General features: G+C 43.3%; 1 protein-coding gene across 1 annotated transcript; it reads right to left on the bottom strand.

Annotated features, from left to right (window-relative positions):
• Positions 1–3,495: 3,495 nt before the first annotated feature.
• Positions 3,496–39,935, bottom strand: UPP2 (uridine phosphorylase 2). Its single transcript, XM_056861532.1, has 7 exons — positions 39,793–39,935; positions 32,179–32,296; positions 27,844–28,002; positions 20,522–20,636; positions 18,731–18,940; positions 7,924–8,070; positions 3,496–3,655 (listed from the first exon to the last, which is right to left on the bottom strand). Exons 1-7 carry the CDS (start codon positions 39,852–39,854, stop codon positions 3,498–3,500), a joined length of 969 nt encoding a protein of 322 aa, XP_056717510.1. The 5' UTR covers positions 39,855–39,935; the 3' UTR covers positions 3,496–3,497.
• Between the last annotated feature and the right edge of the window lie 23,947 nt (positions 39,936–63,882).

The raw sequence follows: 63,882 nt of genomic DNA, 5'->3' as shown, positions 1-63,882 counted from the left end.
ACAACACCTCAAGCTTATTTTTTGCAACAGTCTTCCCCCATTCTCTTTGGAGCACAATTTTAAAGTGTATTTCCCAGTTCTACAAAAATGTTCCACAGGTGTAATATGATAGTGTACTGGATAAATAACTTAAAATAATTAGAAGACAGCACAGTTCTCCAGTTTAATTACATACATGATTTGGGGAGAGTGGTAACTGCATTATAGCAAAATCAGACCCTAGGCACTACGGTATATACATTTTTTCATTTAAGATTCTGATGTTGGAATTCTGATTAGCAAACAAATATTCAGACAGCACTTGTCAGCAGCGATTTTGGCCATATTTCTGAATCAATAATACTTCTTTTCTTTATATCTTTTGGGTCTTCTGTCATTGTTGGGCTCATCATCTGCTATTTGCTGAAACACTTAGATATGAAACCAACATTAAGGTGTTCTATATTCAACAAAGATCATAGCATAATCAGCTTGGAACATTTTCTGTTCTGCTAAGGAGTTGCCATACATTGACATCTTCTGTCTAAATATTTTGAAGCCATTTGATCAATTTCTGACAGATGTCTAAAATGAAAAGTTACCCCACTGTGTTCTAAAAATAGTATTCTAGCCTTTCTTCTCCAGGTGTACCGAACAACAATAACACAGGGGAGTCGCAGCAGATTTACTTTTGATCCAACTTCATTTTAATAGGGAAGGATCTCTCAGGTACAAGAGCTAACTTGGCTTTCTAAAACAGTAATGACACCTACAGATCCTGGCTTGAATTCTTCCATTCTGCTCAGCAAAGTCTGAAGCCTTCCTCTGATGGAGGAACTTCCTCTGATGGAGATAGAAATTATTCTTCCACCAGAAAAAATACTAAGTGCCTGGAGCAAGGCTTCAGGCTTTGCTTAGTGGAATGGAAGGATACCTGCTAGTACGGCATAACACATGGCTGACCTAGTGCCATGGGATGAAGGCAGCTTTGACTCTTGAAAGCTTAAATCCTGAAAATCTTGTTGGTCGGCTAAGGTGCTACTGGTCTGGACTCAAATCTTGCTCTTCTGCTGCACACCAGCACAACTACCCACCTGAAACTGGTGCCAGCTATACTTCTTAAATATATGGCACATTAGAGATTAGAGTTCTGATACTGACTGAACAAGAAGGAACTTTGGTGGCCTTTGAATCAAAGTCTTCCCATAAGTATGCACCAGACAATCCCCTTGCTGCCTGCACTCTGACTGATTTCACCCATATGGAAGTATGAAAAAGGGCTTCTGTGAAATTACACTTCCATGCATAGTGAAACCTTCTCTTCAAATAAATTACTGAAATATGGGATATCTGGAGCCTACCACTCCCAGGTTCTAGATATGGTGATTGATTGTAAACCTAAGGGTGGTTCTTGGCCGTGGTTGGAATTTGTAGATGGTCTCTTCATAAGGCTTATAATTTTAGATCAAGGGGAATCAATCGCACCATCAGGACTGTGCCATGTGGTGGAGGTCCAGGGCAGTGGCCTTCAGAGCAGACTGTAGACTGTCAAAGCAGACTTTCATATCATACTTGTGGTATTAATTGCCATTTGAAGAGGAAGCGTCCATAAAACCAATCAGTTCAGAGTCTAAAATTACCTACGTATATCACTGAGAGTAAAGCTAGTACAAGATTGGTCTTGAACCTAAAGCTTAGCTCCTTGTTGCACGTCCAGCTATAGCAATGCCTTCTTGCATGCAACTAGTGGTCCTGCATACGGATGCACATCTTCATCCACACCAAACACGTCCACTAGAATAAATGGTGAATTGGCTTGTTCTTATGAAGTATGGTTGCATCTAGCTATGTTTTCTCTTCAACTGGGTGTCTGGATTTGACCTCTGGATGGGGCACTGTACAGTCACAGGAAAAATGTCTTGGCGTACTTGGGTCTTTCGTGTATACATTCACAGATATAAATTCTTCCCATGTTGTTATTCTAGGCAGGAACAGCCAAACCACTATGTGGGGAAGAGATCTGAATGGTGATCCAGCTTGATGTAGATAGATACTTCAAATCAAGACAAAGAGCATTCTGAGGCATGAGATTCATCAGGCCGATGTGGTCTACAGGTAAACAGGAGGGGAGAATTGGCCAAGAAACTAGGGTTGCCAGGTCCCTCTTCACCATCGGTAGGAGGTTTTTGAGGTGGAGCCTGAGAAGGGCAGGGCAGGAACTTCAATGCCAGACAGTCCAATTGCCAAAGTGGCCATTTTCTCCAGGTGAACTGATCTCTACTGGCTGGAGATCAGTTGTAATAGCAGGAGATCTCCAGCTAGTACCTGGAGGTGACAAACCTACAGGAAGCTCTGGTTAATTTCTTTAGTCCTCCTACCAAGCAGGCTGTCCAGGGGTAGCCCCAGCACCTCCATACTTACCAGAGGTGAAGGAGAGAGGGCCAGCTGGAGCAGATTGCCTAGCAATGGCCTGGATACAGCAGAATTCAGGCCTGCCTCTGCTAGCTGACACAGCAGGGCAGTCTAACCTCCACGTGGCTGGCAGCACTCGCAACACACCTGGGCCAGGCAAGGGAAGAACAGCTGCTGTGTGGGCAGCCCTGAGCCTTAATGTGCCAGCATCAACCAGCTTGGGGGAGGCAGGGCAGCCGTTTAAGGGAGATGGAGGGTGAGTCAGGAAGGCAGACTGGCCCATTCACACCTGATTGGCAATAGCATCTACCAATCAACCCAGGAGGGTGGGGCAACACTCAGGGCAGCAGGGAGAGGAAGGGGCGGGTATACCCCAGGGAGAGAGAGAGTGATGGAAGACCTAGGGTGCTGTTAACTCCTTCCTGTCTCTAGCCTGTTAAGGCCCCATGTGGATGCTCTGGAGGGGATATTGACCCCGCCTGACGCTGATGGCACAGCAGATGCTCATACGGGCATTAGTTTTACATAAGTTATATGGGAGAAAGCCTGTGCTAACTGAAGTTAGCCACACATTTTAACCTAAAATGAATTTTAGCAGACCCTTGAAAGATATAACGTGGGACAATTAGGCATTAATTTTATGTGACTCACATAAAAAAATATTGTGGCAAGTGGCCACATCCATAGTCAGAGATATTATAGCTAGGGTTGGCAGTTCTGGGTTGGGAAATACCTGGAGATTTTGGGAATGGAGCCTGAGGAGGGCGGACATTGGGAGAGGGGAGGGACCTCAGCAGGGTCTAATGCCATAGAGCCAATTCTCCAAAGGTGAACTGATCTCTGTTGCCTTGAGATCAGTTGTAATTCTAAGATTTCTCCAGCCACCACCTGGAGGTTGGCAACCCTAGTTATAACTGAATTATTTCTACTGTTGAATTGTAAATTTAGTTTTCTTGTTCTACTGTTTTGGATATCCTCCTTCCCACTTAATATGTATAATTAAGTTACTAAAACATGGCATCATATTGAAGTCTATACATGTATATCTACAGACAGGCACATATACTACAGAGAATTGTTGCGATAATGACAACTATTGCAGACTTTCAGACTGAACCTTCTGGAGTCCAAAGCCCAAGGCGCTTTTTAATAAACATTGAAATCAGCCTTTGAGGTCGTTGCTGATAGTCAAGTAAAACTTCATGGGATGCCTGGATCTGGTCACCGAGAAGTCGGTTAAGGAGAGTCACACAGACAACTGCAGCTAGAAGGAAAAGAATCAGGTTTTTAAAAAAAGAGCCAGGCTTATTTTTATATGAAATATATACAAACGAAATAAGGTGGTGAATTGCCAAAGCGGTCATTTTCTCCGGGGGAACTGATCTCTATGGGCTGGAGATCAGCTGTAATAGCAGGAGATCTCCAGCTATTACCTGGAGGTTGGCAACCCTACTTCCGAGGTAAACCTGGAAGTGATGGGATGCTGTAGCACATATGGTTTCCATAGAGTTTTTGGAGGAATGTGCTAGAGCTTCCCAGTCACTTTTGGGTTTACCTCGGAAGTGATGATAATCTGTCCCCCACCTTCAGCTGGCCTGCTTCTGCCTACCGGCCAGCTGAGACACAACAGGCAGCCCCCTTAATTGGCGGGAAATTGCCAGCCATTACCTGGTATCTGGCAACCCTTCTCTACCCACATTCTGCCTTCCCAGGCATTTTCCCCAAATCTCTAGGAATTTCCCAAGACACAGCTGGCAATGCTAATTACATAACCCAGTAGCTGTGTATAGTGGTTTGCAACATATATTTTGAAAAAAGCAAGGGCGAGAAGGCCTGGGGTTGCCAACTCATTGTTGGGAATAATCTGGAGATTTGGGGGTAGAGCCTGGGAAGAGCAAAATTTGGAGAGGGGGAGGACCTCAGAGGAGAATAATGCCATAGAGTCCACCCTCCAAAGCAACCATTTTCTCCGGGGAAACTGACCTCTGTCATGTGGAGATCAGCTGTAATTCCAGGAGATCTCCAGACCCCACCTCTAGTTTGGCAACCCTATATCAACCCCCTCTGAAACATGAAGGGGTGTATCCCAGACACAAGTTAACTAGGCAACTCTAAATCCCTTTTTCTAGGTTGCTCCAGAAAAATTCTGTGGTTAAGCATCCCAAGAGGATGTAAGTTTCTTAAGTGAGTTATATGATATGGGCACATCCATGCTTGATAAGGTTGGCAGGTCTCTCTTCGCCACCAGTGGGAGGTTTTTGGGGCGGAGCCTGAGGAGAGCAGGGTTTGGGGAGGGACTTCATTGCCATAGAGTCCAATTGCCAAAGCGGCCATTTTCTCCAGTTGAACTGATCTCTATTGGCTGGAGATCAGTTATAATTGCAGGAGATCTCCAGCTAGTACCTGGAGGTTGGCAACCTTAATGCTTGAGGCTCAATTAAATATTCTTGCAGTTATTAGAGGGATGAAATTAAGTCACAGTACATATTATTATTAATTTTACATAATACATACTATGTATAATAAGGCATTAATCTACTTACCCCATGAATATTGTCACAATACATATTATCATTAATTTTACATAACCTTTACTTTGCTTTAAAATAGACTGGATTAGAACAGTTAATGTATTTTCAAGAATGTCAGCAGGAGCCTGGTGACCTTTGCAGCCACTGAAAAAAATGCATCAACATGCACACACACACACACACACACACACACACACACACACACACACACACACACACGGAACCCAAAGCTGAAAAACATGGGCATAATGTTTTAAAAAAACTTTTTACAAGGTGGCTTCAAAGGCTTTGGTTTTGCCAACACCATTAACTTTTTCAATCTATTGTACATGCTGATCAATCTCAGATAACCAATTTACAAAACCACTTAATTTTCAGAGAGAAAGTCTGTTCCTGGATAAGAGTTGCTTTAAATTTCTTTTTCGGCCTTTGTGCTGTAGCAATCCCAGGGAATCTAATTCTAAGAAGGGAATAGGACTTGGAGCCGTTCTGTTTTTGTGCTGCAACTGTTCATTATTTGAGATCCCTCTGTGCAACATAAAAACAGCGCTCTGCCCTCCAGGCCAAAATACGTGAGATACTAGAGATCTATAAACAGTGTTTTTAGAAATGTTAATAGTAACGGCTGTTGGCTCCGAACTGGATAAAGGTCACAGTGCAGCGAAAAGGGCCTGATTCCTCTCCCCATACCATTTTGCTAATTTCAGTTGTGCCTAGGGTTGCCCACCTAGCTGGAGATCTCCTGCTATTGCAACTGATCTCCAGCCGATAGTGATCAGTGTAATGCCTGAAATCATTATATGCTATGGGAAATGTATTGGAAATGTATTCTTTGATTTGAAATATATTCTTTGTATTCAATAAAGTATATCTGCACTCATGAACATGCCACACTCAGCATATTAGAGGTGGCTTGTATAGTTACACCAAGCACTTGCATATGTTACAGGCCTCAAGTATAAGAGGCTCACTGTTGCTCCTTAGTTAGAAGCTAATTAAAGAATCCATAGATGGCTTTAGTATGCTTGCATAAGCTGGTTTTCCAGAGATAAGAACAAGCTAGGAACCCTCTTAGTTAGCCTTGGCAGCTGCCAGGGTTCAAGATAAGAAGAACTGCAGTAATTTAGGATCAAACAGAGAAGTACCTGGGAATATGGGTCTTCACTGCTCATTAGTGAGAATGAGATCACCATTTCTATGTAACGCCTCCGAATCTCTAATAGGGTATTCAAATCCTTAAATATCTATTATTGGTTCTATGTATTGACGCCATGTATTTTGTCTTTTGTACCTCCCATTACCAAAGATTATATCCGTGCTTGCACTCCTTTGATGTTTGTGTGAATTGTCCTGCGCATTTGGGCAGTTTTCACCCGGTGTGTATATTGGGCCTAATAAACAAACTGCTTTGAACTATCAACCTCCTACTGTGTCATTGTCATTGGGAATTGATACAATAATAGAGGCATATTATCAGTTCATAGGGTTGCCAGCTCCAGGTTCACCAGGAGAAAATGGCTGCTTTAGCAATTGGACTCTATGGCATTGAAGTCCCTCCCCTCCCCAAACCCCACCCTCAGGCTCCACCCCAAAAACCTCCTGCAAAGAGGGACCTGGCAACCCTAGTTGTGGCCCTGCAGCTTCTATTTGCCCTGTAGAGGTAAACATCTGCATGGTATCTATTTCAATCCCCATTCCCCTGGAATAAAAAAACCTTCATGTACAGAGTGATTTGTATTGGTAAAATGGTATGAGGAAAAGGTTAAATCCTCTGTAAGGTGCACTCTTTGTCTTGATTACTAGGGTTGCCAACCTTCAGGTGGTGGCTGGAGATCTCCTGCTATTAAAACTGATCTCCAGCCAATAGAGATCAGTTCACCTGGAGAAAATGGCCGCTTGGGCAACTGGACTCTAGGGCATTGAAGTCCCTCCCCTCTTCAAACCCTGTCCTCCTCAGGCTCTGCCCCCAAAATCTCCAGGTATTTCCCAAGCCAGAGCTGGCAACCCTATTGATTACACCCCTCCTCTTCCACACACTGCTTTTAACATTTTTTAAAGTATACATCTAATTATTTCCACATTGAGGCAGTAAAATCTGTTTCTGATAGGGTTGCCAGCCTCCAGGTGGTAGCTGGATTTCTCCTGGGATTACAATTGATCTGCGGGTGACAGAGATCAGTTCATCTGGGAAAAAATGGCTGCTTTGGAAGGTGGACTCTATGGCATTATACCCCGTTGAAGTCCTTTCCCTCCCCAAACCCCACCTTCCTCAGGCTGCACCCCCAGAACCTCCAGGTATTTCCCAACCCTTGCCTCTGGGGTATATCACTTCATACCGCAGATGGGAGCGTACATGGCCATATGTGTCTCCTCCAGCTACATTAGGGTTGCCAGCCTCCAGGTACTAGCTGGAGATCTCCTGCTATTACAACTGATTTCCAGCCGATAGAGATCAGTTCACCTGGAGAAAATCGCCACTTTGGCAATTGGACTCTATGGATTTGAAGTCCCTCCCCTCCCCAAACCCCACCCTCCTCAGGCTCCACCCAAAAAAACCGCCGGTGGTGAGGAGGGACCTGGCAACCCTAAGCTACATGGAAAATTAGATGTTTGACAGAAAGCTTCTGCCTTATTCTCCTGTATGACCCCTTACTTTCAGTAAGCAGAGGAATATTCGATCGTATAGCCCCACCTTCAGCAGGAAGTGGCAGACACAAATTTACCTTCTTAGTTAGTAATAGTTAACATGCTTTAAGCCTACTTCACTTTTTAACTGGGTGCTAGTCATGTTGCAGTTAAGTGCTTTTGAGAGAGCAGCGTGGATCCAGCAATGTTCAAAGAGGAACATAAACGAATTTAGCATGAACAAGATCTTAACGCTGGCGGTTCCGCTTGCTCAAGAGCTGCAGTGCAAGTCTTGTGCTGGATCCATCCCAGCGAGTTGCCAAGAGCAAGAGATGCAGAGCAACCATGCGAGCAAGCATGCCGTCTTGTCACTTACCTTTAAGGCCGCAAAGCCTGCACATAGCAGCAAACACAGTAGACTCCATTTCTATATTTCTGATGCCAGCGTTGTAAGCTCTTTTGAGGTACTCTAACTTATTTTCGTTGGAGAAGGAACACAGCGCCCCATCTAATCGCCCCTGACCTTAGAAAGAAGGAAGAGAAAAGCACAACTTATTTTATACTTCCATAGGCTGCAAGCTTGAAGGTGTCAGTTGTCATCAGAGACTTTTCTTTCCAGAAAGTCCACACTTAAGTTGCTGAGTAGGGTTGCCAGGTCCCTCTTTGCCACCGGTGTAAGGTTTTTGGGGCGAAGCCTGAGGAGGGCGGGGTTTGGGGAGGGACTTTAATGCCATAGAGTCCAAGTGCCAAAGCGGCCATTTTCTCCAGGTTAACTAATCTCTATTGGCTGGAGATCAGTTGTAATAGCAGGAGATCTCCAGCTAGTACCTGGAGGTTGGCAACCCTAGGGAGAGGAGGCTTATTTCCCTAATTTTTCTGCTTTACATGCTCAGATACTCAGTGAAATGACTCCCCCCCCCACAAGTTTGGCTTTTTAACTGTGGGGGGCGGGGAGGGGAGCCCTTCTACCATCCCTGGCACTGTTCCAAACCCGTTTGGGCTTTCCTTTGCTTTTTGAAGCAGTTCTTCACTGTTGCTATGTGGCTGCAGGGAACATGTGAAAGCACTTCTAAACAAGTGAAAAAACATAAGGTATAGTTTGGTTCTCAGTCAAGGTTGTCCAGTTGCTCAGCTAACAATTCAACGTTAAAAAAAAAAAAAAAAAGCAAACTGTCTACTTTTTGAATGACAGAAGGTTCCCAGAAGCTTCGTTGGGTACTGCTGGGACAGAAGGAATGAAAAGAAGGGAAGGAAGTGGTGGCTGAGGTCAGTGACTTCAACAAGTTCCTCCCTCTCCTGGCTAAATGAAGAAGAAGGGCCACAGCTGGGGTCGCCAGGTCTTTCTTCACCACCAGCGGGAGGTTTTTGGGGTAGAGCCTGAAGAGGGCAGGTTTTGGGGAGGGGAGGGACTTCAATGCCATAGAGTCCAGCTGCCAAAGTGGCCATTTTCTCCAGGTGAACTGATATCTCTCGGCTGGAGATCAGGTGTAATAGCAGAAGATCTCCAGCTAGTAGCTGGAGGCTGGCAACCCTAGACACAGCAGTGCTCCCCAGCTAAACTGTTATGCTACTGTGCTTGATGCTAAACAAATCATGGCAAATGAAATCCGTGGGGGAAGAAAAGGGGTCAGAATGAGGAAAGCGAAAGGATGCAATTAACATCATCCAGACTGAGAGCAATAAAACGGCATTAAAATATCAGGGCAAGTTCTTGTACAGATTGCCCCTTGATATGTACTGGCTAGCAGGTGGTTTAAATTGGATATATTTGTCATTGAGGCTTTACTGTTTTCCTTAATGGAACAGCACATATGTTCAAACTCAGAATGCCAGGAGGTGTTCGGGGATCTTGCATTAATGTATTCCACAAGGCCATCTGCCTTGACATCATCCCTGCAGTGAGGAAAATTTGTCACCAATTGTTGGAATGTGATTTGTCTGGATAAAAATACAAAGTTTAATTTCAAGACTCAAGCAGTGTAAAATGTGTATATAGGTGTCAATGCTACTTCAGCTGTTGAGGGGGAGTAGGTTTGTGGCTCAGTGGTTACCATTGCCAACCTCCAGGTGCTAGCTGGAGACCTCCTGCTCTTACAACTGATCTCCAGCCGATAGAGATCACTTCACCTGGAGAAAAATGGCCACTTTGGCAATTGGACTCGAAGGGATTGAAGTCCCTCCCCTCTCCAAACCCCACCCTCCTCAGGCTCCGCCCCCAAAATCTCCAGGTATTTCCCAACCCAGAGCTGGCAACTCTATAAGTGGTAGAGTACTTGTTTTGCATGCTGGAGGTCCCAGACTCAATCCCTGGCATCTCCAGTAAAAAATATCTGAGTGATATTGATTTACACATCACAGAGTATACAGGAGACAGAGTGAGGTCCCCAGGCCCAATCTGTGTAACAGTCAGACGTGAGTTGTGGATTCGCCTCTGTTCCTATGCATGTGGTACCTAACTCAGACTGTGACTGTGAAGCACATGGGGAAGGGGCTTCAGCCTCCCCACCACCACACTGTTTTCCTGACCTGAAATGGTCCCAGCGGGTCACTATTTGAGGCAACTCACACGTTGAGGAAACCCACATGTGGCAGGCCTTGACAACATGTACACTCATGGATTTTCCCAACATGTCAGATGGTGCTCCCCTCCCCAGGCCAGTTTTGTTGGGTATTAGAGAGCGAGCTTTGTTACATGTCAGACAGTTAAAGGGTTAATATTGTAACTGACCATTTGGTCAGTGTAGTGGCCATTGCAGTCGTGCCCCGAGGGTCACGTATACAACTACTTTGCATGTTCAACTGCTTTCGATTTCTTTGTTAGAAGAGAAAGTAGTTGATCACTTTCTCCTTGCTTGACTGCTGAACAGGCAGGATGGAGAGAGGCTCTCCTTTTGCTAAGGGTGTCTACTCGTAAGTAAGCTTAGTGCCTTGCCAAAGGCTTTTGGCAAGTATAGGAAACATAGAATGTAGACAGATATTATTTGTTTTGTATCCCAGTGACTTTTTCCCTACCCTGAGTTAGAGTAAAGATTGTTTTACTTCAAGACAAATGCGTCTTGCCTCTTTTGTGCGTGTGTGTGATCTCAATTCTCATAGTTCAAGAGGAACGATCCATTCCCTCTGATTTGGTAGCAGATAAATTAAAGATCGGGGTTCCCTTTACAGGAACTGGGGCCCCGATCCCCCAATAAGTGGTAGCAGAGTACGCTTGGTTTTTATTTTGGCTATTGAGATAGGATCACACCGCACCTTTTTTTTTGCTTTTGGGATCTTCACTGGAGACGAAAGGATTTACAAACGCCCAGAGGGAATTTTTCCTGTGACGGAGCCAGCAGCCTGGTCTGCAAAGGACGGCAGGAAACTTAACCCCGCGCGCCGCGCTTGGATCCTGTAAGGAAGAAAGCAGCCCTGAGCCGCTGGAATGAGCAACGATAAGGGAAGTATGAATTCAAAACCCCAATCCGTTTCTGTTCCCCATATCACCCAAGCCTCCTTTCCAGTATGGAAGAGAATGGTGGAAAATGCTTTAACAGCAATTGGGGTGAATCACGTTTTGAATGAAGACCCGCCAGCTGACACAGATAGAGAAGCCCTTAAGAAATTTAAGATTGCAGATGCCCAGGCAATGAATTTGATTTCCAATGCGATTAATCCCGAAGAAACTGCAATAATTTTGAATAATGATAGCGCCAGGAAAATGCTAAATGCACTCAATGAGAAATTTGGAACTGTGTCAAAAACCCAGAAAATGATTTTAAAAACTAGACTGTATGCAAACAAAATGTCTGGAGATATGACCCTCTTGCAACACCTTAAGAAAATGCAAGATATGGAATCAGAGTTAAAGGCTGTAGGAGGGGAAATCGGTGAAGAAGAGTTTCTTGTACTATTTCTGGGAAGTTTGCATTTTAAATATAACGCTGAAAAAAGGAATCTTTTGGGTAGAGAGGACTTAACCCTTACTAAGCTGGTGACTGCACTTAAACAGTTTGAAGCAGACAGGAGCCAAGAGAGGGAATTATCTCGTGGAGTGTCTGTACTGCGTGTAAATGACAAATCCACAATCAGATGCTTCTTGTGTGGAAGGCATGGTCACCGGTCGTTTCAATGTGAGAGACGTGAAACAAAGGGAGAAATTCCCCCCCCCTCTCGCCGGGAAGAAAAGCCCGCCAAATCCTCACAAAGGGAGAGGGATGGAAATGGGAGGCAACAGCCCCAATCGTCCACAAGAGGGAGCCCAAGTACAAGCCAAGGGAAGCCCAGATGGCACAGTCACCCAAAGGCTTATCTAGTCTCGAATACAGCTTCAACCAAAGATTATTTAAGGCGTGTAAATACATTTGTTCTGGACAGTGGTGCAGATGTACATGTGTCTGGCTTGAGATCAGCTTTTGACTTTCTAGAGCCTTGTGATGAAACATTAGTTATGGCTTGTGGAGAAAGATTTCTATGCACTCAGAAAGGAGAAGTTTCTATTGCAATTCAAAGCTATTGTGGAAATGTAATGCATTTAACCTTACAAGACGTATTCCTAATGCCTAATTCAGATGAAAATTTACTGTCCGTGAATAAATTAGTGGATGCAGACTTTGAAGTGTCTATAACAAAAGACAAATGTCGCTTATTTGATTCTAAAGGAAGAGAATACCCAGTGCTATCAGTAGGCTCGCACTATTGCCTGGAGAATGTTGCAAGTCAATTGGAGGAATATGCTTGTAGTGATTTTGAGAGCAATGTTGATTCTGATGAAAGTGATTTTGATGGAAATGAAGATAATGTTGAGGAAGAATCAAAATGCCTAGTTGCTTTTAATAAAGGATTGGCAGAGCAGAAGGCTGCAGATTGTAACCACAAGGACTGTTTGTACCAATGGCACGTGAAACTAGCTCATAAAAACTTTAAGTCAGTGAAGCAACTGCTGATTGATTGTGGAATGCCAGTTAAGGAATGCTTTAAGGACAAAGAACGTTGTGAAGTGTGTCTCAGAGGAAAGGGAACAGCGCCTAAGCACGTGCAGAGGCCAAGCAGTGTTAAGGCAGAAATTTTGGAAGAAGTGCACTCAGACTTGATTGGCCCACTCAAGGCTTCAGCAGGAGGGGCAAAATATGTTCTGCATTTCATAGACAGCGCTTCAAGATTTGCATATGTGTATTTGTTGAAATCAAAGACTGAAGTAGCTGAAAAGTTTAAAGCTTATGTTGCCCTGATGAAGAATAAACATGACAGAGGTATACAGTTATTGTTCACTGACAATGGAAGTGAGTACCTTAATAAAGAAATGAAAGAAATTCTTGAATCTGAAGGAATAGAGCATGCAACCTCAGTTGCATATACCCCTAGGAACAATGGGTTGTCAGAAAGGTTTAACAGAACTCTGATGGAAAGTGCAAGATGTTTAATGCTACAGGCAGGCTTGCCTTACCCCTGCTGGGGAGAATGTGTAAATACAGCAGCTTACCTTTACAACAGGACAATTTCAAGTGCTATCAACATGACTCCATATGAAAGATGGAATGGCAGGAAGCCTAGTCTGAAACACTTGAAAGCATTTGGATCTCGTGTGTTTGCATACATCCCAAAGGAGAAAAGGGGAAAAATGGATCCTACTACAGAACTTGGAATTCTTGTGGGATACCATCCTTTCTCAAAAGGATACAGGATAATGGACATTAAGACTTACAATTTACAAATATTGAATGCAGTATATATAGATGAAAGAAATGTTATTAATAATCAACAAATTAATAACTTTGATGATCCAGAGGTTTGTGAAGAGGAAACCATAGAGATTCCATTTACAGCATGGGATTGCAATCCACCTGCTCCTGCGGAACAGCAAGAGACTGCAGATTCAAAAGGGGTTGATCCCGGTGCTGATGGAACAGCGGAACCCTCTCAGACCTTAAGGAGATCTACAAGGACTACAAAAGGAATACCAGCAGAGAAACTGAGTCTTTTCACTAGAATTGACAGCCACGTGGAACCCTCAAGTTGGGACGAACTGCAAAAGTTGCCCGATGGGGAGCGGTCGAGATGGCTAAAGGCAATTCAAGAAGAATTAGACTCACTGCAGAAGAATAATACCTGGAAACTAACCAAACTCCCACCAAACAAAAGGACTGTGGGATGTAGATGGGTGTTCAAGGTCAAGAAAAATTCGGATGGAACTGTTGACAAATACAAAGCAAGACTAGTTGCAAAAGGATTTACCCAGAAGTATGGAACTGACTACACAGAAACCTACGCACCTGTGATTAGTGACACGGCTATAAGGACTTTGCTGAGTATAGCCGCCTCCAGGAATAAAGTGGTACTGCAACTCGACGTCAAAACAGCTTTCCTGAATGGAGACTTATCAGAAGAAATATACATGGAACTTCCACCAGGATTAAAGGACTGTGATACTAAAAATCAAGTTTGTAAACTTGAAAAGACTTTATATGGGCTCAAACAGTCAGCAAGAGCATGGAACCACAAACTAACCTCATTATTGAAAGCTCAAGGCTTTGAACAAGGAAATATAGAGAAATGCTTATTCAGAAGGAAGAAGGATGATGGATGGGACTTTGTTTTGGCCTTTGCAGACGATCTTCTGATTTGTTCTGACACTGAAGAAGCTGCAAAAGAAATTGCAAACAAACTGAATGAATCAGTAGAAGTGAAACTACTTGGAGAAGTAAAGAACTATCTTGGAATGGAGATTGAAAGAAACCAAGACAATGGATTTTCAATCAATCAAAGGAACAAGATACTGGAATTTCTACAATTCATGAATATGAAGGAGTGCAAGACCAAGAACACTCCACTTGACCCTTCATATATGGATCTAGACGGAGGTGAACTATTGCCTAACAATCACAAGTACAGAGAAGCTATTGGAAAACTTCTATACTTGAGCAACGTTAGTAGACCGGATATAAGTGCAGCAGTTGGAATCCTAAGTAGAAGGACCAGCACACCTGCAGAACATGATTGGAATGCAATCAAACACCTCACACAATACTTAAAGAAAACTATTGATTTGAAGTTGAAGATAACTCCAAATACTGAGCTGAAACTGATAGGATACATGGACGCTAGTCTGGGTGGTACTAGAACAGACAGCAAATCTACAAGTGGATATCTGTTCTACTTTGGAGAAAACCTAATCTCCTGGACCAGCCAGAAACAGCAAGTTGTGTCAACATCTTCAACTGAAGCAGAATGCATAGCAGCCAAGTGCGCATGTACAGAGCTGGAAGAGATAATTGAACTGCTACGCGACTTTGGATTAGATGAACTGACACCTGCTACAATGTTTGAGGACAATCAATCGTGTATAGCACTACTGAATGGCGAGAACTCTAAGAAAGGGAAGAGACTTCTTCGACTCAAAATGGACTCAGTAAAGGACAAACAAGAAAGAGGTCTCGTAGTAGTGAAGTACTGTGAAAGTAAAGAGATGGTGGCCGACATCCTGACGAAGCCACTGCCTAGACGACAGTTTGAATACTTACGTGATGCATTGTGTTTATATGTCTGAATGTAACTAAACCTCGAAAAGGGGATTGTTGGGTATTAGAGAGCGAGCTTTGTTACATGTCAGACAGTTAAAGGGTTAATATTGTAACTGACCATTTGGTCAGTGTAGTGGCCATTGCAGTCGTGCCCCGAGGGTCACGTATACAACTACTTTGCATGTTCAACTGCTTTCGATTTCTTTGTTAGAAGAGAAAGTAGTTGATCACTTTCTCCTTGCTTGACTGCTGAACAGGCAGGATGGAGAGAGGCTCTCCTTTTGCTAAGGGTGTCTACTCGTAAGTAAGCTTAGTGCCTTGCCAAAGGCTTTTGGCAAGTATAGGAAACATAGAATGTAGACAGATATTATTTGTTTTGTATCCCAGTGACTTTTTCCCTACCCTGAGTTAGAGTAAAGATTGTTTTACTTCAAGACAAATGCGTCTTGCCTCTTTTGTGCGTGTGTGTGATCTCAATTCTCATAGTTCAAGAGGAACGATCCATTCCCTCTGATTTGGTAGCAGATAAATTAAAGATCGGGGTTCCCTTTACAGGAACTGGGGCCCCGATCCCCCAATAAGTTTGAGGTCAGAAAAATGGTGTAGGGGGGAGGCTGAAGCTCCTTCTCCATGCGTGCTTCAGTCATAAATTGAATCAAGCACTACGCACACAGGAATTGAGGAGAACCTGCACCTCATATCTAATCAGATGGAGACTGGGACACAATCTGTACCCTCCATAATGTGTACATTGAGCTTCAAGAAGAGGGAGCTGGGAAAGATCTTTCTCTGCCTGAAATCTTGGAGAGCCACTACCAGTCAGTACAGAATACTGAGGTACGTGTGCCAGTGATCCAACATTATGTAAGGCAGCTACATATGTTTGCCTATATAACATGAACTAAAGTTTGTAATCTTTAATTACTGTCCAAGATGGGTTTTAGCAAGAATGATGGTGGAACTTAAGACGCCGTACTTGTTTTCTTTGCAACACATATTTTCTGCGATGGCAAATGTGCACCTGCTATCGTGCTAACCTGGGCCACCTCTTTCATTGTCGTTTCATTCCTGCATCTTAATCCTCTGAAATAGCTTGGAGGAAATGTGGCCTTGAGCAAAAACACAGATGGCCGTACTTTGCAAACAGATTCAAAGGTTTATAAATAGGTTGCAGATTATTAATTCTTCATTTATTCTGTTTCACCCGCTTTGCAAATGGCATTTAATTGCCTCCAAAGAAAAGGTTCCAGGGTAGCGCAGAGGAGCTAATGGTTATTTACATAAATGTCGCACTTCTTGACATTTTTCTTCAGTAAGGTAATTTGGAAACTATAATCCTGTCACAGAAAGTAACTGGAGTGTAATCCAGCTGTTAACATTGTTTTATGATTATTGACAAGGGACTATTTACTTTAACTATTTAATAGGATATGCTTGTTTTTCGCAGTGTCAATAAATGTTTTTGAGGATGAGGGATACAGGGCAATGCTATCTAGGGGCTCCTAGATTTTCCTGAGTGTTACACAAAAGGAGATGGGAAGCTGCCATAATAATGTTTTCTTTGCATACAGGGGTGAATATGACAGTTATCTGGGGTATAAATTATAGCTCTGCTCAACCGTTTGGAAAATAGGCTTGTATCCATACCTGGACATGCATTTTCTTATAAATATACACCACTTCAGTTCAATTTTTGGGTTTTATTCAGAAAAAGCACCTAAGAGGCATCTGTACATTGGTGGATATCAATCAGATCCAAATGGATTGTTTGGAAAATTCAATTTTGAATGAACACTGTAGAGCAATATCCAGCAATGTATGGATATAGCCCCACTTTAGTTATTAGCCTGGTATAGACTACAGCCTCACAAGTGGGGAGGGAATAGGGTTGCCAGCTCTGGTTTGAGAAATACCTGGAGATTTGGGGCGGGGGGCTGAAGAGGGCAGGGTTTGGGGAGGGGAGGGACTTCAATGCCATAGAGTCCAATTTCCCATGCAATTTGGCAATTTTCTCCTGGGGAACTGATCTCTGTCACCTGGAGATCAGTTATAATAGCAGGAGATCTTTAGCCACTACCTGGAGGTTGGCAACCCTATCTCTGTCACTGGGAGATCAGATGTAATAGCAGGAAATCTCCAGCCACAACCGGGAGGTTGGCAACCCTAGGAAGGAGGCAGGCACAAGCACATGGGCCCTCCCCACCCCTCCTGGCTCTACATGATTGCCTGGGTGTCTACAGGGGTGACCACACAGAGAAAGTGGCCACACAAACTCTCCATCCCTGTGAGGAGTGACATTTTATTGTGCTGCTCATTTTCTTTACAATTAGGAGGAGTAGGTTTCCCTTCCTATGCTCCCCCTTGCCTGCCCGCAGCTCAGTAAGTGTGGAAAGGTGAATACTCGGCCAAGCTGCCAAAAAGGAGGGACCTGGCAGACAAAATTCCAGGGAGCCCACGGGACTGGAAAAGTTGGGCCATTTGATATCATATGATGTTGGGATGGGGTCAGGAAGCTCCAGTGGGAATCTTTGTCCGGGGTATCATGTGAATAGGTGAAAGGGGACTAGGATGAAGAGAGGAAGAGGCAGCTTCCGAAACAACAAATAGCTAGGGTTGCCAGGTCCCTCTTCGCCACCGGCGGGAGTTTTTTGGGGCAGAGCCTGAGGTGGGCAGGGTTTAGGGAGAGGAGGGACTTCAATGCCGTAGAGTCCAATTGCTAAAGCAGCCACTTTCTCCAGGTGAACTGATCTCTATTGGCTGGAGATCAGTTGTAATAGCAGGAGATCTCCAGCTAACACCTGGAGGTTGGCAGCCCTACAAATAGCATTTATTCTTTCATTGTTCTCCCATTTCAGTACCATTCCTCAACAAAATAAAATAAATAATGGGAGGTTTCTTTATTTTTTTTTAAAGAAATGAACAATGCTCAAGTATTGTTTTAAATGTGCTTCCGTGGAGTGAAATAGAGATCCAGTCTTGGCATATACAACTTTTGGAACATTAATTTCTCATGGTTGTACTGGATTTCCCACACTTTGGGGCACATTTGAAAAGAATGAGAAACCACAAAAAAGTATGAGAGAGAGGTGATACTTAATAGTAACGTTTCCCTCTATAAAACTTGCTTTTATTAAATATCCTATGAGACAGAAGGCTGGGCCTAAAGTGATCGCAAACTTAATCAAAGAACTGAGGACATATAATTATGGGTAAGTAGGGTTGCCAACTGCCAGGTAGTAGCAGGAGATCTCCTGCTAATTCAACTGATCTCCAGCCAATAGAGATCAGATCACCTGGAGAAAAATGTCCGCTTTTGCAATTGAACTCTATGTCCCTCCCCTCCCCAAACCCCGCCGCCTTCAGGCTCCACCCCCAAAATATCCCATCGGTTGCGAAGAGGGACCTAGCAACCCTACGGGTAATGCTATAATAAAGGGATGTGGGTAAGGAAAGTACCCTCCTTTTATTTCTTGAATAAAGATTAGGCTTATTTGTTGTTTGCTATCCTTGTGTATCTTGGGTGAAGAGGCCTGCAATTTTATCTAAAAGATATAAGACTAAAAGTGACCATAGTCTGGAGAAGCACCAGGCAGGTTATGCCATAAATACTATAATATTTTCAGAACCCACACTGGTGTTTAGGAGCAAGAAATATATATGGCATGTTTATCAGCCATTCTCACTCACCCTCATAAAAATCGTAGGTGCACATTGTATGACCAATAAGCGTGGGGAAATCCTTAATCTCTTTGCTGCATTCTAGCAGTTCCTCAGCAAGGCCATTATCAAGTTCAGTGCTTCGTACTACCACTCGGTCCAGTATCACCTGCTCAAACTGAGGCTTGAAAAACGAATCCACCGCTGTGTCCGTTATTACAACGGACCCAGGTTCGATCCCTGAAAACACAAAATGTAAGTGAATGACATTAAGTATTTAAATAACACTAATACACCCACAATTGTACACTGTAGCCTTCTTGGTCTGAGTGTTATATTCTTCAGCAATGCATTTTGGACAATCAGTTATAGTCATAGAGGCTTGGGGTTAATTCTGATGGATGTGTGTGTAAAGTGTAGGGTTGCCAGGTCCCTCTTCGCCACCAGCCGGAGGTTTTTGGGGCGGAGCCTGAGGAGGGCGGGGTTTGGGGAGGGACTTCAATGCCATAGAGTCCAATTGCCAATGCTGCCATTTTTCTCCAGGTGAACTGATCTCTATCGGCTGGAGATCAGTTGTAATAGCAGGAGATCTTCAGCTAGTACCTGGAGGTTGGCAACCCTAGTAAAGTGCCATCAAGTCACTGCCGACTTACAGGAACCCAGTAGGGTTTTCAAGGCAAAAGACTAATAGAGGTGGTTTGCCATTGTCTTCCTCTGCATAGCGACCCTGAGATTCCTTGTTGGTCTCCCATCTAAGTACTAAGTAGGGCCGACCCTGATTAGCTTCTGAGGAGATCAAGGCAGCCTGGGCCATCCAGGTCAGGGGATTCTGATGGATATTCCCCCCCCCCAAGGTATAGGTCATCAGTGGTATGGACACAAGTGATCCTTGTGTTATGATGGGAATTAAACCACATGCTCATGAACCCTTCCCCACCCCTGTATAATGAGAACTAGGGCCTACTCATGGTGACATAAAAGTGCCTAAACATCTAGGCCTTTGTTTCTCATTACAGGTTATATAAATGGTAACAATAGGGTGTTCAAAACCCAAGGCTCTTTCTACAGCCCACCACATGGTAACCTGTTTTCTTGTCTTACTGATGAACTAATTATGAGTACCTTAATACATAAGAACTGAGTAGATGCAGCTAAATATCTGTCCAGGCACATCTTATTGTGGGGACCAGAGATCTTAGTCCCTTCCCACGGAATTCTCCAGTTTGGTTTCTGATTCCTTTTGGTTCACATAGCTGACAGGAATTTGTATTGTTCTGGATAAGCATGGGCTAGTCCTTTCCCCTGGTTATCTCCCTACAGTCAGTGCAAGAGTAGCAATGAGAAAAGAACCGGTATATTTTCTGGTGCTCTGGTTGTGAACTACTGCTCCATACCAGCCATGTAGGAAGTTTCTGTCTGGATGGGCTCTCTAGCTGAAGGTCATTGCAACCACGTGGCTATTCTTCTGTGTGGATCTCACAACTCTGGAAATGCTGCATCTGTGGAAATGCTGCAGTGGATACAAGCCCAGGAGTGTAAATTTGAAATTTAACAGTACGGTGATACTTCTTTGTATCAGTCACTTCTATGTGTTGGTATTTTGAAAAGTTGCGGGGGGGGGGGGGAGTCCAATTCATACAATTATAATCTGAAAAAATCAAGTTTTTGTGATGCAATATTAGAAAAATATTTCATATTCTCTTAGCTGGATATTTGTTGACTTCAGGTTTTTTAAAAAATCTTATAGAGACATGACCTTTTCCTGAGATGCATTTCATTTGCATCCTCTTCTGCCTGGTAGCAGCAAAACTCTTTGCTCACCTAATCCCCCTGAAGTACCGATGCGTATAATGGTAACATCACGGCATTTTGCATGGTGGAGCAATTTGATTAGCTCATGCAGCATAATAGAAATGGAGGGAATACCCATCCCGTGCTGTTAAAGAAGAAGAAACAAGGGTGAATCTGTGCGGTCTCAGCAAAAACAGAGCAGAATTTCTATAATTCAGGTAATAAAAATAATCACCTTAGACAGAAAGCATCAGTCACTGTAAAAGTCCATGGGTTGGATCCAACCAGCTTTTCCACTCAGTCTCTTCCAGTTCCCCTCCATACTACATCACACAGGTTTTTGTACATAAAGAGCCCGTGATTGTCAGCATACCCATTTTTGGTTGGTCAAAGAGGTCACCTCCCCAGCAGAATCGATGGTTGGATTCAACACCATGCTAGTGGATACATAGGCCATGATCCAGTCATATTTAACTTGGCTCTTAGATACTGAAAACAATATGATTTGCATGTGCAAAACTTTCAGATTCTTAGACTACATCATCAGTAAGAATAATACATCACCAGTAAAAATAATACCCACTCAGAGTAACCTTTTCTTGGGTTACAAGAAATTCAGGAAACTAAAGCCATAACCCAACCGAAATTAAGCACTTATAAAATCCTGTTGACTTCAGTAGCATGCAGTTACATACTGTGCTGAATTTTTGCATTGGTATAAATGGAACTGAAAAGTGCTTAAGTTTTGGTTGGCTTGTTGTCAGCGTTTTGAATGCTCCCCGTGATTTAAAAGAGACTCCTGTTCTACACTTCAGCTTCTCTTGCATCTGAAATGACCTTGAAATCTGCTGAACGTGCCTATTTCCATTTTAACAGCTCAATTAAATAGTGTTTTTCGAACCATAAACTGGAATGCCTGTTTCCTTGTGACAAGCACTCAGATTTGAATCTGTGCCTTATCTAGCCAATTCAACCCAAAGTAACACAGTGCACATTTCAAGTTAGCTAGGGAGTATTTATTTACACAGGTTTTGGGCCTTCCCACCCTAGTAGCAGCAAATAGCAGCTGTTCAGTGAAACTGCTGTCTGGATAAAATGGGGAAAGGCAGAACTTGCCCTGAGCTCCGTGGAGGGGCAGTGAGATAAAAATGTGTTGGACAGTGAAAGGACTTGCATAGATGATCATAGAGTCATAGAATCATAGAGTTGGAAGGGACCACCAGGGTCATCTAGTCCAACTCCCTGCACAATGCAGGAAACTCCCACCCACACACCCAGTGACCCATACTCCATGCCCAGAAGATGGCCAAGATGCCCTCCCTTGCATGATCTGCCTAAGGTCATAGAATCAGCATTGCTGACAGATGGCCATCTAGCCTCTGCTTAAAAACCTCTAGGGAAGGAGCACTTACCACCTCCCGAGGAAGCTTGTTCCACTGAGGAACCACTCTGTTAGAAAATTCTTTGTAATGTCTAGACAGAAACGCTTTTGATTTAATTTCAACCCGTTGGTTCTGGTCCCACCTTCTGGGATAACAGAAAACAACTTGGCACCATCCTCTGTATCATCCAGTGAGACCGAGCACCTAAGGAACCTGTGTTAGCTTTATTTTAAGAATAACACTTCACATTTATGTAGCACTTTAGAGAGTTCAAAATATGTTCCATATGTTACTGTGATCATCTTTCAACCACCTTTAAGGTAGTCCAGTATTCCCACATAGGGAAGGGGGGCTGAAGCTGAATGACAGAATGCCTAAGGCAGCTAGTTGAGCCTGAGATAAGCCAGCTGGATAACAGCAGTGAGGGGCGGGGGAGTCAGAACTTGACGGAGCACTGAAACTGAAGCTCTTATCTAGTCGCCATCTTTGTCGGGATCTGTCTTCGAGCCTGAGTTGAGATTTAAACCTCAGGCTCATACTTTGTAGCCCCATACCTTGCACTTGCCCTGACCTGGATAGTTCAGGATAGCCCAATCTCATTAGATAAAAGCTAAATGGGGTTGGCCATGGTTGGTATTTGGATGGGAGACCTCCACAAAGGTCCAGGGCTGCTAGGCAATGGCCAACCACCTCTGAATGTCTCTTGCCTTGAAAACCCTATGGGGTCGCCATAAGTTGGCTGCGACTTGATGGCAACCCCTCCCCCTCCAAAAAATTGCACCTATGGACAATAGAATTCAAAACAACTTTCATCCTTATTATAACTTTCCTTTCCTCCCCTCATACACCATAACTCCCCTCATACCATGTATGGAGATATATGGTATAGTGCCATCCTGAGTAGAGTTAGATCCTTCTAAGCCCATTGGCGTTAATGGGCTTAGAAGGGGATAAATGTTTAGGGTGCCATTGTTTGTCCTTCTGCAGCACTTTCTAAAGGTCACTGCAACCGATCAAGCTCATAAAACTGGTTTATATGTTGCCAGGCTTGTTTCAGGCTCAGTCTACAAAGAATGCTATAAGGGTCAATCTCAACAAGACAAGTGGGAGATCCATCAGTGGGCCAATATTTTATAAAGGTAATTTGCAGCTGTGGGTGGATAGGAGAGGTATTCAGATCAGGATAATGGAGTAGAGAAAGAAAAAACAGGACCCCTCTCCCCTGCATGGTTTAACAGATTGAAACGGAACAACATCCTGTGCTGTTGTTAGGTCTGGAAAGAGAAAAGCTGCCTTGAGCTGGTATCTATAGATAGGTGGGATATACGTATGTTAAACAAATAACGTTAGGCACCCTCTCTTTTCCTTCAAGAGCTGGTGCCGGATTTACATGTAAGCTAAACAAGCTATAGCTTAAGGCCCCACTCTCCTGCCCCCCCCAAAAAAAAATTTAAAGGAAAAAAAACCTGGATGTACATTTCCAAAATATAAGATAAAAATAAATAAAATAAAATACATATTTTGTTATGTGCAAATGGCTTTAGATACCTATTAGGTCCATCAATTACCATATAGCATATGTTCAACACAAAAAACAGCGACAATTTGTTGTTGACAAAGGACAGCTGGACATATAAAGGGCCCCGTTACCTTCAGTAGCTTAGGGTCTCATCAAACCTAAATCGGGCCCTGGGTGTCAGCACACTCTGGGAGTGGTCAGAACTGAAGGATTCTCCCCCGTCCATGCCACTGCCCTCATCCAAATTGCTCCTCCTAGCCCACAGCTGTGATGTACCTTTTAAAAAAGGGCGGGCAGATCCATTTGTGGCTCTTCTGATGTCTCATCCAGTTTGGCCCTTTGTCACTTGCTTTTAAAGGTACCTCTCTTCACATGTTTCTGAGTAAAGAGTTTGAGTCTGACCCCCCCAGCCCCCTGGTATCCTGTATAACAGTCACACAAGACTAGAAAGTTCCCCTCAATTCCCAAGTATGCTGTGCCCAGTTTGGATCACAACTGCAGCATGTGTGAAGAATGAGTTTCAGCTTTCCTCCTGCACCTTTTTCCTGACCTGCAGTGGTCCCTGAAGTGCACTAGATGACCCTCTAGGGAAATCCACATGTGTATATATATGTGTGTGTGTGTGCTAAGTGCTGTCAAGTCGCTTCCGACTCATGGCGACCCTATGAATGAAAGTCCTCCAAAATGTCCTATCTTTGACAGCCTTGCTCAGATCTTGCAAATTGAAGGCTGTGGCTTCCTTTATTGCAGGGGTGGGGAACCTTTTTTCCGCCAAGGGCCATTTGGATATTTATAACATCATTCGCGGGCCATACACAATAATCAGCTTAAAAATTAGCCGACCAAGCCCCAAGCAGGCAGCTGCCCCAGATGACCCCCCCGGGTGCGGGCAAGCAGGCAGGCATCCAACCGGTGGTGCACTCAGTCACCTGGTGGCAGAGGATGGTCGCCAGTCTTAGATCCTTCTGAGCTAGAGATCTGCCAGGACCCACGAAGGGCCCAACCAAATGATTTCGCGGGCCTTATACGGCCCCCAGGCCTGACGTTCCCCACCCCTGCTTTATTGAGTCAATCCATCTCTTGTTGGGTCTTCCTCTTTTCCTGCTGCCCTCAACTTTTCCTAGCATGACTGTCTGTATGTACGCTGGGTTTTCCCAACAGGCCAAATAGCACTCCCTGGATTTGAAAAATGTTGTGGGTGGGGGAGTTGAAGTCCCTTCTTCGCATGTGCTGCAGTTGTGATATGAAATGGGCACCCGTGAATCTGGGAAATGAACAGAACCTTCAAATCAAACTGGGCTGTTTTTCAGGGTTGGGAAATACCTAGAGGTTTTAGGGGTGGAGCCTGAGGAGGGTGGGGTTTGGAAAGAAGAGGGACTCAAATGGGGGTATAATGCCATAGAGCCCTCCTTCAAAAGCAGCCATTTTCTCCAGGTGAACTGATCTCTGTTGCCTGGAGATCTCCAGCCGCCACTTGGAGGTTGGCAATCCTACTGTTTATACAGGACATAGAATGGTAACCTTGGCTCCAACCTGTGTCCTCTGTGAGGGACAAAATGCTAATTCATAGTATTTTCCAAAACAGATCATAAATTTCTGCACCTTAGTAAGAGATTCTAATGTGTCAGCTTATAGCAAGAGTGTCAAAAGCCCTTGGGCCAGATCCGGCCTGCAAGTCAAGCCAAGGCTGCTACCCCCCTGCTCCCAATTCTGGGTTGTGGGTGCCTTCCGATCCATGCCTCTTGTTGGCTGGGACCTCCACATGGAGGGAGGGGCTCCAGTCCAGCAGGGGCTCCAGTCCAGCATTTAGATCGCCCTTCCCTACCGCCCCTGAAGTTGGGTGCAGTAGGGGAAAGTGATATACACACTGGGCTCTAGCCCAGCTCTTGGATTGCCCTCTCTGCTAGCCAATCTGGGCTGGTGAGCCTGCTGTGGCTGGTACACATGGCCCAGCCCAACCAAATGATATTTATGTCATATCCGGTCCTCATAACAAATGAGTTCGACACCCCTGGCTTATAGACTGCTGACTGTACAAAAATGTGTGCTTCCTCTGCTATATGGTAACCCAAGGGCCTTTCTAAGTCAATATGTTGGATTGCCAAGATATGTGACATGATTCAAAGGGAACAGGAGTATAAATCATGGTCTTTTGAGTCTGAGCCTGCTTCTGCTCCATGCCACAACAAAACACCCCCTTTGACTTGCAAGGGAACAGAATTTTGTGCTTTCTGGCCTATTAATCTTGAGTCTCATTTCTCTAGCACAGAGGTAGGTAGGGAATTTCCTAGGCAGGCCCGTACATCTGTTAGATTCCATGTATCAGAAGAGCAGGGAAATAATTTATAGAAACAGCACGAACAAGCTATGGCAATTTTTCACTCAACATATTAAAGTTTAAAACATGTAGCGTTTTAGAACAGCTGAAAGATTGGTCTGGCAGTAACTGCTTGAGAAGTGTCTGAAGGGGAAGGAAGAGGAAATTGCTGGAAAATTAGTTATAAAATTAATGTACTAGTTTAGTACTTGGGAGATATAGGTCACTTGGACACTTTGCTGAACCAGCCCAGGTTTATATTCAGGCCTATTATAGAGACATTAATATGCTCAACTATATGTAAAGTGATGTGAATTTAAGATGGTGTTAAACGATACAGAGGGAAGATGTAAATGTTTGATATTTCTGGTACCAAATAAAACAAAAGCTTACAAGCGACGGTGATATCTGGTTGGAATTCTGTCCACAAAATAAATGCATAGGGAAACCTTTACACTTACTGAATCCTTATATTCATTCTGTGAAAACATCATCCAAGCAAAGCTCTTTCATTACTGATACATCAAGATTGTTCCCAGTCTAAAGGCCAAACTGAATCTCACTTCAACCTTATATGATATTGCATGAAATGCACTTAGATAAATACTTAACATTATACAATGTAGTTGTGGGAACAGTTCATTTTATATTAGAGTGAAGACTACTACTAATGAATATGCTAGAAGTAAAGGACAATCTACTGAAGAAGGTTGATCTCAGTGATATGAATGATGGAGTAAAGGTCTTCCCTATTTGGGGAGGGGGCATTGCTCCATGATAGAGCATCTCTTTTGCATGCAAAAGGTCATAGGTTTAATCCCAGGCATCTCCAATTAAAAGGGTCAGGTAATACGTGATGTGAACAACCTCCATCTGGGACCTTGGAGATAGATCACGATGGGTGGCTGTGTTAGTCTGTCAATAACAGTAGAAAAGAGCAAGAGTCCAGTAGCACCTTAAAGACTAAAAAAAATTCTGGCAGGGTATGAGCTTTCAACCAACATGGTATCTGAAGAAGTGAGCTGTGGCTCACGAGAGCTCATATCCTGCCAGAAATTTTGTTAGTCTTTAAGGTGCTACTGGACTCTTGCTCTTTTCTATTGGGACCTTGGAGAGCCTCTGCCAGCCAAAGTAGATAATACTGACCTTGGTAGACTAATGGTCTGATTCAATATAAGGCAGCTTCATGTGCTCATGTTCTTCTAAATGCATTCATATTTTGTCTGATTTCAGGTACAAAGAAAATTACCATACAGTGCAGGAAAAGATATAGCAGTGCCAGATGTTAAATCTTCAAATGCAACCGCATAATAATAATTGGAAGTCCCAATGAGTCAGTTAAATTTTGTGAGGCTTCACCGCTTGAAAGGCACATCTATCCCCAAATATTCCTCTGTCTACAAATGGAAACCAGTCCAAAGGCCATGGTAATGCTCTAAATGATCACCTCTGCTTCCAATAGATGGGTATATTTGCCTCCATCTCAGGGATCGTCCACATACTGACTTTCAAGAGGGTTGGTACATATCTAGCCTGCAGTCCACATGTGTCTGCCTTTGGGTTGCCAGTGCCAGGTTGGGAAATAACGGTAAAGGTCCCCCGTGCAAACACCGGGTCATTCCTGACCCATGGGGTGATGTCACATCCCAACGTTTACTAGGCAGACTTTGTTTACGGGGTGGTTTGCCAGTGCCTTCCCCAGTCATCTTCCCTTTACCCCCAGCAAGTTGGGTCCTCATTTTACCCGCCTCGGAAGGATGGAAGGCTGAGTTAACCTTGAGCCGGCTACCTGAAACAAACTTCCATTGGGATCAAACTCAGGTTGTGAGCAGAGCTTTTGACTGCAATACTGCGGCTTACCACTCTGCACCACGGGGCTCTTAGGTTGGGGAATACCTGGAGATTTTGGGGCAGACACCGAGGAGGGTGGGGTCTTAAAAACCCATTCCTCGTGCCACGTTGGTTGATTAGCTGCTTTCCAAGAAGTCCCTTGATTTTCAAGAGTTTCTGTCTAGTTCCTCTCATGAGCTATAGTGACATTATTAAATAAGGGATGTGAACAATGAACTATACTAATCAGTTACTGCTTTCTGCTAAAGGGCATATTATTTTGGGTGCCCTGTGATGTACTTACACTGATGGAGAGCACGGGTCCCACTTTATACATACAGTACCGATCTGTCCCAGCACAAATATCTTTCACGTCTTTCTCGTCTCCTTCGAGTCCAAGTTCTTTATGCATGAACTGAGCAAAAGCTTTCATTCTGTTAGGGCTCCCACCCACGCAGACAAACTGGAAATAAATTATAAGATTATCAGCCGTGGCAAAGATGGAAGACTGGGTTTGTGATAAGATGTCGAACTGCTTTCATACAATTTTATACCCAGAGGGGGCGAGCCTGGAAGGCAGAGTAAATTGACTGCCTGACCCATTTATGCAAGTGTTGCAGTTAACACAATGGAAATTCGTTTTGATCGCGGGATCACAAGAAACATACAAGATTTAAAATATGTCGGCATATTATTTTAGGAGAACAACTTGTTCAATCTCCTGATCAAGCCCAGACCAGATGCTCTGGGAACTGCAGTGCTGTCATTGAAAATCACAACTTGTCGCTCCTCTCTAGTAACACCTAGAAGAACAACATATACAATCTGATACAGTCACATTCCAAGACGCCTGCAAGTCAACGGATTGCATTGGGGAGGGACCATGATGGCTCAGTGGCAGAAGATCTGCTTTGCATGCAGAATGTCCCAGGTTCAATCCCCGGCATCTTCCATTAAAAGGATCAAGTAGGGAAGGATAAAGACCTCTGAGACCTAGGAGAGCCACTGCCTGTCTGAGTAGACAATACTGATTTTGATGGACCAATGGTCTGATTCAGTATAAAGGCAGCTTCGTGTGTTCATGTGAATTAGACTGGGATTGGGGATTAGGGATGATGTAATGCTATGGGATGATTAGGAGGGGATGTAATGCTGCTGCACGTGATCCCACATGGTCTGGTTTAGCCCATAGTACACTCACTGTGCATGGAATCCTGAGCTGGTTCCAGCAATGTGTGAACAGAAATGTAAACACAGATAGCACAGCTCTGTTTGTATCATGTATTTATTTAGGAAATTTATATGTTGCCTCTCCAGAGACCAACTTGAAGCATCTTAAAAGAAAAAAAAATACTATAAAAATCAACAAATTAGGTAAAGGTAAAGGTCCCCTGTGCAAGCACTGGGTCATTCCTGACCCATGGGGTGACATCACAACCCGACGTTTACTAGGCAGACTTTGTTTACGGGGTGGTTTGCCAGTGCCTTCTTCAGTCACCTTCCCTTTACCCCCCAGAAAGCTGGGTACTCATTTTATCAACCTCAGAAGGATGGAAGGCTGAGTCAACCTTGAGCCGGCTACCTAAAACCAACTTCCGTTGGGATTGAACTCAGGTCGTGAGGAGAGCTTGGACTGCAGTACTGCAGCTTACCACTCTGCGCCATAAAAAATCAGGACACAAAAACTCCATAAACAACCAGTGAACACTCTTACAAAATATCCATAAAACCGAGCTCTTTCTAGTATGCTTTACTGGTGCACAGGCTCTCGCACCTGCAGAAATCTTCCACTGGATCCAACCCTCTAGAGGTTGTACCTGAGTCCACATAATTTGTATGAAGGGGCCAAATTCGTGGTGAGAGTAAATCCAGAATAATATCCTTGTAGAGCAAGCATTGCTTGTATTAAATTGCTTTTAGTAGACATACATACTAGCAAAGTAGAACAAGATGCTGAAGTATCTTGTGGTCTAATTAATTCTTTCAGCAGAAGCGAGTAGAATGAAAGAGAATTGTACATGATTATATAGACAAAGCCAGGAGTTTTTAAACAAAAAAAACCTCAGCAAAATGTCACATAAGGCTGCATTTTTAAAACCCTACTTCTGGATCTAAAGGATATGCTGATCAACTAAATGGTTCTTTCCCCTCCATGTGGGAAAGAACCACCAGCTTTCCCACATGGAGGTTGTGGACAGAAATGACATGAGGTTTTCAAAGGTTGGAATTATTTCATATTTTAAAAACATTCCCACTTTTGCATATGCAAACAAACAGTCCTTTGCACACTTACTAAGGAGTAAGTCCAGCTAATCATAGCGATACGTACTTTGGGGTAAACATGAATAAGATCATTGTGGATCAACTTAAGTTTGGTTTCTTCCTTCAGCTATTTTGCACTATACCAAAGTTTAGTAGAGTTCTGCAATTCTAACCCATGTTTTGATTAATGTTGCAAAGAAAGAGTTGGATCCAATGGTACTCTCCATTCCCAGAAGGAATCCTTCCATGAGCAGAATAATCCTTGGTCGTATGGCTCGGTTGTCATTTGTTTGTCCCTGTTCTGTCTCATGTTTTCTAATCCCGCATTTTAAAAAAAATGAATGCATGGGGACAAGGAAAGGGACAAACAAATTACAACAGGGGTGCCTTCCCCGCTGGGAGAAGCTGTGACACATTTCTGCCCCCTGGACCCCGCGCCTCCCTCTCCCTCTCCCCCCTCTCCTGCACCCTCCTCCATCTCCCCCCAGTACCGGCCGGGGGTTTCAGCCCACCTTCCAGCAGCCCGGAGCCCCACTGTCAGAGGTGGCGTGGCAATGGCTCCTTCTGGCACCAGTGCTGCACACTTCCAGCCACTGCAACCACCAGTCGCCTTTGATGGGGGAGGTGGTGGCTGGAAGTGTGTGGCATAAGTGCCGGAAGGAGCCACCACCCCACCTCTGATGGTGGGGCTGCAGGCTGCTGGAAGGTGGGCTGAAACCCTGGCTGATGGTGGGGGTAGGCAGAGGAGGGTGCAGGAGCGAGGGGAGAGGAGGAGAGAGAGAAGTGTGGGGACTGGGGGTGGAAAGGTGCTGCTGCTGCCGGGGCCGGGCAGTGGCGTCTCTTGCCTGGAGTCGACCCGAGTGCTGAAATGCACCGGCAAACCCCTGCTGCTGCTGCAAAGCTTTCTTTTAAATCGGCACAAGGCAGGAACAGGAAAGCCTGGGGAAGTCTCAGGAGGTGATCTGTTGATCTCGGAGACTGGTGATGACCATGGGGCGAAAATGCATGGTCGCTTTATCCTCCTTTAATCCCTGTGTCAGCCAGGATTCAGCCAGGATCGAACACATGCGTTTCACCTAATGTGCATTCGATCCTAGCTAAAACATGGATTAAAGGAGGATAAAGCGACCATGCGTTTATGCATGTTGCCTGGGGAGATTCTCTACATTCGCGGGAGAATCAAGGGACAAAACTGCCATGCGTTTTCGACCCTTCTGGAAAGGAAGGGTATCCTTGGGTCAAACCCCATGGTCTACCTCAAGGTCAAACTTGTTAAGCAGTTAACACCCCCCTGAGTGGGGAACGTTTAAACATATCTTGACTCTCCCACTGAAATCAATGTGACAAAATATCTACTTTTGACTGGATAGCGTCCTGCATTTTCAGACGTATGAGAGCTGAATTCATAATATTTGTGGGGAAAACTTGAATACCAAATTGTGATCTGCCAGCATACCAAATTAAAGAGTGGGAAATTTCAATTTGGAAGTGATTTCCAGTGCTAGCCTAAGCAGATTTAGACTGGTGTAACTGTTTAAGATTGCACAGTTCATGAGAAACCTTGCTTTGTCAGCTTCAAGTTTCACAGCAGTACCTTTGCTTTGTCGGTTTCTCCCTTCTGTGGATTATCATAATATTTAAGTCTACAGGTTCATTTGAGCATCTGCCTAAATGCCCATCCTAATGCATTTTGGGAAGTAGCTGTGAGGAGATTGTGACGCTGACTGCCACAGCAATCATCCTGTGTTATCATTCATATAGTGCCGTCAGTATTCAAAGTGCTTCACGTACATTATCTTATCCTTACAACAACCCCAGCAAGGAGATCAGTATTACTGTCTCTGTATTGTAAATGAGGGCTGCAAAGACACCAGAGGACCCCTAGTGACTACATGGCAGAGGTGAAATCCAAACCAGAGAGCCCCCTAATTCTGAGCTCAGCTATGATACTATGCCTGCTCCCTTTGGAATGAAAGTTGCCACTCCTTTCTAGTAATAAAATACATGAACTTGGAAATGATACCATGATGTACTGAATTCCTCAGTGTATTGTTTCTGAACTGAAGTCAGCACATCTACCCCGGGGGGGAAATTTAGCTCATCGCACCAGAAATAGGCTTAGTCTCTCGGTCTACATATGTCACTGAGAAAGGAAGGGTAATTGCCCATAACTATAGCTGCAGCACAGTTTCGGAGAAACTTTACAGAGTGGCGGTGTCTCGTTCCCAGTGGGACTTTAAAGGCATCTTTGCAGTCAGCACTGCGAAGACACTATGATAAAAGGGAACAATAAAAAGACAAGGAAAGAATCATGAGCAGGAATGAAATGCTTTTTTTTTTTTTTACAAATGTGGAAACTAAGTAATGTTTCTTTTACCTTTATGTCACCAAACATGGCAGGCAGATTATGAGTCTTGGTCCCCAAATCTAAGTGATATAGAATATCTTCATCCATTGAATCCAAGTGAGGGTTCTTAACATAAACAAGCTCGTTCCTAGGGGATAAGAATAAAGGGAGGGGGAAGTCTGATCAAACCAAGCCCCCAAATAAGATCCAAGAATATAAGATGCAAGTTCTTAGATTAGATATAAATTAGTAATGCTGAGGGCTGTAGAAAGCTGGGACTTGGGTCTATGCTAGGTTCTTTCTGGATGAACAATTTTTAGTATAGTAAATGTGAAATTGTTACGCATTCAGCATGCTGGCTGCAAATATAGTCCCTCAAGGTTGTACTTTTCAACATTTTCCAGTATTAGCTGTACACCAGGAAAAATTCTTCTCCCCCCCCCCCGATTTTATCTGTGTATCTGTTGCTATCTGAAATGAGGTTGCCCGACTACCATGGACCAGTTTTTGCTACAGTTTGTGATGTAATCGGCTACTTCCTGGTTGCATTATTATTTTTTCCAATGTTTAATTTTTTTCCTAAAAAGTTTTTATTACACCTTTCCCATGACTATGGTCTCCCGGCTGTGTTCATAACAAGACTATCTCACACAGACCTAGAATTTCAAGAATCCAACATGACATGAATGGCCTCTGCTTTAAAATATAAAGTTTGTGGTAAGATAATAGAACATCTCAAATGAGCGTATGATCATTCAAAATGTCAATCATGATCCTGTTTTAAGAATGGAGGAGTGTTCATTGGTCAGAAACATCACTGGAAGTCTTTCTGTCAAAATGAGGACATCGGTGAGCAGTGGCTTTTGAATGCATAGATAACATGGTAGAAAAATGTTGCTCCTAAGCCCACTACAGCCTGCCCGCAACTGCTGAACAGTGCGGGTAGACAGCTGTATCCCAGAAAACTCAGGAGGGGGGTCAGAAGGTAGACAGAAGGCTGGCATTTTCTACCACTGTGAGAACTAGGCCCCTATCACTATTCCAAGGAGCTGGGGGACTAGCCTTTTAATTTACTAGAAAAGTTCCTGGTGTGTCGCTGCCCTGGGGAGCCATTGGTGGCTGGTAGTGAGCTGAGCCAAGTGGCCCCTTTGGTGGTGGTAGCGCCACATGGGCTGTGTCAACCGTGACAGAAGGTGTCGTCTTGGTCAGCTGGTGAGCTTACCACTCATTGTCAATGTTGCTGTAGTGAGCCAAATGACCCCTTTGGCACAATCAAGGCTGCAGAGGTCATTCAGTTGGGCATGGCCCCAGAGGTAACTGAAGATCTCAGCCTACCCCAAACTACATCCATTAATCTAGTTGGTTGTATTGCAGTCACACCACATTTATAAAGGCATAAATAAGAATGATGTGTCTGACACAAATGGCTTTGTGTAAAAATCATAAGGAAGAGGGGACAATCATTTGACCCCTGTGTTTCTTGCTTGTTCATTGGTCATAATAGTAACGGGCTGGGATCAAGTGTTTAGCGTTCTGAGGTTTGATGTTGGAATCTCTGATGTGTACTGAGTATTGTACTTTGCCACCTACTCAGTGTATTGTTAAATATAACAAAAACAGCACAAAAGCTCAATATATACAATCTAATAGATACCACCTAAGCAAAAGATGACAACATAATTATATACAAACATCACAAGAAACGTACCATGTATGTACAAAATTCCACAAAAGACACGCCAGTTATACAGTCACATATGTAACATATAGAATCCAAAAGCAGTAAATTGTGAACAGCTGTGCTGGTCTATGACTGTTTTTTTTTTTTTAACGAAGAGAAAGAGAATCAAAAAGTTGATGGTCCATCAAAGATGGACCTACTCTGTGTATGGCTTATGTAGAGTGGCAGGTAATTGTAACTGGCTGTGATATGGGAAGAGATAGACTTCGATCCACCTCTGGAGAGAAGCCTTTTTGCCACAGGGTCCAGCTGGTGGATTCTGAAGCATAAGGAAAAGGAAATCTTTCAAGCCTGGAGCCTACTCACCCCTTGCTTTACTCTTGTAGAGAGTACCTTATCATAAGGGATCTGGGTGCACCTTTAGTACCTCATGCTAGAAGTATTGTTGCCGCAAGCAAATATTTGTTGCTTCTGCAGTAATGCCATTTCTTACTCCCACACCAAAAATATTTACAGCGAAGTGTATTTCAACTTTTGAGCGTGACTTCCAGAAAACACTTAACACATTTATTAGGGGTATATGAAAGAAAGAAGAAAATAGTTTACCGAATGGGAAGATGTAATGAAGGTGTGTCTAAGAAACTGATGCGATACTATTGATGGTGTGTATGTCAGTCTAGGGAAGAACTAAGAGGAATGGAAGCAGAACAAATAAAGCGAACTTTATGGCTGCAAGGCTGAGCAAGGAAGTAAATGGCAAGAAAGGACCGAAGTCTTATTAGCAAAGGAATTAAGAAATATAACTCCATTCCATTAGAAGTATAGAATGTAAATGGCTTTAGAAGGGGCTAGACAGACTCAGGGAGGAGGGAGTCTGTCAGTGGCTACTGGCTATGATGACTAAAGGGAACCTCCACAGCCAGAGGCAGTGGCAGGGGAGGGTTTTGCCCTCCAAGCTCTCTTCATAGACATTTCAGGGGGTTCCAGTTGGCCACTGTGTGAAACAGGATGCTAGACAGGGTAGTCTACTGGTATAATTAGGGTTGCCCGCTTTGGGTTGGGAAATACCTGGAGATTTTGGGGGTGGAGCCTGTGGAGGGTGGTGTTTGGAAAGGGGAGGGACTTCAATGCCATAGAGTCCAATTGCCAAAGTGGCCATTATTTTCTCCAGGTGAATTGATCTCTATTGGCTGGAGATCAGTTGTAATAGCAGGAGATCTCCAGCTAGTACCTGGAGGTTGGCAATCCTAGGTATCATCCAGAAGAGCTCCTCTTATGTTCTTAACTGAGGAAAAAACCCAAAATGCTGGTTGCAAAAATTACAAAATAGCAGAGGTATGAAGTGTCATGAATCTCTTACCTCCTATTTTTCTCTTCATTGGTTTGAGATTCGTTGTTGTTCCATTATTTCTACAATACGTTTATTTCAAAAGCAGGGATAGTGTTGGCTCTTCGCAGCACCCAACTTAATATGAATTTCAAACTGCTCACACAATAGTCCAGGCCTTCCCTCACGGCTCCCTTGGCACTTCTGATTGAGTCTGATTTGGCTGCAACACCAGCACCTGTCTCCAGGCTGCTGCCAGAAAGGCTTGGTGTCTCTCTTGGGTTCTCCAGCAGCCGCCTGCCCCCCACAGCATCCTTCTTTCAAAGACAGTTCTGCAGGTGGACTTCGCAGATCTACTTTTGCATTGTTACCCCTGGTTGCCATCTCAAAGGGCAGTTTTTGTATCGCTGCCAGTGTCTGAGGAATTGTTTCACTTGATCCTGTTCTAACAGCCCACTCAACTTGTATGTTTATTGATTGATGACTTTGTTTTCTGTGCCATCCAAGGAAATTGGTGTACATTTTAAAAGAATCACATGCAAATAGCCAGCCAAATTGCATTGAAAGAAATCAAATGCCTACTGGGGCCTCTCATTCTCACAGAAACCACCAAAAGACAGCCTAAATATAATTGCATAAAAGTTTATAAAAACTGCAGGGACTTGTTTAATTTTGTGGTTTTGCATATTTTAACAAATTCTTCCATTTATGGATTGTTATTACTGGAAGGCATTTTGACTTATCCCTGAAAATGTCATTGGGATGAATTTCCACACTGGTTGCTCTTTTTTTTGGCAGAATGTCACATAGGGTTGCCAACAACTGGGATAAAAATTGCCCTGTCCCTTTAACAGAGGCTTACAGAGCAACCCTGGGGAGGGGGGGAGAGAAAGGCCTTTGGAGCTGGAGTGACCCCTGCGCTGGTGTTAGTGCCACTTGCATCAGCTAAATTGGCACGAATGCTGGCACAGGGCCATTTATGCTGGTGTTAGGGAGCCACGTGGCAGCGTTTCCCTGGTGCCGGTGCCAGGGCATTCCCGGGGGCAGGGCTGACTTTAGTCAGTTCCCTGGGCACTTTTGCCCTGGGAATGTCCCCTTTGGCCAATGTGAACTGGCACCTGCAAAAAGGGAAGCGGAGCCCCGTTAAACTGCATGAAGCAGTTTCACAGGGTTTTTCTTAAACTTACATTTTCGGCTTGTTGCACTTAGGCAGCAAGCTGCTCAGGAGACAGCCCAGCTGCAACCCCCAGGTGCTAGGGTTGCCAACCTCCAGGTACTAGCTGGATCTCCTGCTATTATTACCAACCTCCAGACGATAGAGATCAGTTCACCTGGAAAAAATGGCTGCTTTGCCAATTGGACTCCATGGCATTGAACTTCCTCCCCTTCCCAAACCTCGCCCTCCTCAGGCTCCACCCTAAAAACCTCCCACCAGTGGCAAAGAGGGACCTGGCAACCCTACCGGATGCACCTCTACTACCCCCCTCCTTAGGATTGCTCAGCCAATGTGGTGAAATGGGCCACTGAAGTTTTTTTGCAGCATGGTGGTAAATAACATTATCTGGAAAATAATATCCTATTAAAATACTGTTAAAGGGGCAGGGCATTTTTCTCCAGGTTTGTTGGCGACCCTATGTTGAAAAGATTATTTATTTATGTACTTCTTTTATACCCCACCTTCCTCCCCAGTGGGGCCCCATAGCAGCCTTTTCTCCTCAGACTCTTTGAGACTGCAGTTCTATACATGCTTGAAAGTGAACTGTAATAAATATAGAAGAGCTTACTTATGTTTGAACATGTATCGGGCTGCACCATTTGTGTTAAATTAAAGGTACTCTGCATATTCTGTCACTTATTGTTACCAGAACTTCCATTAAAATGTTAACTCCTGCAAACAACGGTTCTGGGGCTCCTGGAAGTCTCTGTTTGGAAACCAGCAACCCTTACTCTAGTTTGGCTGGTTGTATTTAGTTAATTACTCAGTGGTGAAGGGGAGGTCTTTGATTTCTACATGTGGACAAAGGCCTCCTTCTTTCTGTGACTTTAAAACACAGAAAATGAGTTCTTAAGCAAGGAGAGCCCATCAAATTGAGATCTGCCATGCACCTATGCTAATTACGGTAGTGGGTTTTAGGAAACAGGAGGGGGGATGTAGCAGATGTCTTTTCTTCATTGGGTATGCCTGCATTAAACACAGTGGTGACAGGAGAGATGGCATTAGGTTGGCCCTGCATAGTGATTGGTGTTCTCCTTTGGTACAAATGGAGAAATGTTTCTAGAATGTTCTTGTTTTCTGAATGTAGTTGTCATTTTCTGCTGTGTTGCAAGGGAGGAGGACAAAACCAGAATGAGTTGCCTCTGCCTACTGTTGGCTCTGGGTTCTCCTACCATTGACCACCCAGCCCCACCATCCGCCACTGCTATGGTTGCCAGGTCCCTCTTCACCACTGGCAGGAGGTTTTTGGGGCAGAGCCTAAGGATGGCGGGGTTTGGGGAGGGGAAGGACTTCAATGCCATAGAGTCCAATTGGCAAAGCAGCCGTTTTCTCCAGGTGAACTAATCTCTTTTGGCTGGAGATCAGTTGTAATAGCAAGAGATCTCCAGCTAGTACCTGGAGGTTGGCAACCCTAGCCACTGCTCCAGATACACATGAAATTAGCCATTATTAATGTTAGATGTTTTCTGCTGCATATGAACGTGTGTTTTTGAGCTCTCTGTGTTTGGGTATTGTGAAACTCAGTGTGTTCTGCCAGCAGGAACAGGGTTTTTTTACAGGACATTTTTCTACCCCAAGGTACACTAGAATATGGCTTTTGATATAAATAGGCTCAGAATAAAATTTCTAAAAAAAATTCCTGAGCACTTGAGTAGTCTTAAAGGTGTGCTTACCTTTAGTTTGCTGAATTGTCTTTACTGAATCTTTACCCGTAAAACTGACATTAGAGGGATTAAGGATGAGCACAGGCTCAATAACAACTTGAGGAAACCAAAAGGGTGGAATACTCCTAATGGCAAGCACAAAACAAGAACAGCAGCCAGCATGGTGTGGTGTATAAGGGGCATAACTCCATGTAGGACTGTGGAATTTTTTTTAAAAATGTTAATCTAAAAAGAACTGCCAATTAGTTATAGATTTATAGTTACTTGACCAAGTAACAGATTGAAATATGGTATCCAGCTGAAGTTAAATCTCTCCACTGAAACCAGTGAGGAAAGTTCTTAACAATTAGTCAGATTGTACACAAAGTGAATTCTACTGCATTATAATATAGGAAGTAGATTGAGATCGTAATGACAAATTGGTAGATGAAAAATATATATTACCATGGCGAAATAACAAAGGCTGGATCCTGCAAATGTCCTGCTATTAGAACTGGATCTTTCTTCACTTTCCCCATCTGGGAGGTTTTGCCTTGGATTTGCCGCTCTTTAAATGCACATTTTCCCCAGCCAAATTCTCAAAACTCAAAAATAAGCCCCCATGCAGAATTTTGAGAATTCAGATGGGGAAAGTGTGCATCTAGAGAGAGGCAAATCCAAGGCAAAACCTCCCATGTGTTTTTGCCCGATCATCTTCCTGGGAGCCCTGGAAAGGCATTGCCAGGACAAAAAAAACATGCAGGTCAGGGGGCTACAGTGAGGAGGGGAATCAGGTGAGCTTGACCCCCCTGCTGCTTCAATCAGCAGAGTCTCTGTAGGAACCAATCCACAGGCAATATTTTCTTTAGAAAATTATCCTACCTGTTATGGTGTCCATTGAATGGGATTGCTATATGTTCACAAATGCAATATGAACAGCACAATGAGAGGGCGTAGCTATTAGCTTCTGCTGATAAAACCTCTAAATATGAAGCAAAAGTATAATATAGGGAGATATTTAATACAGGAGTATTTGGGAACATTCAGCTTGGGGAGTTGCTTGATGAAAATGGCCTAACTCATCCCATAATAAATATGTATTCAGCACAGTTGCATTTCATCCATTACCTAAAGCAAGAATTGCTCATAACCTGGGGAAAACAAATTTCTCAGCCCTGAAGACCCTTTAATGAGACGGCTTCAATTAAAATATCATTTTAAACCCCACCATTTCAATCTCTGACAGCAAATTAATCAATAGATCATTTTATCATTTCCCAAACTGGCACTCATCACTTAATCAATTGCTGCTGCTGCTGCTCTCCTAAGCGTAGATAGACTTTACTTTAGACCACCTCTTTTTAAATAATTATTGCAATTTTTTTGTCCCCATCATCTTGATTAAAGGGCCATGTTTCAATCTACATTTAAATTAAAGTGAGATGTAAAAAAAAAAACTGAAGGGTTTTCTGATTGCATCCTTTTCCCAATCATAATTGCAAATGGAATGGAAACTAACTGCATAGAAATGCAGGTCAACGCAGAGTTACCGAAACAAAACCCAGCACATCAGAACAAACACTTGTTGATGAAATTGTCCTTCTGCAGTTAGGATGGGTCAGCCAGATCAAGATGACATCAGACTGTTCTGCAGCTGGGCTGAAGCGCCATCCCAGACCATGGCATTCTTATTCTTCAGTCACACTGCATTACACTGATGAATCAGACAGACACACCTGGACATATATTACCTAAGGTAAAGGTGTCGATGACTTACCCAGTGCAATTTTTCCTTTCAGTCATAACAGGCTTACTGGAATTGGCTACAGCAGATGTCATAGCGTCTGGATTTCATGGGACAACACCTCATCAGACCAAAGGGAAAGATGAGTGCCTTGTAAAAGCGCTGGATCATAAAAGAGTCTTTGTAGCAACTCTCTGGTAAGCTGTATTCCTTCTTATTATTTCCCAATGATGGAATGACCCCAGTAGATGTTTACTGTCCAACTCGTCAGATGGAGAACAGTCTGTCTCCCGTTGCTGGATTGCGAGATATACTGGAATCTGTGGAGTATCAGACACCTCAGATTGGCTCTCTGGGAAGGTGTGGTTCTTCGGGCTGAACCAGTTCCCCTTTCCTTGGGCCGGCACTTCTATGCTTGGTTAACCTTCTGTTGTTAATGTATTGATACTTTGACCAGAACGTCATCACATCTGCTGTTTTGGCAGCAGTCCCTGCGTGAGGCTCACATAGTATACACATGCGTTTGGAAGGTCCGTTCATCTCTGCTTGTTTTCCCAATCCTGTAGTCTTTGCTGAAAACATGTGTAAGTCCCACGTGACTAAGAATATATAATTAGGCAAATGTGATAAGCAAGTTGGAAAGGAACATGTTGTGTCATTAGCTGGGCAAGGATTGGTGGCAAAACAGTGAGCTTCATACAGACATTTGGTTAGTTTTTAACTCAGGTTGGTTTCCATCTCTTGTGTAAGCAAAATCAAGGTCTCAAAACAAATGTTGGGTCATTGCTAATTTGTATACACAGCTAAAGATTAATAGAGATTCACTGTAAGCTCTCTAAGGTGCTATTGGACTCGAATGAAACACTATAAGCCCTCTGAGGTTAGTTGTTTTTCCAGTAACAGCCTCTCCATACTTGTCTTCCTCGGGCACAACATCACTGGAACATGCAGAACCGAAGTGTTCTTTAGGAGCAGAGGGTTGGTATCCATTTGCATAAGGAGCTCATACAATTTGTATGACATTTGTTCCCGCCTTCCCCAGCTGTTCCTCTCCACTGTACACACCCATAATCCTATGTGGTGGTTCAGGGGCCCCTCCTAAACAAAAAGTTTGGTGGCTGCAGTGAGGAGGAGAAGGTAATTGAAATTAAAGTTGCCAGCTTTGTGTTGGGAAATTTCTGGAAATTTTGGGGGTGGAGGAGGGAGGAGAGGAACATTGTGTGTGTGTGTGTGTGTGTGTGTGTGTGTGTGTGTAAAGTGCCGTCAAGTCACAGCCAACTTATGGCAACCCCTTTTGGGGTTTTCGTGGCAAGAGACTAACAGAGGTCTATGCCATTAAAGGTTTATGGAATGGAATGGACTAACCGAGGTGGTTTGCCAGTTCCTTCCTTTGCACAGCAACCCTGGTATTCCCTGGTGGTCTCCCATCCAAATACTAAGGGCTGACCCTGCTTAGCTTCTGAGATCTGACGAGATCAGGCTAGCCTGGGCCATCCAGGTCAGGGCAGAGGAACATTATGGGGGTATAATGCCATAGAGTTCACTTCTGGGCCTGCAGCAAATCAGCTCTGTCCCCATATTCACTCTGACAATACATCACCAGACTTAACAACACCAGCCACACCATCTCAGGTTCATTCACTTCTTCATCTTCCAACGTTATATATGTCATCAAATGTCAGCAATGCTCTTCCACTCTCTACATTGGACAAACAGATTAGTCCCTGCACAAAAGAATAAAGGGACATAAATCTGACATTAAAAACCACAACATTCAAAAAACAGTGGGAGAACATTTTAATCTTCCAGGTCATTCCTTTGCTAACCTAAGAGTGGCAGTCCTCAAACGGAAAAAACTTCAGGGGGAGATTGCAACAAAGATTGCTGAACTTGCTTTCATTCACAAGTTCAAAACAATTGACACCCCCCTGGCTGAGATGCTAATTTCTGCCTCCAAGCATTTCCCCTTGCTCTAACCAAGAGCACTGTCCCTCTAGCACTGTCCCGCTGGCATTCTGAATTCTTTTTTTGCAACACCTTTCCCACCTTCTGACTGGGATATAAGGATAGAATGAGATCTTCATTCCAATTTGTATCAGACAAAGGGAGCTATTCTACTCTATTCTGTCTTGTACTGCTCATACAGCTATAGCCTTGAGCAGAAAATAAAGGAATAAAAATGCCTTACTTAATGTTATTCTTTTGGCATTTAGTTATTGCCCCTATAAATTCTGCCACAGACAGAGTAAAAGAATCATTTGTATCTGATAATAGCCACGTCACCTGTGCCCTCGTACTGCCAGAATGCCTCGTTGAACATTTCCATATTTTTAAACAAAGGAGTAATTAATCTGCCCCTCAGCTTATTAAATATAGAATGCTCCATGATCATATGTTCAATAGTTTCAATAGTTTCAACTTTGTCATGTGAGCATCTACATGTTCTATTTTTAATATCTGCCCTCCAAAACCGCCAAAGAAAGGACATTCATTCTTGCCCAAGTAAAAGCTCTGATGGAGGAAATGTGGGTGAACACAGAATTGAACCTCCTGACCTAAACTCCACCAAATTTGGGGGTTTACTCTGAGGAGAGTCACCAGCTGCAAATTTGGTCCCTCTACCTACAAAAGCTGCCCACCCCACCCCAGCCCAGCAAACACTTTTCTGTGAATGCAGTTTCAGCACGTTCCCTCACTCTAAATCGAATACCAGCAGGCTTCAATTGAACCAATAATTTAACCTATTCAACTATCCTTTACTCTTTTTAAGACCTAACACAAGCCTAATTTGTAAGAAACTGCAGTCCTACAACTAGGTTATAATTTGTGGTATATGAAACACAACCAGTTCCTAACAGGCCCTTATTAAAACTACTGTCTTGTCTACTAAACAATAGAAATGGGTGAACAACAACAGAAACCAGCTAGAGAGTGCTGGAATCAATAAATTCGCCAACTGTGAAAGGATTTTAAAAAGCCTAATGCAGAGAACACAGAAAAGACACCAAACCACCTGATAACTGCAAATTAAAGTCAGCCAAAGTTAAAGGGACTGAAGGCCCGCTCAGACAGCATGGCCTTTAAATCCACACACCACTAGGCTGAAGCCTACCAGCTACACAGGAACAACCTAGATTTTAAAAACCCTAATGCAGAGAACGCAAGACAACAAATAACCTGAAAACCCCAAATTATAGTTTACGTGAAGTAAATTTACCTGCATACAAAAAGAAAACTTTATGCAAGCAGTTTCACCAGCCACCAGGTCTCTCCTCAAAATCTCTTAAAAAAAAAAAACCTTTCTCTAAAGTCAACTATGAGAAACCAAAAAACAAAATGGTGAACAACCACAAACAATAACCCCCCCAAAATATGAAAGGGAGGAGTTCTCTGATTTAAAATAAAACTGGTAGACATGGCTTCCGGATTGGGAGACCATGTGGTCTACCTGTTTTAATTTAAAGATCCACAAAATGGAGAATCTGAGCAAAGGCGAACAGCCAAATGCCAAAAAAAGCTGAATATCTATTCGGCTATTCGGGAATCGCCTATCTGGCTTTGTTCAGATTCCCAGTTTTGGTATTTGGCCGAAATGAAACTCAAAGCCGAAACGGCTATTTTCAGGTTTATTTTCGGTTTGGTAAACGTGATATGCACAGCCCTACAGAGATCAGTTCACCTGGAGAAAATGGCTGTTTTGGAAGGTGGATTCTATGGCATTATACCCCGTTGAAGTCCCTCCCCTCCCAAACCATGTCATCCTCAGGCTCCACCCCCAAAATCTCCAGGTAATTCCCAACTAGGAGCTGGCAACCCTATACTGGATCCTGGCTGGAGGCTCAAGGCTCCGTGGCACATAGTGCCTTTTATCAGCTCCAGCTGATATTTGCCAGCTGTGGCCATTCTTTGAAAAGCATAATCTGGCCAAATCCACACTCGATTACTGTAATGCTTTCTGCAAAGGTTCCTTGAGGCTCACCTGGAGCCTGCTTTGCTTTCTTCCAGGTGCCATGCCAAGACACATTTTTGTTCCCAGGTTTTTAATTAGGAGTTTAATCTTACCAGCTTTTTAACAGTCTGTTTATGTTTTATGGATAGTTTTAGGGATAGTTTTGTGTTTTGTGGATAGTTGTGCCTAATGCCTTGTTTTTAATGGGTTATTTCTAATATTGTGATGTGGTTTTAATTGTAAGCTGCCTGAAGAGGTGACACAGAAATATCATACATAAATAAATAACATCAGACTGGAAAATGTCGTTTCAAATCCCCACTCAGTGAAAGCTCATTGGGCTACTTTGGGCCAGTCACGTGCTCTCAACTTCACAGATTGCTGTGAGAATAAAGTGGGAGAGAAGAACTTTGTACATCTCCCTGAGCAGAATTTTAAAATGTGATTTATAGACCGCTACATTTTCAGATTTGCTCCTGTGAGGATGAATGGAGATTTTCCTTCAGATATTTAATAGGTCTGTCTCTGTTTGGGGCAAATAAAATAAAAAACCTTCCTATGACTTTTTACAGAAGTCACCCCTAAATTAAGTAATCCAAAGACTGAAGTTTGCCTTGTTCACAGACTTTACAACTCTTATAGTTCTTGTATGGTAAAAGCCAGTTTTCATGCTTGTTCCAGATGCTTTATTTTTATCACTGTATATTTAGAAGGAAAAACACAAAATGGTATGAGAACAGTTGGACCGTCACCCTGAAATAATGTGTATGCAGAACACTAGCCTAATAAAGTATTAACTTCATAGGCCAAATTCAGGTTAGTGGTTTTTAAAAAAACGCCAGCGGAGGCTAGAGAATACTGACCTCCAGGTTATATTCCCTTTAAAAAAGCCTGCCGTGGAGAGAAGACTATGCAGTGCAGAGAATGTTTTAGCCTAAGGATAGGCATTCATAGTGACTAAACTAGGCAGTTTTGATTGAGCTGGGTCAGAGGAAAGAGGCTTGAAACGAACTGGGGAGGGGATCCCAGAACGCTTTGAGGGCTCTATATCTGGCAATTTTTTACTTTGAAAGACCACGTGTGAGTTAATGCTGGCATTATTATTTAGGGCATCTGCAAAAAAAAACCAGAATCTGTGTCCAAACTGCTCAGTGGAGCTTATTTTAAGTGGAACAGTCCCAGGAGATTCTTTTCCTTTTGCTAAATGACAACACCAGAGTTAATATTAGGGAAAAGTCTGATGGCAGTATAACGAAAGACACTTCGGTATGCATTTTGGTGTGCACATGAAATTAGATGGCGCTTGCATGTTCACTAGACATAATGGGCATATTGATTCTGACAGAAGCTTTTGTGGACCAGATCCACATTGTCAAATGAACAGTGGAGTCCAATTGGATGAAATGGGCTCTACGCACCAGAGCTTATGCTATAAATTTAACAAATAAATATACAAATAAATAAATATAAATGTGCTACTCTTTAAGATGCTGCAAGAGTTGTTTTTAATTTTTGCTGCAACCGACTACCTCTGTAGAATTCATCAGCAGAGTTAATGGTGTTATTAATCAGTGCTGAACTTTACCAGGGGAAAAAAATAGTTCTGGAGCACAAGATAATTTTGAGGACTGGCTTTTAATGAAAATTAAACCTCTGTCAGATTAAAGTAGAGCTAGAATGCACATTTCTTTATTCAGCAGTTTGGGAGGAAACTAAAACTGCAATTCTGTATTGTGGGAGCCACTCCCCTTAAAACTCAGTGGTTTCTGAGATTACTGCTTTTACTACTGTTGTGAGTATTTTAGGAGAACTCATGTGCTCACTGGAAGAGTCACTGGAAGAGTCACTGGAAAAGACAGTCATGCTAGGAAAAGTTGAGGGCAGCAAGAAAAGAGGAAGGCCCAACAAGAGATGGATTGACTCAATAAAGGAAGCCACATCCTTCAGTTTGCAATATCTGAGCAAGGCTGTAAAAGATAGGACATTTTGGAGGACTTTCATTCATAGGGTCGCCATGAGTCGGAAACGACTTGACGGCACTTAACACACACACACACACATACACACACTCCCATAAGACCCCAAATCCACTCCACCTAAATCTCACTACCTGTCTCTGCAGCAGATATGTCGAATTCTAGATTATGCATAGGAAACAGCAATGGTGTTTTGAGAATTTATAAATTTCACTGCCATCACTTTTTCATTGGAACTGAGCATACAAATACATGACCACATTAGCATGTGTTGAAGAGTCGTTGTGTTTTGCAATGTGGGTTGATTTTCTTTGCGATTTTAGGAGAGTGGTGGTTATGTTTATGGTTTGTAATACCGCACCCTTCACCCATGACTTACATGAAGTGTTAGATGGAGGTGCTGAAGGAGACAATAGACTGGAGCCCATTAAGGTCAAGCAAAGTGTGTGCAACAGTAGCGATGGTGGTACTTCCTGTTGGAGTGGATGACTCAGAATGCCAAGATATTTGGGGATACTACATCACTCTAAGTATGTATAAGTCCTATCTCCTTGAATGGGATGTCCCCCTCTTTGTCTTAACCTGGGAGCTGCCCTCTGACCCCTCCTCTGTCTTTGTGTCCTTTGTTCCTCCCCCTCTCCACATGGCTTTTCATGGAGTCACACGCCTCTAAATGTCTCTCTTGTAGAAACAATGCCTCATACTTCCATATACTTGATGCCGGATCAGCTAGCCACTGATGATAGGGAAAGTCCTCTTTGGATTAGGCTTCTCTCTCTCCTTTTGACTGCAACCTGAATGCGAACATAAGAAAGGCCCTGCTGGATCAGACCAAGGTCCATCTAGTCCAGCAGTCTGTTCACACAGCGGCCTCTAGGAAGCTCACAAACAAGACAACTGCAGCAGCATTGTCCTGCCTGTGTTCCAAAGCACCTCATATAATAGGCATGCTCATCTGATCCTGAAGAGAACTGAAGGTGAACTGAATATACTTGAATACATGTAAGTTTTACTTTTTGCAATGTACTTCTCGGGAGACTTATTTACTGCAGTCAACATCAAGCTTCTATGAATGAGCAAACTCGGCTATGTTAACCAAATTTCGCAATACTTCCTGCATTGCAGTCTCCATTATAATGGAGGAGCGGCAACGACATATGCTTTATTTTTCAACATCTTTATGTCTAGCTCCCAGCGTTAAGCTGGAACATCACTTATGCCCAGGTGGGGTGGGGGAACAAGGATGACTTTGGTCAGTCGGGCCCAGCATTGGCTGTCAGCCAGGTTGCTCTCAGGCAGTTTCTTGCAGGCTGCTCCTAGGGGTCAGCTCATTGCGGGTTGGGTGGGATGCACAGACCTGGGGGGTTTCAGTCTTCTCTCTGCTCCACAGTTCAGATTGAAAAAGAGTGGGCTGAAGATGTGTTAGGCATGCAGCAACTGTCTCTTCAAACAATGTACATGACATGAATGTGCACTACTGACTAACCTGCTTTTTTATTTGATCAGTAATGTGTGAAACTGAATTACATGTGCTCATAGATGCAATTATATGAGCACTGATGGGTGTGGTAAGTACTGATTGACCCATCGTCGTATACACACCCTGATTCTCCTGTATTTCTGACTGTGGACTAAAGTGCAAAGCAACGGGAAGTGCAGGAATTGTCCTCTGGATGTACTCCTAGTAGTAATGCTATCAAACAGAAGATAATGAATTTGTTCATGATTCATTCCTTGAAAAACACAAAGCGGTTTCTTTGGATTACCAGAGCATTTATTTATTTCACATTGTTGTAGAGTGAGTACTCAGTGGAGAGTAGGTGTTTTTTGAAGTAGCAAGTCCAGATGTCTTTATTTTGCAGATGCTGAACACTCAGGAAAAAGACTGGCAGAATCTGGGTATTCATGAAATCCTGCTGCCCACTAGGATTTGTTATAGTTTCTTCCCCTTAGTTTATCTTTTCACTTCTTGCATTGTGCAAAGATTATGCAGTAGATGTAATGTAAGCAAAACCATGGTGCATAATGATTAAAGCCTTAAATAAGATCAGATTTTCTAGTTTTTGTGATGTCTGAAAGTGGCACGATAGCCATGTACTCATAATATAGAAAAAACATATGGGTAGGGTTGCCAACCTCTGGGTGGTGGCTGGAGATCTCCTGCTATTACAACTTAACTCAAAACAACAGAGAAAATTACCTGGAGAAAATGGCTGTTTTAGAAGGCGGACTCTTTGGCATTATACACTATTTAAGTTCCACCCCTTCCCAAACCCTGCACTCCTCAGACTCCACCCCCAAAATATTCAGGTATTTCCCAACCTGTAGCCGGCAACCCTATCTACAGGTAGTCAAAATTTCACTTGTGGAGTGGGCACATCCTCAACAGATCTGTTTACCCCAGGTTAATCTGTTTTCTGTCTACATTTTACAGTGGTTTCCATTTCACACCTGATGTGCATTGAAGCCCCTGCAACAAAGTTCTCACGCGAGGCTTGGGTTTCTCCGCCCACCCTGTTTTAATTTTATTTTTATTTTGAGGAGCATGGGTAATGCAGCTCTATAGGAAAAATCACCAAATGCTTAAAAAACCTTTTAACCCCCCCCCCCACACACATATTTTCAGATATCTCTGACAATCCCCTCCCCTGTCCTCATAGGTAGGCTGAGCTGTGGGTGACTCTTGATTTTTTAATTTTTTTTTAGCATGAGTAACCCTGGATAGGAATAACACAACACCTTTAACAATCTTAAAAAAACAAAACTCCTTGCATTAGCAGAGCCTTTGACAATCCTCCTCCCTTCTGTCTAAAAGGCAGGTGATTCTCTTTTGTTATGCTAAATTGTTGCCAGGGACTGGCCCTTGCAGTCATCAACAAATGAAAAGAGTAACTAAATAGCATTTCACCAAAGTCCTGCAATTATGGGATATCTCCTTCAGACACAAGACACTGCTCATGCTGATAGCATTCTGCCCAGGAATTATTTTTTTTGGTAGGTTTAAAACAAAGCAGACTTTTTGTGTGGAAACAACGGGCTATTATAATGGTCTGTGTACCAACTCAGGACAATGTCATGTGGAAACATTGGGGGGGGGGGACTGTCTGCATCAGTCTTTTGGCTGAAACAAAGGAAATCCTTGGTGTGGAAGCAGACCAAGACTCATCGTAATGTATAATTAGCCCTCCCAACTGGCACAATGGCTGGTAGAAAGTGGCAGCCTAAAGCACCCCAAAAAACAATTGGGACAATCCTGTTGCCAGTGTCAAACTCATAATGCTGTTGCTGAGTTACTCTTTCCCTCACTGAGCCAGCCCCTTCTACCTCCCACTGCTTGGGAAATCAAAACAAGACACTGAGGAACCAGAATAACAATCATCCCCCAAAATCAGAACTGACTTTCTTCAGGTTTGCAGCATTTCTGATGATATTTATGAATGGGGCATCGTTTAGATTAGACCATGACTAGCAAAAGTTTGGCTGTGCATCCCTAACTGGTAAGGCAAAACAACTACAGGTTTCCTTCTACTGCTATGATTTTAAAAGGTGAGATCTGTGAAGCAGGATTGCTTGAGGTTTTTCTTTTTTTCTTTCTGGATTTGCATTTGCAGTGCATTATACTGCACTGCCGGAGATTTTAAGAAACAGACTTTAAAAAATCCCTCCAGAATGTACGCTTGTCTTTCTGCCTATTAAAATGCATTAAGTCAATCATCATAATTATTGGGAACAAAGCTATGAATGTTTTATTCACTTAGTGCATCAATGGTCATTAAAATCCTTATCAGTTCGCTCAATTAGCATCACTTGGCCATGAAAATATAAAGTCACAAATATATTAACCTTGATGGAATTGTGGATTGTTGTAAATGTTCTATTATGCTATTCCCTGTAAAAACCTCGCAGCATGCACATAATGCTTCACAAGTTCAGAAACAAGGACTCTTAGGTGTTCCAAGCACCATGATCCTTGGTCTTTACCTCTCGTCTTCCATGTTTGTTTGTTTTTTGATGTCAAGTCACACCTGACTTATGGCGACCCCGTAGGGTTTCAAGGTAAGAGACGTTCAGAGGTGGTTTGCTATTACCTGCCTCCAGCGTAGCGTAGTTGTTAAGAGCGGTGGTTTGGAGCAGTGGACTCTGATCTGGAGAACCGGATTTGATTCCCCACTCCTCCACATGAGTGGCGGATGCTAATGTGGTGAACTGGATATGTTTCCCCACTCCTACACACATGAAGCCAGCTGGGTGAACTTGGTCTAGTCACACACTCTCAGCCCCACCTACCTCACAGGGTGTCTGTTGTGGGGAGGGGAAGGGAAGGTGATTGTAAGCCGGTTTGATTCTTCCTTAAGTGGTAGAGAAAGCCGGCATATAAAAAACAACACTTCTCCTCCTCCTCCTCCTCCTCCTCCGTGTCATGCCCCTGTTATTCCTTGGTGGTCTCCCATCCAAATACTAGACAGGACACCCCTTGACCCCTTTGTATGAGCAGAAGTGCCTCTTGTTCATGCAAGGGCACTTTTGGATCCAGGCCACTCTTCTTTTCACTCAGTTGCTGTTGCTGTTTCATCTCAAGGACCCAGCATTTTTTACACATTATAGACCCTCACTGTGGCTCAGGGGAGGGGCTGTGGCTCAGTGGCAGATCATCTGCTAGGCATGCAGAAGGTCCTAGGTTCAATCCCCAGCATCTCCAGTTAAAGGGACTAGGCAAGTAGCTGATGTGAAAAACATCTGCCTGAGACCCTGGAGTCTCAATACTGACTTTGATGGACCGTTTGAATATAAGGCTGAATGTGTTTATGTGTTCATGTGCCCTATGTTTTGTGTAACACAGAGACAAGCTGTGGGTTCTTCTTCATTACCTTGTACATGGTGTCTGATTCAGGTTATGGCTGTTGCACACATGAGCTTGAATCTCCCCCCTGCACTATTTTCTTCATCTGAAATGGTCCCAGGGGGCATTATGACCCATGGGGGAAACCTGTGTGTACACTCTTGGGTTTCCCAGCAGGCCAAACAATACCCCCAGGACCACATTGAGGAAATGGCACAGGGGGAAGACTGAAGCTCCTTCTTCATTTATCATTCAGAATATTATGGAGTATGTGTACACATGTTTGGGTTGGGGGTCCTCACCCTGTGTAAGAAGAAACATAGTCAGACATGAATTGTGGATTCTCCTCAATTCATGCATGTGCCATGCCCAATTTATAGGGTTGCCAGGTCCCTCTTCACCACGGGCAGGAGGCTTTTGGGACAGACCCTGAGGAGGGTGGACTTTGGAGAGGGGAGGGACTTCAATGCCATAGAGTCCAATTGTCAAAGCAGCCATTTTCTCCAGGTGAACTGATCTCTATCAGCTGGAGATCAGTTGTAATAGCAGGAGATCTCCAGCTAGTACCTGGAGGTTGGCAACCCTACTAATTTAGGTCAGGACTGCAGCACAAGTGGAATGGGGACTTCAGCTTTCCACTTGCACCATTTTTCAAACATGAAATACCCCCAGGGGTTCTATTTGGGGAAAATAAGGATGTCTGCCATCAGTAGTCTGAAAAGCCTGAACTATTCTATTATCAGACTATGGTATAATCAATCACCAGCTCCTGTGATACTCCAGGCAAAACACATGTAAGATAGCGGCAGTGTTTGGAATTGCTGATGAGTAATGTTTAAAGAACAACAACTATCTACATGCATCTCAATTTAGATCAGAATGTTTAAAGAACAGCTCCTCTCTTCTACAGTGAATAAGCACAAGACAGCCCCATCACACCCTTTGCCGATGAAGGTCACGAGCTCCGTAAAGGCAGACAAGAACAAATCCATAGGTGAAGCCTGCTGTTCTGCTGTGTGCATAGGCCCATGCTAGCACGAATGAGTTATTGTCAGGTTTTAAATGAACGTGTTGTGCTCTGACAGTAATACACCATGCAGGGGATGCTCAGTATCTCCTCCCAACAATAATTTCTACCGTGGGTAGGAGAAACTGAAAAAGTGACAGCGCTGGGAACAACGCCGGTGTCCTAAAAAGAAATATTAGACATTAGCCAACAGTAAAACAGTTACTTAGCTTTAAAACTGCATTCTTAATTTTAATTAAAGTAAGTACGTGGAAGAAAAGAGGGGGTGGAAGGGAGCTCAGTACTTTTATAATGAAAAATAAATACATAAAAATATCAAATAATAAACAGTGGACACAAACGATGAAACAGCACCAGGTGCAATCAAATGTTTATGTTGGACTATCTGCTTTCCCTCCTTTAAGTTATTATTTGTAAAAAGTCCACTTTTTAAGTGCAGCAACAAAGGTTCAAGAATATATGTGGTGTCCGTGAAAATTCTAGTAGGTTATCTACAGTATAACAGGAGGCGAAAGATTCAGAGTATTTCAACACTGGTCACAGACAGAACTACAAAATTAAGTTGTCTGCTGCGTGGTAATGGTGGTCTAGTTATCATTCTGTATCAAGGTCTAGCCTTACCACTAATTAACTTTTAATTCTTCAGTGTTATCAAACATACCAGATAGAAGCTTTAGAAAGGTAGAGAATACAAAACTTAATAGAAACAGCCAGATTGTTCTTTTGTATTCAGTACATTGTTTGGTTACTTAATTTGCATCCTACTCCATTCATGTTCTGTTTGTCATTAGAAAAAGCTTTTGATGCACTACTGATTTTTATGCATTCAGTTTAGGGTTGCCAACCTGGGTTGGGAAATTCCTAGAGATTTGGGGGTGGAGCCTCGGGACCAAGGAATTTGGGGAGGGGAGGAATTTCAGTGGATTATAATGCTGTAGAGTCCACCTTCCAAAGCAGCCATTTTATCAATGGAACTGATATCTGTAATCTGGAGATCATTTGTAATTCTGGATCTCCAGGCCCCACATGGATATTGGCAACCTTTGTTCAGTTAAATTGCTTCCTTTTTTTTGCTTCTTCTCACAGAACACCAAGAGTGCAACTTGATGCTGGCTCCATCCAGTGCTCATTGATGTTCCTGAAATTCAAATACCAGATTCCACTAGCTTCTATAAGACTCCGACTTTTCATTACACCCAACTTTACTGGTAGGGTGGTCACCCCTTCAGTACTTTATTGAACCAAATTGCTATTTTAAAAAATCTGCCAGGTAACCACTATTGGCATCTAAAAATCTAAAAAACTTTATGAAACCCAGTTATTTGGACTCCACAGTTCACCCATCTCTGGCCAGTCAAATTCTGTCCTTGCTCTGCTAAGCCTGCTACAGTCTTCCAGGCTCCCCCTTATGTCATTTGATGTACACTCCTGTTGTGTATTGCTCAATTTCAGAAGTTATCCTGTGATTATAGGTTTGCAGCAGTTGCAAAACTGTGAGAGAGCAAAGACTGACCATTTTAATTTTCAGCCAGTTTGCTACATTGCCCTGAAAAAAGTTCTGGAATGAGCTACACTCCCAAATCAAGCTGAGCATGTTTGTTTCTGTACACAGTCGCAAATTTTTGCATGTATATTGTAGGCAGTCCCCCCCTAATAGTTCATAGCTTAAGCACAGCTGTCTATAAGAATAAATGTAAACAAACAGATAACTTTAATGATTGTCCAGAACACCCCCATCATACAACAATGTCTAATGTGTGCCTTAAAAAAGTCTAAATTAATATACCACACATGAATACAAGTGCCTGAAAATTGTAATAATAATTTTAAAAAGCCAACGTGTATCATAAAAGAACAAAAATGAGACCAGATGTATTGTAAAAAAACAACAACAAATGTGTTTGGGCAAATAGCCTTCCTCAGTGTTTAACCATACCACCAACCTCAGCACATACCTCATTGAATTTGGTGATATGTTCACACAAAAGTACTAGCTTTGTGATTCTGATCAGTTCTATTTAGATTATCATGAGGACTTATTGAAGTCCATTGTTATGATGATGGGATTAGTGAATAATGAGATATCTATTGCATCTGATCAGAAGTATTTATACACGATCTGGAGACCACGCCCTGCCAAGAAAGGCTGAGGGACTTATGTGATTTGGTTTCACATGATTTTAGGTTTGGTCTGCGTGGTAGGAGGGTAGGCTCAGGGGGCCCTGTAGTAGCTCTCAGTAGCTCTTTTTCAGCAGCTCTATTTCACTTTATAGTCTTAGACTACTCAGAGTGGCTCAGCATAAAGGATGGATTTGAACCTTGACTTTATATTACGATGGCCAACTCCAGGTTGGTTAATTCCTGGAGATTTGGGAGTGGAGCCTGGGGAGTGTGGAGTTTAGGGTGTGCATTCGGCTAAAGCCAAACCAAAAACACCTGGAAAATACCTTTTTGGTATTTTGCAGTGTTTTTTTACTGGTAAAAAAATGGCAGGATTAAAGGGAGCCGAAAAAGCAGATCCCAAATAATGCTGAATTTTCGGCATTATTTGGGGCCACCTTGGTCGTGCTTCCATTCCCCCCCCCTTCGTTCCTCCTTCCCCCTATTTACCTCCTGGCTGAGTCCTCGCTGTTGCCACCTCTGAAGCCCACGTGGACATCCAAGGCAGCAGGCAGCACTGAACTGAAAGCTGGGCTCTGCCTAGCCCAGCATTCAGTTCTGTGCCATGTATTTTTTGGGTTCGGGTTTAATAAACCTGAAAATTTTCAATTATTCAAAAAAGCTGAATCCTTATTTTTGGGTTTTTCAGATTTTTCAAAATTTTACAGGTTTGTTAAACTTGAACCCAAAAAATACTGGGGGGAAATGGTGCACAGGCCTAGGAGAGTTTGGGTAGGGGAGGGACCTCAGTGGGGTATAATGTCATAGAGTCCACCCACCAAATCAGCCGTTTTTCTCCAGAGGAACTGATCTCTCTTGTCTGAGGATCAGTTGTAATTCTGGGAGATCTCCAGGCCCCACCTGGATATTACAATCCTATTTTGTATAGAAAAGTACATCAGTAGAGATGCAAACTCCATTTCCAGATAATAGAGGTGTATGTGTGCACATTGGCCTGTTCCCCATACAAAATCTTCCTTCCATATAGAAACTAGCATGGCAGGTAAAATGTTCAGCATAGACTTTCATTTAATCTGTTATTTTTCTATGAGCAGGAGGGTTTCTTTTTAATGAGGGAACATTTAAACACAGAGAACTATCAGATTGTATGCTGATTCCCCCACCCCCCTGTTACGCAGAGGATAGAAATGTTCCACCATTAACATGCAGCATCTTGTGAGCAGTCTACAAAGAGATAATGACAGAACGGAAAGGCTAAATGGGTTAGTTTGGAAAAGATGATCTCATGAGAAATCGCTAATTTGGCTGATAGCTTTTTCTTTATTCCTCTCTTTCCCTAATCAAAGAAAGCAGCTGGGGAAAAGAGGTGACTTGCTAACCCTTCCGTTGCTAAAATGGAAACTAGCAAATCGCACTGCTTCATTTGCAGTGGGGAAAAATCATTTCAGGTCTATGACAGTGTTCTTTATAGAACTTGGTATTTCCCACCATTAATTTTATCACAAAACTATTAGCAACCAAAATCTGAAGGCATACATGATGGCAAAATTGACATGGCTTCTTGCTGGGAGCACAATTATATATTGTATTGAATTCTACAACAATGTTTAAAGTGCTGCAGTTGGGTTGCTAGTATGAGGGGAAGGCAATTTGAGGGATTTTTACACCTTTTTTCTCCCATGAGTACACAAAGCTATCTTACACTGAGTCAGACAGGTTAACATTGTCTACTGGCAGTTATTTTCTGCATTCTCAGGTTGAAATCTTTCACATCATCTTAAACTGGAGATTCTGGGGGTTGAACCTGGGATCGTCTGCATACAAAGCAGATGCTCTGCCATTGAACCATGGTTGCTCCCATGCTATTTCTAACAGAAAAAATGCCACCCATGCCTCTTTAACTTCAATATTTTCCCCTATCTGGCATAAGGTTGCCAATTGGCCTGGAGAAAAATGCCCTGTCCCTTTAACAGAGGTTTAATTGGATGTTATTTAAGAGGTGATGTCATTTACCTCCATGCTATGAAACAGCCTGTTTTCACACATTAAGCCTCCATTAAAAGGTCAGGGCCCTGACCTGGATAGCCCAGGATAGTCTAATCTCATCAGGTCTCGGAAGCTAAGCAGGGTTGGCCCTGGTTAGTAATTGCATCGGAGACCACCAAGGAATACCAGGATTGTGATGTGGAGGCAGGCAATGGCAAACCACCTCTGAACATCTCTTGCCTTGAAAATCCCACGGGACTGCCATAAGTCAGCTGTGACTTCAGGCCCCCCTCTGAAAAGGACTGGCCATTTTTTCTCCAGGGCAGTTGCCAACTTTAATGGGGTCGCCATTTTCATCTAGCAAATCACATGAGGGAAAAGGAGTATAAGACTCCTTGCACCAGTTTCCCTGTGATGAGCAACCCCAGTGGGGTTCTTTTTGAAAAGAAACAAATGTCTTTTAAAATAATTTTAAAATAAAATAAGGAAATAAAATAACTACAACAGATAGGTATTTACAATGATTTATCATATGGAAACCCTGTCAGAAGGAGGGAGCTGCCACAAGAATAAAGGCCCAACTATGTTGAGAAAACGTTGGGATTGGAAATATTTTACATAAATAAAAGTGGCCACCATGAAGGAAGTAATGTGGTCTGCCCTGATGGAAATATCAATCTGTGTTTTCAGACTCAGTTATGTACAATATACTGACTAGATAGAAGGTGGAACACTAACTTATGAATTCATTGGGTGGCATTAAGGTGAAATATTGGAATGCCCTCCCCCTTGAGGGTCACTATCCTAGAGGAGCCCAGCCAAAATATTTCCTTTTCCCACAGGCTGGGTTTCCCCCCCCCCCAAAAAAAAGTTTAAGTTGTTTTTATTATCAGCTTCTACTATCAGCTTCTATTATCAGCTTCTTTATTGACTCAATAAAGGAAGCCACAGCCTTCAATTTATATCATTTTAGGCTACTGAATGGTTATTTAATACTGCTTTTATGCCCTTTGCTTGTTTTTATGGCTTGTTTTAATATTGATCATTCTTATGCTGTTGTCAGGTTCTTAACTGAATGCAAGATCCAGACTGGCTCTTGACATGAGTTCAGGCCAAGTTCTGGCCACAAGTCAAGTCCTTGGTTCCCAGGGTTTTGAAGCTCTTGTGTATACTTTCGTTTGTGCCGATTCTCACAGCTGCGGCGTGTTTTGTCTTCACTTATGAGAACCGCTTATCTCACTGTTGCCTAGCAATGTTTATCTTATTCTCCTGTACTAGTGTTTTTAAGCAAGTAACCTGTAAGGGGTCTCTATTGCTAACCTTGCCTGCCTGTGTGCAGTCAGTTCTTTTATTTGCCTTTTAGTTCCTAATAAAGTATTACTGCTTCAGATCTACCTGTCTGGATGAGTTTGCTTGAGGGATACTAGAGGCAGACACCTGAGACTGACACCTGTTTTATTTATGATAGTTTAGTTTTTTTAAAAAACCATTTTGTTGTACTCAAGCAGGTTTTTCGCAGCATATAGATTTTTTAAAGAGTTAATGGTTGGTTATGCATGGTTGGTTTGTCTTGCGATTCTCCCGTGAATGTCCCGATTCTCTGCAGGGATTATGCATGACGTTCCCCTCTCTCAGGGCTCAGCTTGCTTCCATTCCACAATTTCCCTGGCTTTTCCAATCTCTATTTTATCTTGAAAATAAGTTTACTTCCGAGCTTCTCTTGGATGTGAGTAGGTGCATAGTTCAGCTGTGGGTCAATCTTCCCATGTCATGACACGCCTCCATTTTCCTACCCCTCCTCTAACTCCTCCTTCAGCCAGCCACTCTGCAATGCCCCAGGAAGCCATATTGGAGACGGAGATGGAGGCAGCCATGGTCGGTTTCTTCTCTGTGTCCCCTCGCCGCATTTTTTAATTTTTTCCCCCTGCTGCTCTGATGGAATATTGATATATCATCATATAATCCAAAATACTATTAAAAATCAAAGAGAGCATAAGGTTTTCCAATCACGGGATATAAAAGTGTGAGACAAGAGAGGGACAAACCAGGGACATATTAACCATGCATAAACAACCAATATTATCTCTCAGATCTCCCCCTTCCCACTGAATCACTGAAGTTAAGTATGCCAGGCTCTTTGAACACTCAGGAGATGGTGTCAAGAAGCTGAGGTCCCTCAGTTTCTTGGGGTTCATGGTTTCCTTGATTCAGGCCTGGAGGCCTATGATTTTGTGATATTGTGAACAGAAAAATAGTTTCCTATTGAAAACTGCTTTTGTAGAGGGAGTAAGGTAAGCCCCAGCTGGTGCTCGTTAAAGCCTTCTCTCCCCTTTCTGGAATGCAAGGCCGTGCATTGCCATAGTAACCAATTGGTCAGCCATCATGACGATGTCCAGGTGCAGGTAGTTCTGCAGGCTTCCTCACCTGAAAACATCTCTGAGTGAGTCAGCATTCTGACCAAGAAATTAATTAACAACTAATTGCTTTCGATTTCTCAATTGGCCTCTATGAGCTCATGCCACTGAGAAAACGAATATAAGGACAGACCAGTCCTGAGCCTAACTATGCATGCTTTGGGGTACAGCAGGAGAGCTGTGCTGGCAGCATCACAACCCATTTGTTTTTGGCCCTCGAGGGGGAAACTGGTCAAACTGACCTGCTTGGAGAAACCTTTGGACAATCTTTTGAAACTCTTGGTTGCTGGAAGCATCTTTGGAACTTGGTAACTATAAATCTGAGGCAAGAAACCTTTGCCAATCCCTTTGAACCAAAAAGGCTTTTGAATGTATTAGTTAGCTATGCTAAATAGTTTATTATTTTCTTGCTTAAAACTTCATGACTTTTTCTTTCCTGTAAACCAGCATAACTTAAAAAATAAATTGTTAGCCTTTAAATGGACTGTGTCTTTTGATTTTGGGATTCCAAGCCTAAATTCTAAGTGCCTTGTTTGAGTGTAAAAACCACTTACCAAAAGAACCTAAGATATTTTGGGAGTGTAATCTTTCCCTGGCAGGCTTCTACCTTGCAGGGTAAGCGTTGCACTTAACTTTTTGAAGCTTAGCAGGGGTTACTCTGGACCCCGTGCCTGGAGGCTTAATGTTTGGTTCAGAGTTGGTGGCAGCTATTGATTAAACTGGGGGTGGAGACCCGGAGTTTAATGTTTTGTCTTTTTTGGGAAACTTTTGACTAAACCAAAGCAGCTCCAGCTGGTGGAGGCTGGTTGGAGCTCTTTGACAGATGGGTCATATAACATTTTAGATAGCCTTGAGAAGTAATTCAGTAATCATGTTTGAATTAACTTTAGAATCAGCCACTGAAACAGAAAATGCCTGTAACCAAGCAATTCCTCATCTTGGCCCAAACTTAAGAACATTCTTTTGTTTAGCTAGCAGTTCATGGAAGAGGGAGGGGAGGTAGACCCTGCTTGCTTTGTTACCAATCAAAGGTTATATGGCTGCCAGAACTCGGCCACTGCTCCACAGGAACGTTCATCATTGGCTCTTTACCACAACAAGTAGCATAACAAAATAAGTTTGTTTTGGCCCATGAAGTAATAGTGATAAAAGAAACTTGTATTTGGCTTCAAAAAATACATGACGATGCTGTCTTGTGTAATAGCAGCAAGAGGAACTAATTAATATATTTTCCTATCATGTGACAACAGTAGACAAGTATTGTTGAAATCCCGTGTCTGATTTAATAAATGAAATAGTACAGTTTTGTGTGCAGCAAGCATTCTGTGGTTACACATTTGGTTACCTTAGAAAAGTATGTTTAGCATTTAGAAACAAAATTAGAGATTCAGAAGAAAGAGAACTGTGCAGGAGTCCAGTGGCAATGTTAAAGACTAACAAGATTTTATTCCAGCATAAGATGTTATACACTCTAGTGGAGAGCAGGAAAACATCGTTGGCGCATGATGGCATATATCTTATTGTGGGATGAGCAAGTAGATGATGAGCTGAGAAACTGTCTGCAGGCCCAAAAGATCACATATCACGATTTTATGCTCAGTTGTAGATGAGACCGTGGAAACACAATATGCATCTTGGCCTTTATACTGGATTTGTTAGTGGTCTGTTGAGCAAACATCTGTAGTCTTTCAGTTCTATTTAAACAAAACTTTGCTGCATTCTTTCATTTTGTCCCACTGACATTGTGCAAAGAAAATGAATTGATCTTGTGTCCAAACACATTATACTAAAATTCCTATGGATTTGGTGGCGCTTGGTGTTGCTGTTAAAAAGGGGATCTCGTTCCTTTCATAATATACCCCAAGCCCATGCTTTTTAAAATAATGATGGATAGTTCACTATGAGGTCATTCATCTATTTTCCTTCCCTTGTAGATAACAGCAAACTGTGTAGATGAGCAAAGGATGACATGCTTTCAAAACAGAGATTGACATTTTCCAAGAACACATTTGCCATTGTGTGTCATGTAAATTCTGGTTGGCTCAGAGTTTAGTTCCATTTGATTCCTATCAGAATATTTTTTTGTGTTCCAAATATACCCAGTAGAACTGGTTTGAATGCACTTGCACACATATGCCTTGAAATGCAGTGCGTACTTGTTCAAAACACATATAAGAATGCATTTCCGCCTTCACTAGTAAACTATTCATATTTTAAGGTTGCGATCTCCATTGTTGCAACCCCAAAATGTGAAAACTTATTGTCAAAACATTCCTAGGGGAGTTGTTCATTCATGACTGGGCCTTAAATGATGCTTGTAATAGTTGTGTGTGGGGGGACCGCCCCCTCTAAATTTTATGTCAAAGAGAAATCCGAGCATCTTCTTATTTCTCTCTGCGAAACAGGAGCTTATGGTATAATTTAATGGGGTTTATTTTCTCTGCTCCCATGGGCTGCTTTGATCCTTTTTGGGAGCGACACTCAGTCACTTAACCAATGCAAGATTGTTGCTGTCATGGATTCTCTAATTACACTGTGATGTCCTACTTGAGACACAATTTTTTTTCCTTGTCTCCAGCAAGTCTCCCTGTGAGAACTTCAAAGAAAAGTTGAAATCTGAAATTTCTTCCTCCCACCATCACTTCAGAATATTGCACATGGGGTGAAATTACACCTGTCATAATTAAACAGCTTAAACCCCAACAGGATTCAACCCAAGGTTCCCTAAAATGCATCCTGTTTTGTGAATAATATGCAGATGTTTTTTCCTTAGCTATGTAAACAGTGATAAAACTCTCAGCCAGGGCAATGATACAACGCACTGCAAGTCTGCTGAGCAGTCAAAAGGTGCAGTGTGGTTAAGAACGGCGGACTCTGATCTGGAGAACTGGGTTTGATTCCCCACTCCACATGAATGGCGGACTCTAATCTGGTGAACTGGGTTTGTTTTCCCACTCCTCTACATGAAGCCTGCTGGGTGACCTTGGACTAGCCACAGTTCACTCAGAACTCTCTCACCCCCACCTACCGCACGAGGTGTCTATTGTGGGGAGTGGAAGGGAAGGTGATTGTAAGCCGCTTTGAGACTCTTTAAAGGTAGAGAAAAGCGAGGTATAAAACCCAGCTCTTCTATACAAAGAAACTTTCCAAGTGTCCACTTTCTTAATGGGAAGAGTCAGTGGTATGTTCATTGGGTAATTATTCAGATATTAATGAAACTGTGATAGTACTAATCCTACAAAAAGTATGCCTTGGATCCAGATGAGCATTTCCACAGGCTCAAGAGCTGGAGCCTGACTTGTCCTCTGAACTTCTCTTCCTGGGAACTGTGTGTCGGGGGAGGGGGGAGAAGAAGAGGAGTTGGTTTTTGTACGCCGACTTTCTCTCCCACTTAAGGAAGAATCAAACCAGCTTACAATCACCTTCCCTTCCCCTCCCAACAACAGACACCCTGTGAAGTAGGTGAGCTCGAAGAGCTGTGACAAGCCCAAGGTCACCCAGCTGGCTTCTTTGTGTGTGTGGCTTTGTGTGTGTGGCTTCTTTGTGTGCTGTCAAGTCGCAGCCGACTTATGGCGACCCCTTTTTGGGGTTTTCATGGCAAGAGACTAACAGAGGTGGTTTGCCAGTGCCTTCCTCTGCACAGCAACCCTGGACTTCCTTGGTGGTCTCCCATCCAAATAATAATCAGGGCTGACCCTGCTTAGCATCTGAGATCTGACGAGATCAGGCTAGCCTGGGCCATCCAGGTCAGGGCGGTTTCATATGTAGGAGTGGGGAAACCAACCACCAGATCAAAATCTGCCGCTCAAGTGGAAGAGTGGGGAATCAAACACGGTTCTCCAGATCGGAGTCCATCGCTCCAAACCACTGCTCTTAACCACTACACCACGCTGGCTCCCATGCTGGGGGGAGGTGGCAAAATCATGGGGGTGCTGTGCTGCTATCGGGCACCCAAGTTGTGCATCTTGGCACGCTGCACTCTTTTCTAAGGGGGCCAGATAGGAACCCCCAGTTCTGAGGAACCTCCAGTAAACATTGTTATCACTGTTGGCTGTGGTTCAGGTCTGAGCAAAGTGGTTCCTGTGGCATTACCAGCACCACAGAGACTGTTTGGTTTGGATGGCTTTTGGATGCCTGTGGCTGTCCATGACAGCTGCCCATCAGGAATTTACCCATGAACTTAAAGGGACACTCCACCCTGTATCCCACTAATTCTTTCCAGCACTAATTGCTCAGTCCACCATGGTTGAAAACGCATGGCTGTTTTGTCTTGCATTTCTCCCGTGAATGTAGCGAATCTCCATTGTGAAAAAACCTGGTGGTCTCCCGTCTGCGGGACCAACCCTCTTCCGGCGTGATACAATCCCTGTGTTGTGTCAACATTATTGCTGCAATTGCGATTGCTTCCCCGTGTGTTTCAGCGTGTGGGTCAACTCCCCTTCCTTCCAGCCCATTCCACTTTCCCCTCCCACTCCTCCCACTTCCCTCTTGGGGGACCAAAGGTCAGAAATTGCACAGAAAGGGAGCAGCGAGTGAACCTGGTGTCTGCGCCTCTGTCCCTCTCCGTCCTCCACCACCGATCTTTCCCTGTCGTCCCAAAGCCAGTCATCTGCTGGGGCCTTCTTCTCCCTGCTGATGGCTTCGACACCTCCTGGCACCGCTTCCAGTACCAGGCGAGGCGGAGTGAGTGCCAGGAAGAAGATGTAAGCCAGCCCTTGCCTGCCAGGGTTGGGGTGTGCAGGGTGTGTCTGTGCGTGCCGCAGGGTTGGCGGCGCCTTCTTCTTCCTGCCGCCTTTGTTTGTCCCTCTCATGCATTCATTTTTTAAAGTCTTGGGATAGAAAAGTGTGAGACATGAGAGGGACAAACCAATGACATCCTAGCCATGCTTTAACGGCCCATGTTAACTCCAGGGTTAGGCAACTGTGAGAAATGGGCAGCATATCCCTGGATTCTTGTGGCTAACTGTAAACTTCCAGGCAATATCCAGCATAGACCAATTCTTTTATTTAAAAGAAATGACCAACTCTCACAGGATTTAATCGCAACTGAAATGCAAAGCACGCAGAGGGTAAGAGGGCAGGTCACTTTCAAGCTGGTCTAAGCCTGTTCCTGACATCCTTAATCGACAGCTCCAGAGCAAAACTTTCTCTAGGTTACAGTTGATGGACACATTCACCAGCTGTGTGTCCTGTGTTTTACATCTCAGATATCTGGGGGGTTGCCTTTGGAAAGAACTCGCTTTGCAGCGCTGGATATGCATTTTTCAGCTAAGGCTCTTGAAATTCAAATGCGCCAAAAATGACCTTACTGTTCGAACTCACCCTGCTCCATCCATCGCAGCCAGTCTCTTCCTTGCTTGTCCTGCTTTGTGCCTTGAAACAGAAGATACCTTGTTTTTTGTAGTAAAAATATTGGTATTTTAAAGTTTAAGACTCCCTCACCTGATGCTGCTGCTTTCTACATTCACTGTTTATCCAATTCTGTGCCTTTCTCTGCCCTTCCCTCTGTGACATGCTGGCCTCTTCATGGTCATTTTCTATCAATGCAGTCCTAAGTATAATTATATCCTTTTAAGCCCATTGTTGTCAGTGGACTTTCAAGGGTGTAACTCCGCTTAGAATGGCACTGTCAGTGTCCTAAACATCTTGCTGGAGCCTCAGTTCAGACCTTCATGAAGTTTTTAGATACTACAATGCTGAGGGCATCAGCTACTGACCCTGTGCTTTTTTTTTTACCCTATGAATCTCTCTGTATTGATGAGGACCAAAGGGCAGAGGAAAGTAGACCTTAATGACATCAAGGTTTTATA

Source organism: Euleptes europaea, chromosome 15 (assembly GCF_029931775.1).
Source record: "Euleptes europaea isolate rEulEur1 chromosome 15, rEulEur1.hap1, whole genome shotgun sequence".
NCBI classification, from domain to species: domain Eukaryota; kingdom Metazoa; phylum Chordata; class Lepidosauria; order Squamata; family Sphaerodactylidae; genus Euleptes; species Euleptes europaea.
Note: the sequence above shows the minus strand (reverse complement) of the source record. Positions and strands in the feature narration are given on the sequence as shown.

What these genes read in the sequence shown, in the direction of transcription:
- UPP2 (XM_056861532.1), bottom strand. Translation starts at nt 39,854, where the DNA reads ATGACATCTGCTGTAGCCAATTCCAGTAAGCCTGTTATGACTGAAAGG. An exon ending in CGGTACTTCAGGGGGATTAG is followed by an intron (nt 18,941 to 20,521) that starts GTGAGCAAAGAG and finishes TTGTGTTTTCAG; the next exon opens with GGATCGAACCTGGGTCCGTT. An exon ending in CACCTACGATTTTTATGAGG is followed by an intron (nt 8,071 to 18,730) that starts GTGAGTGAGAAT and finishes CTTCTTTCTAAG; the next exon opens with GTCAGGGGCGATTAGATGGG.